The sequence below is a fragment of the Monodelphis domestica genome, chromosome 7, assembly GCF_027887165.1.
Source record: "Monodelphis domestica isolate mMonDom1 chromosome 7, mMonDom1.pri, whole genome shotgun sequence".
In the NCBI taxonomy this organism is placed as follows: domain Eukaryota; kingdom Metazoa; phylum Chordata; class Mammalia; order Didelphimorphia; family Didelphidae; genus Monodelphis; species Monodelphis domestica.
The window spans coordinates 61734825-61795772 of NC_077233.1; the positions used below are offsets into that span (position 1 = coordinate 61734825).

At 46.9% G+C, this 60948-nt stretch overlaps 1 protein-coding gene across 9 annotated transcripts; it reads right to left on the reverse strand.

Moving 5' to 3' along the window:
* Positions 1-16644: 16644 nt before the first annotated feature.
* Positions 16645-41557, reverse strand: TPRA1 (transmembrane protein adipocyte associated 1). 9 transcript variants are annotated; one of them, XM_056804736.1, is made up of 13 exons: positions 41120-41455; positions 34527-34593; positions 28845-28975; positions 26895-27027; positions 22795-22881; positions 22202-22274; positions 22026-22105; positions 20932-21042; positions 20616-20676; positions 20172-20274; positions 19996-20076; positions 18072-18283; positions 16645-16858 (listed from the first exon to the last, which is right to left on the reverse strand). In XM_056804736.1, exons 3-13 carry the CDS (start codon positions 28955-28957, stop codon positions 16740-16742), a joined length of 1173 nt encoding a protein of 390 aa, XP_056660714.1. In that variant the 5' UTR covers positions 28958-28975; positions 34527-34593; positions 41120-41455; the 3' UTR covers positions 16645-16739. The 9 variants fall into 9 exon arrangements, with proteins under 9 accessions (XP_056660714.1, XP_056660711.1, XP_056660712.1 ...); XM_056804733.1 differs by having other exon boundaries at positions 34504-34593; XM_056804734.1 differs by lacking the exon at positions 34527-34593.
* Between the last annotated feature and the right edge of the window lie 19391 nt (positions 41558-60948).

Genomic DNA, 60948 nt, shown 5'->3' on the forward strand with positions numbered 1-60948 from the left:
ATTACGTTCGATTATACCACAGTGTATTAGTCTCTGTGTACAATGTTCTCCTGGTTCTGCTCCTCTCACTCTGCATCACTTCCTGGAGGTCGTTCCAGTCTCCATGGAACTCCTCCACTTTATTATTCCTTTTAGCACAATAGTATTCCATCACCAACATATACCACAATTTGTTCAGCCATTCCCCAATTGAAGGGCATCCCCTCGTTTTCCAATTTTTTGCCACCACAAAGAGCAGAGCTATGAATATTCTTGTACAAGTCTTTTCCCTTATTATCTCTTTGGGGTACAAGCCCAGCAGTGCTATGGCTGGATCAAAGGGCAGACAGTCTTTTATCGCCCTTTGGGCATAGTTCCAAATTGCCCTCCAGAATGGTTGGATCAATTCACAGCCCTACCAGCAATGAATTAGTGTCCCTACTTTGCCACATCCCCTCCAGCATTCATTACTTTCCATAGCTGTCATGTTAGCCAATCTGCTAGGTGTGAGGTGATACCTCAGAGTTGTTTTAATTTGCATCTCTCTGATTATAAGAGATTGAGAACACTTTCTCATGTGCCTATTAATAGTTTTGATTTCTTTATCTGAAAACTGCCTGTTCGTGTCCCTTGCCCATTTATCAACTGGAGAATGGCTTGAATTTTTTGTACAATTGATTTAGCTCTTTGTAAATTTGAGTAATTAAACCTTTGTCTGAGGTTTTTATGAGGATTATTTCCCAATTTGTAGCTTTCCTTCTGATTTTGGTTACATTGGTTTTGTTTGTACAAAAACTTTTTAATTTGATGTAGTCCAAATTATTTATTTTGCATTTATGATTCTTTCTAAGTCTTGCTTGGTTTTAAAATCTTTCCCCTCCCAAAGGTCTGACATGTATACTATTCTGTGTTTACCCAATTTACTTATGGTTTCCTTCTTTATGTTTAAGTCACTCACCCATTTTGAATTTATCTTGGTGTAGGGTGTGAGGTGTTGATCTAAACCTAATATTTCCCATACTGTCCTCTAATTTTCCCAGCAGTTTTTATGAAATAGTGGGTTTTTGTCCCAAAAGCTGGGTTCTCTGTGTTTGTCATATACTGTCCTGCTGAGGTCACTGACCTCGAGTCTATTCCACTGATCCTCCTTTCTGTCTCTTAGCCAGTACCAAATTGTTTTGATAACCACTGCTTTATAATAAAGTCTGAGATCTGGGACTGCAAGGCCCCCTTATTTTTGTTGAATACATGAAAAAGGCCAACTTATTTCAAAGATTGAGCATCTCAGCAGCTGCCCTTCAAATCTTAACTGCAATTAGAATGTGGAAAGAGTACTGGTGTGGAGTCTGAGGACCTGGCTTCAAATCCTGGCTCTCTACCTTGTGAGCTGTGTAACTTCAAGTAAGCCTTGTCTTGGGTCACTTCTAGACCAAAGCCCATGCCATGTAACCTACATGTCCATCAGGAACAGAAGATCCCACTCCTGTGGGCTCTGAGGAGGGAGGATTTCAGTTGCCCTTGCCTGTTCCCAGGTCTATCAAGGACACTTCTTGGCCTATCTCACAATATCACCTTCTCCTTTTCAACTCTTGCTCTGAGAACAGTAATCAAACCAAGAACCATGAACCAGTAAAGCCATCTCAAGACTCCACTCGCTCTGATTTCCCCTATTAAAACGTCAGTTTAGGGGCTAGTCGGTGGTTCAATAACTACACTGCCTACGTCTCAGGATTGCTGAGATGATTTTGTAAGGGATGGCACTTTGCAAACTGTAAAGCACTACATAAATATTAATGTTGCTGTTACTAATTATTATCTTTATTATCTTTATGCCAAATTGACTTTGCCAGATGACTGGAAGAAGGAAAGGACTGACACCTCAAAGTAGGAGAGTTCATTTTCTAAGCATCACATCATAGAGAAATAGTGAACAGAAAGGTTAGGAAATCAGAATTTTTTCATTTCCTTCCTCTCCTTTCAGAACTATAACTTGATTGGGGTGAACAGGGCCTTGTTCCTTCTGAGCTTATGAAGCTTCAAAGGATATAATATACATGAGGGAGATGTGACTTCAGATTATTGGAGGACTTTGAGAAAAACAGTAGAGTCAGGCCAATAGGAAGGCATCCCTGAAATGTCCTTGGAGCTAGACATATAGAAAAGCTGCCCACCCCCCATCTCCCTGATTTCCAGTGCTTGCAACCCTACGGCAGGCTAGGAATAAGGTGGGCATTACAAGGACAAAATGGAGTTTGGCTTCCTCACATGTGGAACTCCAGAGAGATTTCCAGGCCACTATTCAAAAGTTCACAGTTAATAGGACAACTTTGTATACAGAGACTGATACACTGTGGTACAATTGAATGTAATGGACTTCTCTATTTGTGGCAATGCAGTGATCCTGCATCCACATTCAGAGGAAAAACTGTGGAGTCGAAACACTGAAGAAAAACAGCTGCTTGATTACATGGGTTGAGGGGGATATGATTGGGGATGTAGACTCTAAATGAACATCCTAGTGCAAATGTCAATAATATGGAAATAGGTTCTGATCAAGGACATATGCAATACCCAGTGAAACTGCATATTGGCTACAGGAAGGGATCGGGAAAAGAGAGGGAGGGAAAGAACATGATTCTTGTAACCAAGGAATAATGTTCTAAATTGACTAAATAAATTTTTTTAAAAAGTTCACAGTTGAGTCTCTAGACTGCCTTTCTTGAAGTCATACAAAAATCTGAAGAAATATCTCTCTCAGGTATCCCTACTTGATCCTTCTGTCTCAAGAGATCTCCCAACCAATCAGGAGTCACATTCTCTTCCATCTAGCAAGCTCAGCACAATATAATATGTGTATATATGGGGAGGGGGGTTTCCCTGAAATATATTTGTGTGTGTATGTATATATATATGGAGAAGGGGGAGGGGAGAGAGGGAGAGAAAAAGGGAAGAGAGAGAGAAAAGGGAGAGAGAGATATGAATTAAATTATCTCTGTACATTTTATTATATTTCCTAAAATGCAGGCTTTTTTCAGGGCAGAGAGACTGGCATTTGTCTTTGTCTCCCCCCTGCCTACAGCAGTAGCCAGCATATAGTAGGAACTTTGTGTTTCCATTGAAATGATTTTCATTGAATGATGTAGTCTGTGCTTCTGTGCTCCTTATACTTGCAGATGCAGAAACTGAGGCTTAGGGAGATTGAATAACAAAAGCACACAGGATAGTAAACATTAGAGCTTCTAAACTGGCTTGCCTGCCTGCAGATTCACTGTTTGGGCTTTGTTTTCTCCCCAGAATTCCCAAGAATGCCTGTACAAAACACTTCATAAACTCAGTCGTAGTATGCAAACATGGGAGATGATGATGATGATGATGATTCCTAGGTTTCACTCATCAGGATCAAAGATCCGTTTTTTTATAGAGTCCTTCCTGAAACAAATCTCTAACCCAAAGGAATGGGTCACTAATGGTAGAATCTCAGGCACTGTGGTTGGCTGGTGGTGAAGGATTTAGGGGTCCAGGGGTTGGTCTGTCAGCATCCCTCCTGATACCATACACTCAGCCTAAAAATGAGGCTAGCCCTGACCCTACCTGAAAGCCTTAGGCTGTAACTAGTGAAGGCCCAAGAGGGTCTCACCTCTGGGCACCCATATTGGAGGGGCAGGAGCAGGGGTGAGAATGCTTCCCCGCTGGGCTATACATCCTCTGCAATGATGGCTGTATTTGTACATTAACTCCTAGTGCTCTTCTGGCCTAAACTGCAGCCCCAGAGTCAAGATAATGGAAGTCCAGTCTCTATGGTACCCTTCTACTAAAGCTGACTTCCTTTTCCAAGGCCATAGGGATGAAGGATGGACTCTGAGAATCAGGGCATCTCTTTGTCTACCTGTGACCTAATTATCCTCTTCCTTCTGACCATCCCCCATCAGAATCGGAGTCTCCTCCACTGTTTCCACCTCAGTGATAGCTCTGATTAAATGTTCCCACAATTCATTATGGGATCATTATGATCTTAGAATCTACAGCTGCTCCAACTGAGGCTCTTCTCCCAATAAACAGAGCTCTGGTCTGCCTGCTTTTTACTCCTTCTGTTGGCTAAGTAGATTCCCCTCCCATGGAGCACAGCATCCATCTCAGCCAGCCACCACAGCCCCTATTGTTCACACAGAAATCAGGCATCCCAGGAGGGTCAGCGAGGCCCAGTCAAGGCAATCTCCAAGCAGGAGTAGAGCTGTGAGTCAGCAATGCGTGAAGACAGAGCAGCCTGGAGCCTGGAGTGAGTCAGGTGGAAAACTGAGGCCTGAAAACCCCTGCCCCAGGGGTGACTTCCATTATTATCACATGAGGGAAATAGGGGCAGAAAGGTGGGGGGGACAAATTTGGCAGCTACTCTCTAAAGACTGAAAGACCTGTCACCCAGGATGGGGAGGGAGAATTTCACTGGCTTCAGACACAATCCAGGATCTATCCCCATGTTCTCAAACAGCCCTCCCAACTTCTTCCTTTTCCAGTTAGATTTTACTCCCTCCAAAGAGTGGCAAAGGTTTTTGTGGTTGTTGTTAGGTTCTTTTTTTATTATTATTTAGCTGTATCTGGTGTTTTATTTTGTTTTTCCTTTTCCTGAAAGAAGAAAGAACCATACTTTCATCTGCTAGTCACAGATTCATAAAAGATTAGGGCCATTGTAAAGACTAATGGCCAACCAGGGGATCCATGATGAACCACATGGCCCTACCTTCTGACAAAGAGGCTGTGGACTCCGGGTGCAGAATGGGACATAAATTTTTGGACATGGTCAATGGGGAATGTTTTGCTTGACTATTCATATTTATTACAAGGGTTTTGTCTCTTCACACCCCAATTCATTCTCCATTCAGCTGTCAAATGCAGGCCTGGCCATATCATAAACACATACACACATACACACGCGCACACACACCCCCATTCAATCAACCCCAGCAGCTACTTATTACCTCCAGGATCAAACATAAAATCCTCTGTTTGGCTTTTAAAGCCCTTCATAACCCTGCCCCTTCTTCCTACCTTTCCAATCTTCTCGTGATTTACTCTTCTGTATGGACACAACCGTCCAGTGCCGCCAGCTGGTATGCTATAAAATACACATTTATTAAAGTGCCAGGTACCCACATGCCCGTGTGCTAGGGCTACATGGGTAAGACACCGTCTGCTCTCAAGGAGTGTGACCATTTCCATGGAGGACCTGTTCGTTCTCCAGGCCATGGCTGTGTCATTGCTGACCAGCTCAAAGTAGTAGAATGTTTTCCCTTACACTGAGCCAGGATTTGCTTCTCTGTAAGAACTTACTCATCTTCTGTTTGGGCCAGCTCTTTGCCCCTTCCAGCTGTGGCATTTTGTGAGGTTCTGTGAATTCTCAATAAAGGTGAAAGGAATAGGGTTGGGTTATGCTCAGTTAGATGTGAATGGCCGCATCCTCCTCCAAAGGGCCACTCCTCCATCTCACTGAGGTAGAGAAGAGACCAAAGGTTCCTGAAGGCAATGACAGTGGAGTGGTAGCTAAAGATTCCTCTTTCCAAGTTCAAATCTTGTCTCAAACACTCTCAAGCGGGGTGACCCTGGGCAAGACACTTAACCCTGTTTGCCTTGATTTCCTCATCTGTCAAATGAACTGTAGAAGAAAATGGTGAACCCCTCCAGGATCTTTGTTAAGAAAATCCCAAATTTGATCAAGAATCCACAACATGCAGGAAATTGGTCTTCATTTTGCCCCCAGGCAGTAAAAAAGAAGTATGGCACATCTCTCACATGGCAGCCCTTCAGATGTTTAGAAATAACAATTGTTGAGCTGCCCCACTCCCCCCAACCCCTTCCCACCTGTGTCCTCTCTTCTCCTGACTAATAATCCTGAGTTCCCTCAATGGTTGCTCCTATTACATGATTTCTGGGCTTTTCATCAAACCAGTCACTTTCCTCTACATCCTCTCTCATTTGCCCCCCTAACTCATTGTACCCAAAACAGAACGCACTGTTCCAGGCAGATTATGACCCTAATAGAAAACAAGGAGCCTCTTACCTCCCTTGATCTGGACAAGTTTCAGCCAAAGCAATTCATTAAGTTCTCATTGGTTTGGGGGAATTATTTTGTTTTTGTTATTTTGGGATGTTTTCTTCTTTTTGCAAAGGAAGGTTTGGGGGATTTATTTGATAGCCACCATCTCAAACTGTCTTTGTATTTTTAGACTCATGGTCTACTGAACCAACAAACTCTTATCCAGATGACTGAGGGTCTAGCCAAATTAGCATTTATACACAGGACTTCAAGGTTTGTAAAGCACTTTACAAATCCCAAATATTATCTTATTCCATCCTCACCAACAGTCCTGGGTGGGAAGTGCTCTTATGATCCTCATTTTGCAATCTGAGGAAACTGAGGCAGAGATTAATTGCCCAGAGTTATTCAGCCAGTATCAGAGGTCGAATTATAACTCAGATCTTCCTGTCTCTGAGGCTAGCACTCCATCCATTGTACCAATTAGTCACCTAATAAAAAGAGTACTAGATTTAGACTTGGGAAAAATCTGGGTTTGAATTCTGTCTCTGATATGTACTATATGACCTATGTAAGAATTAAATTAATATTTCTGCCCAGATATATATTTTATAAAGTTCATTAGAGTAGACAATCATAGTTGGTTGTTGTTTTTTTTTGTTTTTTTTTAAACCCTTACCTTCCCTCATTGACTCCATGCAGAAGAGTGGTAAGGGCTAGGCAATGGGGGTTAAGTGACTTGCCCAGGATCACACAGCTGGGAAGTGTCTGAGGCCAAATTTGAACCCAGGACCTCCCATCTCTAGGCCTGGATCTCAATCCACTGAGCCACCCAGCTGCCCCCTCATAATTTTAAATCCCACTATTCTTCTAAGTAACCTGACGAGTTGTCTAGCCTGCCAGTCCCTTCCTCTTTCCCCCTAACCTGCCTGCTCTGTTCCCGAATTCATTCAAAAGCCAACAGCCCTGAAATGACCTGCCCCCTCACTTTTATTGACATACAGCACATAGTAACTGTGGTATGTGAGGAATGATGATGGACAGGTCAGGCTACTCAGGATGGGGAGGGAATGAACTTCCTTGACACACCTATACAGTATGATCCAAAAGTCTTAATGTAGTTTTAAGTCTTAAATAGTGAAAAAAGCTTTTATAAACTTTTTTCTTTATTTTTACCTTCCATCTTAGAATTAATACCATATCTTGGTTCAAGGTCTAGATCTCTGTCCACTTAACCACATAGCTGTTCCTTTATCTAAGCTTTTAACATCTGTTCTAAGTCTTTGGGGATACCCTCAATGTACTGTGATTTTAGGCAAGTCACTTATTTACTAAGCCTCAGTTTTCTCATCTGTAAAATGGAGATAATAATATTTATAATACCTATTTCATGGAGTTTTTCTAAGGAAACTTCCTTGCAGTCCTCAAAGCATTCTACAGGTATGAGTTAGCAATAATGTATTTAGTTTTAGAGATTTTTAGCCAAAGCAGAGTAAATTCACCCAATACTGTGCACAGAATAATGTATTGATTGGGGTGGAGGTCCTATAAAGTTCAAATAAACCTAGTACCTACTCTCTCAGACTTTACAGTCTAGTTGTGAATTTTTATCTTCTTGGATTGAATACCAAATTCCAGCCTATGGAGATTTTCTTGGCATCTTCTGATGTCCACCAGAAGTGCATTTCTGTAGGCATTCTTGAGGATTGGTTTCCAACTCTAAGATTTTACGACCTACAAGTGCTGAGGGCAGCTAATGGCTCAGAGGATTGAGAATCGGGTCTAGAAATGGGAGTCCAGGATTCAAATCTGACCTCAGACATTCCCTATGTGACCCTGAGCAAGTCACTTAACCCTCATTGCCTAGCCCTTACCACTCTTCTGCCTTGGAACCAATACACTGTATTCACTCTAAGACAGAAGGTCAGGGTTTAAATTTAAAAACAAAAAAACAAAAACAAAAACAAAAAAAGCATCTTCAGATTTTTTAAACGTTTACTATACAGTCCAACCTCAGCCATTCAGATTAAAGATTAAGATGAGGGATGGGAAAGGGGCTGGCAGGTTTATGGATGCTTCAACCCTGATGGATTGGAATCCATGGATTCCCTGGGTGACCAAACTCTATACTCAAAGTGAACATGCTAGGACATGGGAACTCTAAGCAGGTAGAGAGGGTATACTGGAAAGAGCCCTAGATTTAAAGATTTAAAGCCCTGGATTTCTAGGCTTGTAATCTATGTGATCTCACTTAATCCACTTTACTGCCCCATCAATATCCTTGTCTGAAAAAAAGGAAGAATGAATGAATGAATAAACGAATGAATGAAACTCACACTTTTTGCCTACACCCTGACTTGTACCAAGGAAGCCTTAAAGCCACATATGGAGGCATAGAAGGACCATAGAGAGAACACGATATCTGGAGTCAAAAGTTGTTCAGTCATTCCAATTGGGCCCATTCTCTCTGTGACCCCATTTGGAGTTTTCTTGACAAAGATAAAGATACTGGAGTGCTTTGTCTTTCCTTTGCCAGGGGAACAAATATTAATCATCCATAAGCACAAAAAACATGTGAAGATCTGTAAGATCTAATTTGTTCTCACCACCACCACCACCACCTTCCATTTTAGAATCAATATGGTATATTGATATGACCTGGAAAAGTGATAATGGGTAGGCAATAGGGGTTGTGTCTGAGGCCAAATTCGAACCTAAGACTTTCTGCCTCTAGGTCTGGCTCTCAATCCACTGGGTCTCCTAGCTGCCCTCGTGCTTGTTTTGTTTTTTAAAAGTCTTATTTCCTTTCATGTAACTCATGTTAAATTAGTATTGCATAGAAGAGGAACCTAAGGGTCCTGCTTTAATGATGACATCAGAATGCTCCATATGTATGACTAAATTCAGCATACTTCTGTCCAAATGGCTATTTATGTCCAATAAACCCTTACCTTCTATCTTATAATCAATACTGTATTTTGGTTCCAAGGCAGAAGAGTGGTCAGGGGGTTGGGTGGTAATGGGGATTAAATGACTTGCCCAGGGTCACACAGCTAGGCATTGTCTGAGGCCAAATTTGAACCCAGGACCTCCCATCCTAAGTCTTGCTCTCGGTCCACTGAGACAACCAGCTGTCTTCATTTTTAAAACAAGAAGGCTGAATTACATTATTTCTAGGGTCCCTTCTAGCCCTAAATCTTATGATCTTCCTTTAATCTTCCAGGCCTTAGTTTCCCCATTTGTAAAATTAAGGGATTATACTAGATGACTCCTTAACCAGCTTGGGGTAGACATCCTCCTAAATCATCAAACAGGTCTGAAGCCCATCAAGATGGTTTTTTATCGGGGTGTAACTGCTTCTGAGAGCCACGGGTGAGAGTTGGGTGAAAGGTGGACACTGTGGGTGAATGAGCAGCCCTACAAGCCCTTGCCCCACGGATACTGGTCCTCCCTGAACACCTTCAGGTCTTAGGTAGAGAGCTAGAGTTGGGAGAGACTTCAGAATTCAACTAGTACAGCTCCATTATCATACACATAAGAAAAACAAGGGCTAGAAGGGTTCGTTGACTTGCCCAAAGTCAGATGGGCAAGGGGCAGAGCCAAGATTTGAATCTAGGACCCAATTTGATTCCAGCATCAGGACACATTTTTCTTTAAATCCTCGCCTTCTGTCTTAGTATCCATTCTAAAAGAGAAGAGCAGCAAGGGCTAGGTAACTGGGCTTCAATGACTTGCTCAGGATCCACAGCTAAGCAGTGTCCGAGGCCAGCCTGGAACCTCGTCCTCCAGACTCCAGACTGGGTGCTCTAGTCACTGGGTTACCTAGCTGGCCCCAGGGTCAGTCCATTTTCCTCTGTAACCACAATCAGAGCCAGGTTTTCAATGGTTGATCTGGGAAAATAACTCTAGCAAACAAAGATGTATTTAAGGCTTGGTTAATGAAACTTTAATTAAGCCACTGAGACTGTGAAGGCACCCAGGACTTGGCAAGGACCAGCAGCCTCATCAGCATGTGGGTGGCCTCCCAAGGTGACTTCTGTGGAGGAGCCAATGCTTATTCAGATGTAGCAGGTCTGGGATGTTTGTTAAAAATGCACTCGCACAGCCTTAACTATGATTCACTCCCTCCAGCCATTCGAATTTGGCTAAGGAGGAGGTGCCTAGAGAAAGTCTTTAAGGGGTCTGCTTTAAGAAATTGTGTGTTTTTTAATTCATTATATACATAATGAATCTAAAAATCCAAGGGGGAATACACTTTCTGAGACCTGGAATGGTTGGTTCCCAGGGGGCGACTTGAAGAGTCCTGGGAAGAACTAAGGACCTTCCCTTCTCTAGGACATGAGCAGGGGCCTCCTTTAATGAATGAAGAAGTGGGGTGGAAAGGGGTTGCCCTTGCTGGGTCCTGGCTGAGACAATTCTCTGGGAAGAAGGGGAGCTCTGCACAGGGTGGGGGCAGGGTTCTTCCCTCCCAAGAAGAGACTCAATGTTTTCTATTTCAAATCAGATTTCGTCTTCCACAGAAAGCAATACTGCTTCCAGTCATGTGGAACTTATTTTTTATCCAAGGGACTATATCAGCTTATAACTAGATCCTGATAGGAACCTAGGTTTAAAACATTATTCACAGCGGGCTATTTGATCTTTATTTGTTGAACGCGCTCAACTGAATCGCCATCTCCAAACAATACCAGAAATAAAATGCCAGGCACGCTCCATCAGCCTGCAAGCTCATCTTGATTTGCAGAGACAATTACATCCCTCTCCAACTCACAAACGTTCTTGCACAATCTCTCAATATTTCTCTCCCTCCAGAGTGCTCTTGGGGGAAGGATGCTAGCCAAGAGGCAGAGGACTTCGGCTCATCTTGATTCTTCCCTGCTTCCAGGACTTTGGGGTCCTCAGTTGCCTCATCTGCAAAATGGGAATGATCCCCAGCCTCCCACCTACCTCAGTGGGATGTGGTTAGGATCAAACAGGGCAGGATGCATGTCAGTCCGCTTTGGAAAGCCAAGTGTGCTGTTAACAAGATATTTTTACAGCATCCTACGGTCCTGAAGATCCCAAACCAGCTCCTTCACACAATTTTCACAGCAGGAGCAGTGGAGCCAACTGTCTCTTAAAATTTAAACACGATGCCAGGAAACACTGGTCAATAATTAGAGCAACCACTGATTGTGCTTGAATCACTCACTGTGCTAGGTGGGGATTTACATGCAAAGGGGCCGAGTCCCTGCCCTCCAGAGGCATTTGTTCCAGGTCAAAGAATGCTACATCCAGAGAAGAATGGTGGCCATGAAAGGGATCTTTGGTCTTAATGGCAGGTCCCTTGACTTTGGCTTTGGGGATCTCTGGCCTTGAATAGGAAAAACATCCCATCTTTGCTTTCACTGACCTCTACCTGAAATTGATCATTTCCATCAATTTTTTTAAAATATTCTAATTTTTTTAACCGTTACCTTCCGTCTTAGAATCAATACTGTGTATTGGTTTCAAGGAGGAAGAGTGGTAAGGGCTAGGCAATGGGGGTCAAGTGACTTGCCCAGGGTCACACAGCTAGGAACTATAAGGCCAAAAAAACTATAAGGCCATAAACTCAGCACCTTCTGTCTCTAAGTCTGGCTCTCTAACCATTGAGCCACCTAGCTTGCCCCTTAAATATTATTCTAAAGAGGATCTTCCCCATGGCCTTCACCAGCCTCCCAGCAGGATCCATAACACACAAAAAAGGTTAAGAACCTCTGATCCAGGTAAATTACAAGGATTGCAAGTGGTCTAAAGGGCAATTTCCTTTTCAGAAGCACTGGGAATATTGATCTGATTATTATTCCCTGAGCAAGACGTAGAAAGTGGCAGGGGAGGGGTCCTGTTAGATGACTGGCCTAAGGTAAGAACTTGTTCATCTTCTGTTCGGGCCAGCCCTTTGCCCCTTCCATCTCTGGCATTTTGTGAGGTTCTGTGAGTTCTCAATTAAGGTGAAAGGAATGGAGTTGGGTTCTGTTCAGGTAGGTGTGAATGGCCTCATCCTCCTCCAAAGGGCCACTCCTCCATCTCACTGAGGTACCGAAGAGACCAAAGGTTCCAAAGGCTATGCCAGGGGAATGAAAGCTAAAGGAGGCCAGGGATCCAAGGCTGGCAAGGCCAAGCAAGGGCCAATCAGTTAGCCACCTCAGAGAATCTGGGTCTTCCAGCCATACCTATTAATTTCTGATAACCTCTTCAGAAGACTTGAAATCCCACCTCTCTGTGTGACCTTAGTTAAGTCCATTTCCTCATCTATAAAGCCAGCCCTGGACTTATGACCCTGTGATTTGGCTTCAACCAGTTTCTCTTAGGAACGAAGGATTCTCTATGAGTGGGGATTGGGGTTTTAAAAGATCACTGTTACAAAAATGAATACTATGGAAATGCGTTTTGAGCAATAATACATGTATAAGCCAATGGAATTGCTTGTCAGCTCTGGCAGGAGGGAAGGGAAGAGGGGAGAGGACATGAATCATGTAACCATGGGAAAATATTCTAAATATAAATTTTTAAAAATGAAAAAAGGAATGAAGGATTCTCAATCTGACTAAATTCACTTCCCTTTCCTATTCCGACTTCTGGGCGAGCTAGTTCAATTCGACATTGTCCTCTTTTCTCAGATTCTTTGACCCTTTATGTGACCTTCCAAACCCCAGCCTTGGATTACTCCCATCATCTACTACCTTCGTTCCTACTCAGGAAAAATTTCACCAAATTGGGTTGATTGGATCCACAAGTTTGTTATATAATCTGCCTCCCTATTAACTCATTATCTCACTCTCCCCAGTAGCTCTTCCAAAGCTTTTCTTCCCTCCTTAAGCCTCCCATAGCTCCCCTGTCCTCAGTCTCTGTCAATAATCTTGTCTCGTACTGCACAAAGCCATCTTGCAGAGTTCTCTCTTCTCCCCTTTTCCCCATTCAAATGCCTTATGCCACCATCTCTTCCTTCACTTCCTTCCAGGAAGAGGTGGCGGCTCTTTTCCATGGGCATTTGTGATGCCATCCCATCCCACCTTTGGCAGAAATGTCCCCTCTATCACCCTTACCTTCTCGCTCAATCACTCCTTTCCACTGGCTGCTTCCTTGTTGCCTACAAACATGCCCGTGTCTCCCCCATCTCCAAAAAATCTTCATTGGGATGGAATGCTAGGCCTGGCGTTGGGGGAACCTTGGGTTCAACTCTGGCCTCAGACACTTCTAGCTATATGACCCTGGGCAAGTCACTTTAGCCCAACTGCCTAGTACTGGCTTCTCTCCAGCCTTAGAAATGATACTGACAAATTGTTTTAAAAAAGAAAAAAACAACTTTCACGTGGTCTGTCTAGCCCTGCTAGTTTTCATCCCTTCTCCTCCCTATTGTAGCTAAACACCTTCTATGCCATCTACAATGAGTGCCGTCATTTCCATTTCCTTTCCTCTCTCTTAACTCTGCAGTCTGGCTCTTTATTCAACTGAAACTGCTCTCTCCAAAGGCACCAAAGATCTCTTGTCCATTATATCGGCCCTTTCTTCACCTTCATCCTTCTTCATCTGTCCGTAGCCTGTGATAATCAACCCCCCCTTTCTCTACATTTTCATGGCACTTCTCTCTCCTGTCTCCTTGGGCAGATATTCATCCAAGTCTCCCCTTGGGGCTCTGACCAGGGCCTCCTCCTTTCTCCCTCTCAGCGGTATCAAATTCAAATAGAAACCTGCAGGCCACATAGTGACTTGAAAACCTATCCAATAACATTATCTATGTTGTGCTTTTAATTTGTTAAATCCTTCCCAATTACATTTTAATCTGGTGTGGCTGCCCTTGGGAAGTTTTGCCTGTGGCCTTGGTGGCAGTTTGACATTTCCGCTCTACTTCCCTGGGTGAGCTCATCAGCTCCCAAGGTGCTAATGCTCGGGATGGAGAGGACTCAGATCTGGCCACCCTAAACTCTCACCTGAACACGCCTCCCATCTCTAAGCACCTCCTAGACATCCTGGGCCTCTAAGGACACGCCACACACACCACCGTTCCTGTTACTCTCAAGGGTCCCACCATTCTCCCAGTTCCCCAGGCTTGAAACCCACCTTACCTTCCTCTCTCTCACCCTACATTCAATTGGTGGCCGAGTCCTATGTTTCTACCTTCGAAAGGCCTCTCATTGCCCCTCCTTGGAGCAGACCCTCATCACCTAACCCCTGGATTACTGTCATAGCCTGCTGGTCTCCCTCCATCATCTCTGCACGCCACTCCATCCTCCACTCGGCTGTCAAATTCATCTTCCTAAAAAGTAGATCTGACCACATCACCCACCTCTCCTCATGCACTGAACTCTAGTGGCTCCCTATTACCTCCAAGATCAAATCTGAAACCCTCTGCTGAGCACGCAGAGCCCTTCGTCACTTGGCAGCTCCCTCCCTTTCCGGACTCCTGACACATCACTCCTCCCTCTTACTCTTCCTTTGATCCGACGTGGCCACTGGCTGGCCTGCCTTCCCTTCGGTACGAATCCTTTCCCAGGCCTCCTTGACCTTCGTGCCATCCCCAGGGGGCAATGTGATCCTATCTAGTTTCTCTTTTGCACGTGTGTCTCCCTTCCTTTCGTTAGACTGAACTCTGAACATCTTCCTTCTTTTTACAAGTTTGCTTAACAGAGCGACTAGCCCATGGTCGAGGTGCAAAGAACAGGGAATCAAGCTGGAAATCACTTCGACCACGTCCAATTTTACAGGTGAAGAAACAGAGGCCCAGCGTGGGCACGTGCTTCCAGGGGCTCCGACTCCAAACCTGGGCTTGTGCTCCAGCCTGCTGCATCTCCGGGTCTGGAGTCTACACCGAGGACTTCCCTAGCGGGCTCAAGGAGAGGCGCCCTCGGCCTCCTCTCTTCCCTCCCCACTCCCCGCCAGGGAGGTCCGCTCTCCCTCCAGCCCTTCCAGTCCAGCTCTGGGGATGAAAGGCAGAGCGGAGGGTCATCCCTCACACTCCGAGCTGAAGCTAAACCACGTGGAGACCCTGGCACACGCGTTCCGTCAAGGTCTGTCCGGGACTTTGTAAAACCATAAAGCTTCCGTTGCTCAGTGTGTCCATGAGCTCATGGAGAAGCGGCACCGTCTTGGGCCAACCCGCCCTCCTCCCACCACGGGCTCTATCACCAGAGGAGCTGTCCATTCCAGGCACTAGATACCCAGCCAAATGGGGCTGGACAAGGACTCCCGAGAGGCCCCATTGCCAGGCTCCGTTCTAGGGTGGAAGTCAACCAAGACCAGCCCATAAATCTTGGACGTGGTACAGGAGGAGGGACTAGGCTGGGGATCCTCCTCGATCGGCCACTAATGCACCGTGACCTTGTCGAAGGCACTTCCCTTTCCTTAGCTTGTTTCCCTACCTGTAAAATGACAGGGTTGGACTAGATGATGTCCAAGGTCTCTTCTAGATCAGAGGGTCCAAAGCAATGAGTCTTTGTGGAGGTCTCCTCACTCTTCTTTTCTGCATCCCTTCCGATTGGCCTTTTGGACTTTCTAGCCACTCCATCCCCCACGTGCCCACTGACCCTAAACCACTCTGACCACTGATAACCCCATAACCCGAGAGGTTACCCTCTCCTGGAGGAAGGGGAACACAAGAAAGGACTTGCGTCCCTAAAGACCCTAGAGGAGAGCAATGTTAAGCCCAAAGAAATGAAGCTTAAATAGTAAAATGCTACCTCAACAGCATACCTTCCTAAAAACATACACCACATTTTTGTTGTTCTGTCATTTTCAGTCATGTCCACTCAGGGTTTTCTTGGCAATGACCTTAGAGTGATTTGCCATTTCCTTCTCCAGTGCATTTTACAGATGAGGAAACTGAGGCAAAGATGCTAGTAAGCATCTGAGGCCAGATTTGAACTCAGGTCTTCCTGACTCTAGGCCCTGTCCTCTTTCCACTGATCACCTATGTATCACAGGGGTAACTTGATTTAACCAGTATATAAGGTGCCCCTGACCTCATTAGCCAATAATTATTAAGGGTGGGGGGAGGCTGTGAAGGAATCAACAAAGCCAAACCCTAAACTCTAGGTCTCGCCTTCCTTTATCCAGCTGAAAGTAAATGGAGTTCTATTCAAATGAGAAAGGACTTACAAAAGGGTATTCTGGGGGGCAGGAGTGTGACAAAGGGAGACTTCCTCCAGCCCCTCCAATCTAATGGCTTATGGAAGCCAACTGGCATCGGCCTCCCCTTTCCCTCTGTCCGCCAAGCCTCCAGGTACGTGAAGCCCAGAGCACGAGAAGCAAGCTGGCGTTCACATCCAGTAGTCGCTCATCCCAAACCAAACCAAGCCTGTCCTCAGGGGAGCCAAGCGGCACAGGGTAGAGCACTGGAACCTGAGTCAGGGAGACCGGAGCTGAAATCCTGCCTCTGACACCTAGTAGCTGGGCAAATGCCTCAGTTTTCCCTTCTGTAAAATGGGGACAATAGCGCCCCCTGTGGGGACCTATCGAGATAAAAGCTGTAAATAAAGCCTTGTCTAGTTCTCCATAATCATTAGCTATCCTTCCAGAAGAGGCCACGGAGCTGGGGTTTCCCTCCCTCCCAGCTCAGCCGGCCTAGACCAGCCACCAAGATTCCCGACCAGAGTGATTTCTGACAAAATGCCACATCATTCAATTTTCCCCCCACTTATTCTTATTCTTCTTTTAAAAACAAAGAAAGAACAATGAAATATGCACAACTTAGCAGTTCTATACAAGACGTCCTTCAGCCTGAATGTTGTGGAAGACAGTAGGGGAAGGAGGCTGGGGAAGGAGGCCCGCGGCGGCTGGGAGCTTCTGTAGGGAGTAGATGGTCCCCCAGGCTGGAAGGCTCGGCTGCCACATCTATGCATTAGGGAAGAGACACAGCAGGATTTATGGGCCTTCGGGTTCCTTAACCAGGAATGCAGGGAGGAGGGTAGGAAAAATGCCTCCCGAACTAGCCCTCCCTTCAGAGGGAAGCGAAGATTTGGAAATAACCATTCGAGCCAGAAGGGCAAGCCCTGCGCCTGTCTCCTGCCTGGTGCACGCCCCCCTCACTGACCCCGACACAATGCCCAGGCAAGGCGAGAGCCTGGGCCCAACCCAGCGGGGCTCTAAACGCTGTGGCCAGAAAAGCGTCCACGAGAACCTCTTCCAAGAGCCAACGTGGCAGGAAGTGCACAGCACAGGAGGCGGCCCAACCTGGGGTGATCTCCAGAAGGCCCTTGAAGGCCAGGGAAGAGGCCCGGAGGCTCCCCATCACACACACGCCAAGTCCCACTAGCTCTTCTCTCGCTGGGGAAGAAGAGAGGAGATCAGAAATTCCCCGGAAGTCCCCTGTCCTCGCTGCCCACAAAGCGCACACATCTGGCCCTGCAGTCTCTCCCAGGGCCGCCTGTCTAGTTTTCAGGTCTGAGAGGGTGAGGGGTTCTGGGACATCTTAGCCACCAAACTTAGCAGCACGGGGACACCTGCCCCAAATAATGGCCTCAACGGCAGCCAGCTCTGGCCTTCAGATACCTCTTCCTCTGCCCATTCTCAGTAGGTTCAAGCCTCCATCCCCAGCGGGCTTCCTTCCCACCCATCCTCTCCCTTCACCCGGCTTTTTCCTCTTCTTCATCTTGGCCAGCTCTGTCTTGACTCGCGCTGGGCCTGTGCCCTCCAGCCCAACGGCCTCGGGACTTTGGCCGTCTCCCAGCCTCCTGCCCCCTTCCTGGCACAGCTCTTTTGCCACTCAGCTTCATCTCCTCTCCTACAAGCAAAGGCTTCTCCAGCCCTCCCATGCCTCCTGGATCAGCTGGCACTCACCCTGTCGGCTCTCCCCTTCCCTCCCAGGAGAAACTGGGAAGTGGTCATTCCCACCAGCTAGTACAGCCAAGATGGGGAGCGGGCAATCAGATCTGGGGCCCAGAGCCTGCCACTGGGGTGAGGGCTGGTCTTGGTGAGGAAGAGGCTAGAGATGTTGGAGGTGAAGGCTGCCCTCCTACTGGACCTCCAAACCCCTTCTGGGGGACGCTTTGGGAGGCAGAGGTCCAGGGAGCGAGGGCTCAGGCATTGATGGCCTTCCAGCGCTCACTGTCAGTGCTATTGATGCTGCCCACGTGGCAGGGCATGGAGACCACGTCGTCCAAATAGGCTGCTGTGTCAATCTGAGTATTGGAGTAAGAGCCAACGGGGGCATCGGGTCCCTCCCGGCGGGCTACGGCGTACGGATGTGGCAGGTGCACATCCGGCTCCTCTGCCTCATCCACTTGGCATTTGTATGAGAACAGGATTTTGGGCTCCGACCTGGAAGAGGAGGACACCGCACTGGCATTGGTGGGAGGCAGGGAATGGCGCAACCTCGGGCAGAACTCTCCTGGCCCCCAGCATGGGCCGACGCCAGCCTGCCGCCTTTCACTTGGCCCCCAGAATGAATGGGAAGGCGCATGGGACGCCTTGACAGAGGACTGAAGACGGCCTGAAGAGGCAAGGAGAGGCCAGTCCAGAGGAGGCGCTGAAGTGGGAAAAGGGACCACACAGAGCTCGTGGGGCCAGAGCCCCCGGCTGACCTGTTCTCTCCCCTCCTCCAGGGTCAGCACCCATGCCCAGAGCACCCCAGACAAAGGAGGGGAGGCAGGCCTCATCCAAGCCCCCATGTTCTGTTCCCCAACACCACAGCATGAGGTCCTTGTCCACAGGCCCCCTCTCGGGGCCCTGCACTATCCCACCAGGTCAGACCCCCATGTGCGTGCAAGCATGAGCATGAGCATGAGCCCTCTCTCCCTCCCCCTCCCCCTCTCCCTTCTCTCTCTTCCTCCCCCTAACTCCCTCCTTTCTCCTCTCCCTCTCCTTCCTCCTCCCCCTATCCTTCTCTCTCTCCCTCTCCCCCCCTCTCCCCCCCTCTCCCCCTCTTCTCTTTCTGCCTCTCTCCCTCTCCCCCTCTCTCTCCCTCTCCCCCTCTCTCCCCCCTCCCTCTCCCACTCTGTCTCTCCCTCTCCCCCTCTATCTCTCTCTCTCCCCCTTTGTCTCTCTTCCCCCCTCTCTTTCCCCTCCCCCTCCCCCCCTCCTTCTCTCTCTCCCTCTCTCTCCCTCGCCCCCTTTCTCCCTCTCTCCCCCTCTCTCTCCCTCTCTCCCCCCTCCCTCTCCCACTCTCTGTCTCTCCCTCTCCCCCTCTATCTCTCTCTCCCTCTCCCCCTCTATCTCTCTCTCTCCCCCTTTGTCTCTCTTCCCCCCTCTCTTTCCCCTCCCCCTCCCCCCTCTCCTTCTCTCTCTCCCTCTCCCTCCCTCTCTCCCTCTCTCTCCCTCGCCCCCTTTCTCCCTCTCTCCCCCTCTCTCTCCATCTCCCCCTCTCTCCCCCCTCCCTCTCCTACTCTCTGTCTCTCCCTCTCCCCCTCTATCTCTCTCTCCCTCTCCCCCTTTATCTCTCTCTTTCTCTCTCCCCCTTTGTCTCTCTTCCCCCCTCTCTTTCCCCTCCCCCTCCCCCCTCTCCTTCTCTCTCTCCCTCTCCCTCCCTCTCTCCCTTTCTCTCCCTCGCCCCCTTTCTCTCTCCCTCTCTCCCCTCTCTCTCTCCCTCTCCCCCCTTTTTCTCCCCCCCTCTTCCTCTCTATCTCTCTCTCCCCCTTTGTCTCTCTTCCCCCTCCCCCTCCCCCTCTCCTTCTCTCTCTCCCTCTCCCTCTCTCTCCCCCTTCCCTCTCTCTCCCTCTCCCCCTCTATCTCTGTCTCCCCCTTTGTCTCTCCCCCCCTTCCTCTACCCCTCCCCCCTCTCCTTCTCTCTCTCTCCCTCCCCCTCTATCTCTGTCTCCCCCTTTGTCTCTCCCCCCTCCCCCCTCTCCTTCTCTCTCTCCCTCTTGCTCCGCCTCCCCTCCACTCCAGGAGATGAAGAGCTGCTTTTCCCCCAAGCGGCCACAGGGTGGCAGCTGCATCCCCAAGATCCAGGCCTGGGGCGGCTGCTGGGCTCAGGGCACTCCTCCCTCCAGGGCCATCCCTGCTCCCCCCCACAGAGGGGCTGAGCCACTCACCCAAAGAAGCCCTTGAGGAAGGCCACATAGATGAGGGGGGCGAAGAAGCTGAAGTAGAGGAAGGTGGTGGCGTCCACACAGCTGGGAGAGGACGGACAGGGGTCAGCGTGGGGTCCCCCAGGCCCTGGGGCTGCCCCCACCCCAGCCTCCCCTGCCCCGACCTCGCCGCCTCCTACCAGAGGCCCTCGATGATGTCCGCGCAGAGCAGGGCACTGCCCAGGCCCTGGACCAGGTTCAGCAGGGCCAGGATCCCCGCATAAATATAGAAGCTCTTCCGGGCTGCGGGGAAGGAACAGAGGAGAGTTCAAGGCTGCCCCCCGCACCCTCTCCATCCCAGCGGGGAGGGAGGCTTCCCAGCGCTCTGGGGCCTTCACGGGAGGCCGCTGACCTCCTGCGGTGGCCCTGGACCAGCCCCCCCGGCCTGAGCGCAGCTTCTTCCTCTCTGTGCAGGGCCTGGCTCCAGGACAGCCTCAGAATCCTCCCCAGACAGGACCCCGCAGCCCTGGGGGGCGCTTCACAGCCCTCTGGGGCTCCACGTGTACAGGGAATTCCGGCCGCTTCGCTCATGGTCCCGCCATTTCCCTCCCTAACCCGGCAGGGCGCCCTCCCGGCCTGCTCACAGGGCAGCGAGATCCGGTCTCTCAGAGGCGTCTTGGGGAGGACGACGACGAGCGAGTAGACCTGGAGACACAAAGCAAAGGCAGGACGGGGGTCTAAGGAGTGGGCCGACAGCAGGCGGCCCCGGGAGGAGGAGTCCTGGGCTTGGCACCCGGAGAGACCCCGACAAGCCCTGGGCACAGGCCACTCTAGGCCTCTGTTTCCCTCCCCCGGAGACGAGGACCACGATGCCTGCATCGCTGTACCCCAAGGCTTCTGGGAGCAAAGGGGAAGAGCCCGGGAGGGGAAAGGGGCCTCCCTCGCCGCGGCCACCCTTACCAGGAAGAAGAAACAGGAGCTGGCGAGCCAGAAGTGGCGGCCCCCGTGCCCGTAGATGTTGAAGTCGTTGGCGGAGAGGTGGGAGTCGGGGTACAGGATCTCCAAGGTGCCCTGTGCAGCGAGAGCAGAGGCGGCTCACGCGCGGCCTCCTTCTCCCTCCTGCCCACCCTGCATGGGGCCGGAAGCACTGACCCTCCCTCTGCCTACCACCCACTAGGACACGGAGGCTTGAAAGGTGACCGAGCTGGTCGGAGGAACCAGGAAGGGAGGTTTGGGAGCGGCCCCCAGGCCTCCCCTCCTCTGGGACTCTTGCATGCCCTGGGGCACTGCTCTGCTCCAGGGCTCCCACCGGGAACCTCTCCTTTGGATAGAAGGGCAGCCGGAAGCACAGGAGCAAGAGGAAGCTAAGCTGCGGAAACCCTGTCAGAGTCCAAGCCCGATCCAGAGGCAGACACAGGCCTTTGCTCTTTGTGGCTGAAAATACTTGGGTCGAGAAATTGGAGGTGGTTGTTTTTCACTTAGAAAAAAGCCGTTCCGTGACTTTCGGTACCACCGTACAAATAATGGGGAGAGCGTCTGTCTCTTACCCAGCTCAGGTTTCCATTTAAGAGGTGAAATATTTAAATCTCCAAATAAAAGGAATTGGCATGGTCTACGTTTTCAAACCTGCACTCAGGCAACCTGCCATACAGGCGGTAATGTTTCTAGTTCCCGTCAAGCTAGCCTGTTAGAGGCTGCATCTAGACAACACGCCATCTCCCACCACCAGGTTTTTATCCACCTCTACAGCAGAACATCCTTAGCTTTTTCAAAGCCCAGTTCAGGTCTTCCTTCCTACAGGATGCCATTCCTGACACCCCAGTTAGCAGTCTTTGCCTCTGAAAATTACTTTGTATAGACTGTATTTACTTCACTGGGTTTGCTCTGTGTTTACTTGTATTCCTCTCTAAAGCCAAGAGAACACCCTGTCAGGAAGGCAGGGCCTAGCTCATGTCTGTCCTTGTACCCCACTTCCTTGCACACAGCAGGTGTGTCATAAATGCTGGCTGCAGTTGTTCTTGTCTCCGCCCTCCCCAGAGTTCCGCTGCCATTACCTGCGTGGCTGAGTAGGCCAGGGACAGCACTGTGGTGATGGCCAAGACGCGTTTGACGCTGGATTTGCTCTCCAGGTGACCTGGAAGAGGACCCAAATGGCGGTGAGGGCCATGTCCACGGCCAAGCCAGAGGGGAGTGGGAACACCCTCCGCCCCCCCAGAACCTCCATCCCTACCGAAGGCGAGACCCAGAATGATCACGCTCAATTCAATAGCCAGAAGGAAGAAGCGTGTGATTTCCCACAGAATCTGAAAAACACGAAAAGCCGAGGAAGAAGGAAACCAAAGAGAGTCAGCAGGGCCCAGCGAGGGAGCCACGGGGCCAGGGTCCTCTCTGCGCCCCAGCCTCCTCCCCTGCTTGCCCTCTCCCCACGTGCCAGGCCCACGGCCTCCTCCCTCGCCACATGTATGTATGCACATGCACACACACACACACACACACGGACACACAGGCACAGACACAGATGTACACACAGACACACGCATAGGTGCATGCACACACACAGACACAAAGGTGCATGCACACACAGGCAGACAGACACAAAGACATGTGCACACACAGGCATACAGGTGCACACACAGAGACAGACACAGACATGCACACAGGCACACGGGCACACACACACAGGCACACATGCAGAGACACAAGACACACACCCACAGGGGCACAGGCAAGCACATGCACCCTCCCTAGACTACTTCCTGCTTCCACTCCCCCAAACCCAGGGTGCACCCCCATAGCTGGCTTGTCCTTTGTGGCCAGACTTACCTTATCTGCCACAGTGGCTGCATCAGAAGTGCTGACAGTCATGGAGACCACGGCCCGAGCAATGCCCACCAAGGCCACCACAAACACCTGTGGGGAAGGCCATGATGATTAGGGCTAAGGATGTCCTGTCCCGAGACTTCCTCTGATCGAAGTCAGGAGCCAGCCTGGCTGCCTGTAGAGTGAGTCTGAGCCAGATGTCTTCTAGCAGCCCTTCCGGAAGGCCGGGGGCCTGGAGAAGCAAGGGCACCCAGAACTGTACCAGCCCTCTGACTTTACCTCTTTGGCCACTACTACAAAGCCCAGGCACCAGAGGGAGCTAAAACCAGGTCTGCCTCAAGGAGTCAAGTGAACACAAAAATGCAGGAAATATAGAGACATGCCAGAAACACGAATGCCCGAGGAGACAGTTGTCTGAACGTTGCTACTTAATGGAACCCAGTGGGACAAATACAGAAAGGCTTCATTGTGGAGGAACTTCTAGGGAGTTATTCAAAGTTGGGTCATGATTTGATAAAATGCCCTAATAAAGGTGCAGGCATAAGTCACATCAGGGAACAAATTTCCACCAAATTTGCCACAAAAAGGGAAAAGTTACACTAACATGTTATATATGGAGTCAGAGAGCCTGGGTTCAAATCCTGACTGCCACTTGTGTGACTTAAGAAAAGCTTTAACCACTATGGGCCTCAGTTTCCACAAATGCAAAATGGGAGAGTTGAACCAGATGGCCTCTAATGTCCCCTTCCAGCTCTCAGCTTAGGTTACAAGGGCCCAGAGTTTGAAGAGTCCAGCAGATGGCCTAGCAATGAGGGCCTCATTTGTTCACAGCATCATGGTCATGAATGGCACACATTTATTGAGGCAGGGAAGTGTTTAAAGTATTCTTACAGGCACTTATCTGGCACAAGTTAAGTCAGGGACTGGGCCAGGCCATTGTAGAAAATGAGCTGGGCTTTATAAGCCAAGGAGACCCAGGGTGTGTAGGTGCAGGAATCACTCAGGGCCCTGAGTCCACAGGAACTTACTTTGGCTTGGGGAGGAAGGGAGGAGTGATGAACACAAGGAGGAAAACTGTCTCCTGTCCTCTAACAGGGGCACTAACACACACACACATATAACCACACACAGCAAGGCAGCAAAGAAGAAGGAGCCTTGGCCTGGGCATCAGGGAGCTTGGGCTCTGATCCTGTCTAGTCACATCTCTGCCACTCACTTGACCTTGTATAAGTCACTTCCCCTCTCCAGATCTCAGTTTCCTTATCTGCAAAATGAGGAAATCATCCGTGTTCTTTTTACTTAATGGGCTTGCTATGAAACCCCTAAGGTAAAATGCTAGAAACATTGATGAAGTGTCTACTATGTATCACACTGGAGATGGGAAGATGAAAAACATCATCTCAACCCTAAAGAAGCTTATGGGGATGTATGATGTTCATTATGAATGCAAGGAGCAAGTCATGGCCCCTCTCTAAGCCTCAGTTTCCTTAGCTGGAAAACGGGAATGCTATTTCTTCCCCCACCATCCTCAGGTTGTTTCAAGGAAGGTGCTTTGGAAACCTTGACATAGCAGAGAATGGGAATAGCTACTGGAGATGGCAGCAATTCTTCAAAGCCTCTGCTCCCAACACCAAGCAAGGCTGCAAACAGCTTGGCATTTGTCTGCAAGGTTAATAGATTGACCTTTAAGAATTCCTAAAGCCTTCTGTACCCTGCAAAGTAATGTTTCACCCAGTGAGCAACAGTGAGCAAAATTAATCAAGAAGACATATTTAAATCCTTCATCAGACACTTGCCAGCTATGTGACCCTGGGAGTTGTTTACCCTCACTGAACCTCAGTTTCTTCATCTGTAACTTTTTTTTTCTAGAACACTTACCTTCTGTCTTAGAACCAAAAACCCTAAATGTGTATTAGTTCTAAGGCAGAAGAGCAATAAGGGTAGGAAATGGGGGTTAAGTGACTTGCCCTGGGTCACAAAGCTAGGAAGTGTCTGAGGCCAGATCTGAATTCATGACCTCCTGTCTCTGGGCCTGGCTTTCAATCCACTGAGCCACCCAGCTGCTCCCATCTGTAACGTCTAAGGTACCTTCTAGCTCTTGATCTATGAACCTTATTCTAAGGACACTCACCCACACGTGTCAGTTTAGTGAGAAGGGGCTAATCTCAGGATAATTCAATCCCTATCCAACTGAATTTGGAGGTAGGAATCCTACGGTAAGAGAATGCCTGGGGTCTGGAGGTTCTGGAAGAAAGGGAGGTCAGTGCTAAGGACCAAGACAAGAGCAGCCTAGAAATGGCTTTAAGAGTGGGCTAAGAATTTGGTGGCTAGTTCTTAAAGGTTCTTGAAGCTCATCCCCCAAGGCACCAACAGCTCACATAATGATACAACAAAACTGTCATGCGTGAATGCAATGGAACAGTACTGGACACAGACATACAGACAAAAAAGTATTAAGTGCTTGCTATGTCAGGCACCGTGCCAAGAAGATGATCTGAAGATATCTGAAGATAACAGAGAAGCATAAGAAAATATGAGTTGATGCAAAGTGAAGTAAGCAGAACCAGGAGAACAATATATATGATAAGAGTATAAAGAACCTCTCCCCAAATTAAAACCAAATACTGATTATCCACACCAAGCTTGGATGCAAAGGAGGGGTGAGAAAATGCAAGCCCCCCCCCCCACACCCGGTTTGGTGAGAGGGGAACTATTTGTGTGGAACACTGCATGTGCTTCAGTCTCAACTGACACACTGGCTAGTTTTGCTTTCCATTTAGAGGAATGGGGAATAACATAGTAGGAAATGAAAGTAAATACTAAAAACAAAAGGTATGGAAAAAATTTTGGATAATTAGTTTAAACAGGATCTGCAATTTCATAGGTCATAGTTCATACAATACTCAGCCAGGGAATGCAAGTATTATCACAGTTCGATCTTACTGAGAATGAAATTGAAGGTCAGAGCTTAGCACTGTGCCCAGCACACAGCAAGCACTTAATAAATGTTACTGAATTGAAATCCATCCAACAAGGCCCCGTAGCAAGGAAGGGAGGAAGCTGGGACTCAACAAATTCAGTGTGCTCTCTGGGGTTGGTATGTGGGTATGAAGGCCAACTGAGGGGCTACCTCCAATCCTTGCTCCCAGCCTCAGAGAGCTGTTTCCTGCTGCTCCCAAGCTCAGGGATATAGAAAACAACCATTTCATAAGCCCTTACTGTGTGACAGGCACTGTGCTACAGAGCTTAATAAATATTATCTAATTTGATACTTACAACTACCCTGGGAGGTAGGACAACCATTTTGCAGTTGAGGAAACTGAGGAAGACAGAGGTTTAAGTGGCTTGTCCAGGATCCCATAGCTAGTGTTTGAGGGTGGATGTGAATTCAGGCCTTCCTACCTCTAGCTGCCACCAAGAGACTGGAAGGAAATCAAGCCTTAACTCCCCCTCTAGCTCCTACTGGCACCATCCCTCCAAGAGAATCCCATCAAAGCAATAAAGAGGTCTCAGATGACAAAGCCTTGACCCCTACCAAAAACCTAAGGCAGGATGCATGATCCTAACTCGGGATCATCCCTCCACCCTTCCTCTCTCCAAGTCTTTAAAAAAACAATAGCAGGACAAGAAGAATTATGGATCCCCAAACTATTATTTGATGGGAGCAACCCACAGGGTTGTATGTGTATTATCATGGGGTCCCAATGGAAGGAATGCAGAGTTTAGAGGTCTCTTACTTCCAGGAATTAGTGAGCCCCCAAAGACTACCTGCTCTTCCAGTCTGCTGAAGCCCATGGTTATGAAACTGCCCAGACAAGACTTACAGCCCTGGCAGAGAGGGAGTGGGACAAGAATAAGCATTTATTATGAGCCGCAGTATGCTAGGTGCTTTACAGACATTAGCTCCTTTGATCCTAGAGGGAGGAGGCTCAGAGAGGGATCTGAGACAAGGAAATCTCCTGAGATTGGCAAGTGAAGTTTAACATCGCTAAGTCTCAGATTCCTCAACTATAAAATGAAGTGGCTGGCCTGGCTTGGCCAGAAGGCCCTTCTGTGATCTTCTGGCAGCGTTGGGGGGAGGGAGGGAGAATCCCAGGACTCACCAGGATATAGAAAGTGGTAAAGATGGGGCTGGAGGTGATGCGTATCTTGGCCCGAGCCGATGGCAGCTTCCAGAGCAGGAAAGTGAAGAACAGCACATTGGGGATTAGCAGCAGGAGATCCCAGTACCGAACCCTGAGCCACATGCCAAGACTCAGTTAGGGAGACCTGGGCTACTCCTTTGATTCCCCACCTCCCATCACCATAATGCAGACAGAACCAGGCCTGCGTCCCACCTGACCCATCCTTGCCCACTGCAGATCCAGGGCTTGAGTCCCTTGGGAAGCAGACTCCACCAATCCTAAGTCTGGTCCTCCAACATACATTCAGAGTGCCCCTCCTTCAATCTGGCAGACTCAGACCTGGATGTACACACATCCATACAAACTAAGTCTGCCCTCCTCTGGAAGAAGACTGAGCTTGATCCAGGATCATTTTCTAGTGATCCGATTCACAAGTAATTGATTTTGTCCTGTCACTTTGTCTGGGAACTCAGTTCAGAATTCAGCTGGTTGGCAATGAGTTACGTTTAGGAATCCAGCTGTCCCACCAAGAGTTATGCTGGCCTTGGAGAGTGGATGAGAAGAAAGGTGAGCCTGATATCTTTAGCCATCAAATTGTCCTTCTAGGATATCTGGTTTGCAATCCAAAAATCTGGGCTGCTATCTCACTCCTGGATTCTAACAACTGTGAATTTTAAGATTTTACTCCACCCTGCTTAGTCTTTAGAATTTTAGCAACCAGGAATGCATATACCCCCACTTAAGGATCAAGTGTAGGGGAGGAAGGACTATGACCTGCGTGTGCTAGCAAGTGACAAATCAAAAACAACTGACTGACCCCCTGGGCTGTCCAAAGCAAAGTTTAAGCCACCATTGGTACATGTAAGACACAGGAAGTGATGTAAAGAACTGCCTTTATATTTCACGTCACTTCCTGTGAGAGGGACTTGGCCCTGGAACTCGACTGGGGAGGAGCTCAAGCTTGAGCTCCAGCGTGAGACCTCAGACTGCTTCCCTTAAACAGTCATGTGAGTGAGAAGGCTGACTCCCCTTTCCTTGGCTTTTCTGCAGGTACCAGTCTCTGAAGAGGCCAATCTCTTTGCTGAGACCTCGGAACTCCTGCCTGGTTCAGACCAGGCCAGGAAAGCTATCCTTCCCTTTTTCCTCTCTCTCTCTCCCTCTCTCTCCCTCTCTCCCTCTCTCTCTCTCTCTCTCTCTCTCATTTCTTAATTTCTTCCTTATATTGTAAATAAAACACCATAAAATTCCTTTCTGACTTGAATATTTCATTGGGATTTAGAATTTAAATCCCTGGTGACCAACTAAAAATATATTCAATCCAACCCTAGATTTTACCCCTTAAACAACAGAGCCCATCTTTGTCTCACTGGAAAAGAAGATGGATCACTGCTAGCCCCAATGTCCAAACTTTCCAACCAATCCCATTGTTCCCTGTGCCTCAGTTAGGCTACCAACCATCATTTCCTCAATTCATAATGCTACCAATCTCATAATCAATGAGCTGATTTTTGCTCTGTTCTCTATTCTATGTCTATAAAAGTATCTTGTGCCCCCACTGTGGGGCCTTATTGGTGGGTAGCACCTCCATTAATAAAACATGACTTTCCAAAGAGAAGCCTGCCTCAAGATATCTATTTGGTCATAAACTTTACCGTTCCACCTGCCTACACACAGACATCAAGGCCCATTCTCTCCCAGATGTTCAAGAAAAAGCTGCACCTCAGCCTCATCCACCCCAGAGTCCCAAAGGGTGCAACTCCCTTCAGGCAAAGGCCATCTTGGTCTGAACAAATGCAATGGCTCAAGGAAGGGTGTGGATGGCAGACCAACCTGGCCCTTGAGCCCCAGGGGAGTTTCTACAGAGGAGATTACCCACCCCAAACAGTGGCCCAGAGACCCCCTTCCCCACCTTACCTCCACTCTACTTACCGGGAGGTGCCAATGTCTTCATAGAGCAGAAGCAAGCACCTGTGTGGGCTGGTGATGTTGGGCAGAGAGGTTGGGGCTGATGTGGTGGTATTGCTACTGTCCCAGGCCACCATCTTGTCTTTCCTCTAGTCCTAGGATCAGACCAAGAGAGGATGGGATTAACCACAGAAATGGGTACAAAAGTCTCATTGGCATGTGTGTATCTGAAAGGCGGACTGTCTGTAGTTTGCGTTCTCTCACTCCTTGTCCCATTAGGAGAGTCCAAAGGGGAATAGATGGTCCTTTCCGCATTTAGTGGGAGGTGGATATAGAAAATGCCAAATACTGAGGGAGAAGAAGGCCAGTGGTATAGAGGCAGCAGTGGTAGAAAAAGCCTTGAATTTGATGTCACAAGGTCTGAGTTCAAATCCTAACTAACTACCACCTATGAGGCCTTGGGCAAATCACTTCCCCTGGATGGACCCAAGTTTTCTTTGTAAAATGAGGTTGTTGGACTAGCCCCAAAAGTTCCTTACAGCTCTAAATCACAAGACCTTGACGGAAAAGGGGGGAAATGCTGGGCAGGCAGAGTTGCAAAAGTAGTGAGATGGAAGAGAATGAGAGCCACTTCAGGTAATGATGGGGCCCATAAGAATGGAAGGCACATGGGTCAGCTAGGGAGCAGTGGACAGAAGGCCACGGCCTGGAGTGAGGGGAATTTGGGTTCAAATCCGAACTCAGACCTTCCTCGCTGTGTGACCCTGGGCAAGCCATTTAACCCTGATTGCCTGGCCCTTGTCCTTCTGTCTTGGAGTTGCTTCAAAGACAGGAAGTCAGGGTTTATTTTAAACAAAAGGAAAAAACGAAGAGTGGAGGGAACAAAGGTAAGGAGATGGGAGAGAATAGCACAGGCTCAAAGAGCTTACATTCTCCAGGCAGTAAGAGGAGGAAGGAAGGGACTGAAAAAGTTACACAAGAAAGTAGATACAAAATTATTTCAAGAAAATGGTCACAATGGAGGAGCTCAGGAAAGGCCTCCTGGGCATGCTCAGACAGAGACTTAAGATTCTAAGAGGCTGACGTCACAAACTACTTGGGATAAAACCATGGCGACAGGAGATGCTTTGTCCCAGAAAGGATGGAGAGCGGATGACTGGGACCAAAACTAGAACTGTGTACATAGGATGTTTTCTCCTGGGACTCGGCTTTTTAGTTTACATAATTCCTGATTACTGGGCTTACCCGCTCCAACAGTTCAGCAAGTTAAATGGAAACCGAAGCTAGGTAGGAAGTCGCATCTAATTTGTATATTCTGTTCATTATTTGTGCAACAGCCCCCAAATTCAGGAAACTTCTTTTCTAAGTAAAAAAAAAAGGCAGCCCAAAGTTTGTTCCACCACAGGCATGCATGCCATCCCATAAGGCCGAGTTTTGATGTCTGACAGATCTTCTGTGTCCTTCATCCATTTTCCCCGTATCGCCCTTTTCTGTCCCCTCACTTCAAAAAGAAAGAGCACATTAGGGGGGGCAGCTGGGTAGCTCAGTGGATTGAGAGTCAGCCCTAGAGATGGGAGGTCCTGGGTTCAAATCTGGCCTCAGACACTTCCCAGCTGTGTGACCCTGGGCAAGTCACTTGACCCCCATGGCCTAGCCCTTACCACTCTTCTGCCTTGGAGCCAATACACAGTATTGACTCCAAGATGGAAGGTAAGGGTTTAAAGAAAAAAAAAAGAAAGAGCACATCAGAGAGCTAGATTTGAAAGGAAGAGAAGGATTTTTTTTTAAGCATGTAATTATAGGATTTTTGAGCTGGAGCAAAACTTCAAGACAAGCCCAGCCTTCTTTTATAGAGGAAGGAAACTGAGGCCTAAAGAAGGGAAAAGACTCACCCAAGGTCACACAGCGAGTTAGGGGCTGAGCCACGGGCCAGGGTCCCAAATCTAGGGCTCCTGATGGTGAGTCCAGCTCTGGGGAAGGGCCTGGTGCTCTCCCCCCACTCTGGTAACTCCGTTTCCAATAAGTACAGTCAGAGAGGTGCCCCGGGGGTTGGCGGAGTGGACAACGGGTCAGTCCGGTTCGGGTGGCTTCTTCCACTGGGAGAGCTGAAGACAGGTCAGAGGGCGGGGCAGGCAGAGAGAAGGCAAAGCATGGTGTGGAATGTGGAAAGAGGCAGCGAGGTGGCTCAGGGCACCGAGTCCTGCGCCTGGAGATCCAGCCTCAGACCCTTACTAGCCGAGTGACCCTGGGCAAGTCCCGTCACTGCTATTTGCCTCCCTCTCCTCACCTGTAAAACGGAGATAATAGTAGCACCTACCTCCCAGGGTTGTTGTGAGGATCAGATTGAGATCATAGTTGTGAAGCACTTTGCAAACCTTAAAGTATGTCAATGTTCATTATTGCTGTTATTAAGAAGAGATGGAAGGGCAAACTGGATAGCTCAGTGGATGGAGACAGGCAGTCCTGGGTTCAAATCTGGCCTCAGACACTTCCCAGCTGTGTGACCCTGGGCAAGTCACTTCACTGCAGCTATAAAAATGAGTATAATAGGGGGCAGCTGGGTAGCTCAGTGTTTTGAGAGCCAGGCCTAGAGACGGGAGGTCCTGGGTTCAAATCTGGCCTCAGACACTTCCCAGCTGTGTGACCCTGGGCAAGTCACTTGACCCCCATTGCCTAGCCCTTACCACCCTTCTGCCTTGGAGCCAATACACAGTATTGACTCCAAGACGGAAGGTAAGGGTTTTAAAAAAAAATGAGTATAATAGCACCTCCCTCCCAAAGATTTTATGAAGATCAAATGATATATTTGTAAAGTACTTTGCAGACCTGAAAGCGTTCTAAACACGCGAGCCATCACAATCACTATCGCTATTAGAGGGTGAAGGACCAGGGAATCCATTCCTGAGCCACCCCAACCCGCGAACGCTGCCTGCTGGGGGTGGCCGTGGTGGAATCTCCCTGGTAAGTGGAGCACTGGAGGGTTAGACACGCAGCATTCAAGTCTCGCGGGAGCTTTCGGGGAGCGATGCTACTGAACAGGAAAGGGCTCGAGGGCTGCCTGGGGAGCGGCCGGGCCCCCAAGGGAGGGAAGCCCAGCAGGAAAGAGAGCCTAAGTGGGCCCAAGGACGAGGGTTGTGTTCAGGCCTGGGGAGCCCCAGGGGCCAAGCATTGGGCCCCATCTGGGAGAGCCCGGAAGAGAAGGGGGTGGAGCCAGGAGGGAGGCCAGGGGCTCCCAGTGGCCTCTGAGAGCTGTGAGGGGCCGCAGGCGCCTTTTCTCTCAGCCCCTCCATCTCACAGACGGCCGGCGGAGGCCCGCAGCGTTGTGACGTGCCCAAGGTCCCCCCGACAGTGAGCCACAGGGGCAGCAAGTGCTCCACAGCCATCATGAATTACCCACAAAGAGCCTTCAGCCTCAGGGGCGGGGGTGACCGCACCAGTGTCAGCAAGTACAAAATGAAGACGGAGGAGTGCTGAGGAGGCCGTGGGGAGGGCAGCACTGAATCCACCGGGGCCTCCTGCAGGAGGGGTGCTTGAGCGGAGCCTTGAAGGAAGGACTCTGCAGGCCACGGAAAGGAGGGAGGGCACTGCACGGGGAGGGGGCTGTGCGGCCCAGGCAGTCCACGAGTCAAGAGGGAGGTCACTAAGGGGCAGCCCTAGAGCCTGCCCCAGCTTCCCACAAGGCGGCCTTGGGCAAGATCTCTGACCTCCCTGGCCTCAGTTTCCCCTCCCCGTCTAGCATGGGAATCCTATGTAGGAGAGAGTCGACTACAGGGATCACCTGTCCAAGCTCCAGGTGTTTACAACAAAGCCCATAAAGGCTCAGAAATGACCTGGTTCAGGGCATACCAGAGTCACTCTGCACACCTAATTATGGCCTCCAGTGCCAGCTTCCCAGCACACTCTGTGGGAAAGGCCCAGGACTGACCCCCAGAGAATAAGAAACAGGAGCCAAGTGGCCACCATCATGGACCCACCTACCACCATCATGGACCCTCCCAGGCCCCTGCCACCATCATGGATCCTTCCGGGCCCCCTGCCACCATCATGGACCCTCCCGGGCCCCCTGCCACCATCATGGACCCTCCCGGGCCCCCTGCCACCATCATGGACCCTCCCGGGCCCCCTGCCACCATCATGGACCCACCTACCACCATCATGGACCCTCCCAGGCCCCTGCCACCATCATGGACCCTCCCGGGCCCCCTGCCACCATCATGGACCCTCCCAGGCCCCCTGCCACCATCATGGACCCTCCCGGGCCCCTGCCACCATCATGGACCCTCCCGGGCCCCCTGCCACCATCATGGACCCACCTACCACCATCATGGACCCTCCCAGGCCCCTGCCACCATCATGGATCCTCCCAGGCCCCCTGCCACCATCATGGACCCTCCCGGGCCCCTGCCACCATCATGGACCCACCTACCACCATCATGGATCCTTCCGGGCCCCCTGCCACCATCATGGACCCTCCCAGGCCCCCTGCCACCATCATGGACCCTCCCGGGCCCCCTGCCACCATCATGGACCCACCTACCACCATCATGGACCCTCCCAGGCCCCCTGCCACCATCATGGACCCTCCCAGGCCCCCTGCCACCATCATGGACCCACCTACCACCATCATGGACCCTCCCAGACCCCCTGCCACCATCATGGACCCACCTACCACCATCATGGACCCTCCCAGGCCCCCTGCCACCATCATGGACCCTCCCGGGCCCCCTGCCACCATCATGGACCCTCCCGGGCCCCCTGCCACCATCATGGACCCTCCCGGGCCCCCTGCCACCATCATGGACCCTCCCAGGCCCCCTGCCACCATCATGGACCCACCTACCACCATCATCAACCTCCCAGGCCACCTGCCTCAGATGCCATTTTTCCTCTGTCCCTACAACCCTATCACCCAATAGCCCCAGCCCACAGGATGCCCACGGCAAGGGCAGACTTGCTCAGAGTTCAAATTCTGCCTCAGATACTTATCAGCTGGGTTAATCTCACAGGGCTCCATCATCTCCTGTATAATTGGGATAATGACAGAGTCCCCTTGGAGGGTCAAATGAGGGAATGTGTGTTGTCAAGCCCTTTCTAAGATTCGATCCATTCTATGGATGTTAGAAATATGACTACAATGTAAAGGAGAGTGGCCTAGTGCCTGGAAGCTTTAAGCAAGTCACTCCCCCTGCCCTATGCCTCAGTTTCTTCATCTGTAAAATGGGCATCCCATGAGAACACAAGAATATGATGGGCCTGGCAGCATCTGGGGGCTCCCCAGCTAGACGGTAGAGGCCTTTCCTTACAAAGCTCCCTGCCTGCAGGCTCCAAGGAGAAAGGATGAGCTGCAAGAAGCCTTCAAGCCAAATTGAGGCGCAGGAAAAGGAACAAAGGAGTGCGAAAGGTGGCCTCATCCCACAAGCCAGCCCTGGGAGGCCCAAGTGGCCGAGGCTTAGCCGTGGATGGACTGAAGTCAGCTCCCTGGCATCTGTGGGCACCTGCCTGGCCTGGACCAGAGGAACAGGAAATGCCCCAGGAATCCGAGAACAAATAAATTCCGGGTGGCTGGGGCCTGGTGACCTGCCGTACCGGCCTAGTGACTAGGACCAGGCACCGGGCAGAGGAGGGTCAGCCCACCCCAAGGATCCTGGGCAGCTCCCAGCCCCCCAGCCCTGATCCCCAGCACCTGCAATGTCGGGGTCCACGTACACGAGGGGATCTCTCCTGCTGGGTCCTCATCTGAATCCCAATCCCCCAAGAGACTGAAGGTCAGCTTCTGGAAAGGAGAGAGAAGAGAAGATACCAGGCCCTTCGGGGCACGGACAGATACGCAGGCCGATTCGCGGGGCTTCTAGGCGAGGTCAGAACTGTGGACTGATCCCTGCTAGGCAAGGGCTGGGACAGAGGTGGGGTTCTCCATTGCAAACACCTTCAGAAGTGGCACGTGAAGGTGACAGCTGGGTGCTTCAGTGGACTGAGAGCCAGGCCTGGAGATGGGAGGTCCTGGGTTCAAATCTAGCTTCATTCATGTCCTAGCTGTGTGACTCTGGGGGAGCCACTTCAGCCCCATTGCCTAGCCCTTACTGCTCTTCTGTCTTAGCACCAAGACACAGTATTCATTCTGAGACAGACGGGAAGGGTTTAGAATTAAAAAGGAGTGGCAACTGGAAGGCTAGTCTTGGTACCGGCCTGAAGGAAGTCTGCTGGAGCAGTCGGGCCAGAAAGAGAACGGGATGCCATCCCCCCACAGCTGCAGCAAGGGGCTCCCCCTACCACGGCGGCAAACAGGGACCCCCCCATGACAGAACGTCATGTATTCCACTGAGAAGCTGCCTCTCCGAGCCAGGCCCCTAGAGGAGTGCCAGGGACAGGCAGTCACCTCTGATCGCTTGCCTGGAGGTTGACAAAAAACAACCAACCTGCCTGGAAAGGTGAGGCTGACCCTCCTGGGACCTCCACGCCTCCGCCTCCTCGCACAGTATGGGAACAAAGAATCCGTGGCCAGGCTGCAGTCGGGGAGAATCAGATTTCCAGAGCACCAGCTGGCCAAATTGGCCTGGGCCCAGCTCCACAGGTGCCTGCCATTTTGCTCTTTGCAGAGGCTAGGGATGCTTCTGCATCAACACCGTTTAATACCAAGGAAGCCCCAGGCCTAAAAGAGATCGTCTAGCCTGTGAACTTGGCTCTGATCGGAATACCTTTTTTTTAACCCTTCTGGTTTACAATACTAAGTATCAGTTCCAAGGTAGAGGAGCAGTAAGGACTAGGCAATGAAGGTTAAGGGACTCACCCAGGGTCACCTAGCTAGGAAATATCTGAAACTAGATTTGAACCCAGGACCGCCTCTCTCTAGGCCTGGTGCTCTATCCAATGAGCCACCTAGCTGCCCTTCTATATATCTTTTTAAAAAATATTTTGCCAACTGTACTTCAACACAGTTTCTTTGGAGTGCGCCGTATTATATATAAAAACAGGATTCTGAGAAGAGATCCACAGGCGTCACCACTGTGACCAACAGGTCATTAACCCAAAAAGCTGAGGAATTTCACCGACGAGGAAACTAAGACTCCAAGACCAGAAATAACCAGGAAGAGCAAGATTCAAAATTCAGGTCCTCTGACTTCCATCCAGCTGCTTCCCCCACTGGAGAGGCCACGGGCCGCCTCTCCCTGTGGCCTGATCCTTTTAAAATTCTTGGGCTTTACCCCGGCTCCAGGTTTATTTCCTACGCTACAAATGAATGTACCCTCTGGTTTGCCCCTAGAACAAGCCTCCGGGGGGCTTTCAGAGCTGAGCCAAAAGGGTGGATTGGCTTTCCTTTACTACACTGGGGGAGCCGGGGGCAGAGGGGACAACGAATCAGGAGACGAAGCCACTTCATGACGACCTTGTAGGCCTGAAGAAAACGCCACGTAGGCTGGGGGCTTCACACCCATCGATCGATCGTCTCATTTGCTCTCCTTCGCAGCCTGGGAGGCTTGTGGACGGCTGCTAAATTCCTAAGGAAGAAAAGCCAGGGGAGCCGAGGACAGGAGGGAGTGGCAGCGAAGAGGAGGGACAGCTCCGGGATCTCTTGGAAAGGTAACCCGGCCAGAGCTCACTGGACTGGACATGTCACACAGCAGCTGGGCATCTCATACGGCTCCCACAAAATAGCTGTGAAAAGGGGGCCAGAAGAACGCTAGTGTACCGACTAACATCTCCTGCAGGGGCTGAAAAAGCAAAGAAATCCTACAAATGAAATCGACCAAGTCTTGGACATTCAGCGACTTCAACACACAGAAGGAAAGAAATGGTGAAAGTGAAAACCACAATAGAAAACCTGAAGAACAAAGAGAGCCAATTCATGCCTGGACATCATGAATACTTTGTAGGGGAAAAGAATCTGGGCCGACTAGAAACAGCAAGTGCCAAACAAATACTGAACCGGATCTGGGGTGTCATCAGGTCAGGAGTCCTCTCCATACCATTCTGAGCCCAGCCAGGCCTGGCCATCCTGGGCCACAAGCTTGCTATGAGGCGGTCATCCTGGGAGCTGGGGGCCTCCCTGGGTTTCTCCTGGCTTTTTACACTTATTGGTGGAGGGCTCTGGCTGTGTACTTTTCGCCCTTCCTTCATGCCACATGATCAGAGCTTTGCTCTCTTTAGGGTTCCTTACTGGCTCCACGTCCCGTCCTGCTCACACTTGTCATGAGCCTCTGGGCCAGCCTCATTTCAATTCTCCCCAGGTCATGGAGCAACACTAGTAGCATACTAACATTAAAAAGATGGGCCTTCACTTCCATGGGAGCCTGGGGTCAGTACAAGAGCTCTGCAGCATCCTGAGAACTTCCTCTAGCCTCTGGCTTCTTGTTCAGTTTTGGCTCAATTTGCCATCCATCTGGATTTGGTGTCCTCCATCTCTAGAATGATGGACAAGCTCTCTGGAGGGTCCATCCAAACACACATCCAAACACACATCCAAACACACACATCCAAACACAGATTGAAACCCTTCATCCACATGGTCTTTCCCGTGTGGATGGTTAGGACCAAACGCTTTTGAACCAACTGACATCTTCCAGGGGTTTGCCATGCTCTAGGCTTAATGCAATCAGGAAAATATCGCCAACAGCCAGAAGGATCCAGAGGACTGTACCCACCTCTGTAATTCCCTCTTTGACCTGGCTTCTCACTGGATCTCCACCATCTGCCTTTGGCAAGCTTACAGCTCCTTGTTTTATACTTCATTAATGTTTATGATGAGAGGCTCGCGCAGGAAGGAAAGGGAGGAAGAAGCCATTTATAAAGCCTCTACTCAATGCCAAGCCCTGCGCTAAGTATTTTTAAAATATTATCTCTTAATTCTCACAACAACCCTGGAAGTTAGTGCTAGTATTATCTCCACTTTTGACGATGAAAAAACTGAGGCCAAGATTAAGGGACTTGCTCAAGGTCACTTGGCTAGAGTCTGAGACCAAATTTGAATTCGGGTCTTCCTGACTCCAGGCCAAGTTCTCTATCCACTGTACCACCTACATGTCTCACTATCTTCCAAGGAATCTTTGGCTTTTAATAGGAGGCTGGCTGGGAGACAGACACATTGTTGAAAAAGGATCCGCAAGACTGTTTTGTTCCACCAATTCGAATACCTTTCGCAATCGATAAATACTAAGTACAACAGGATCTCATATTCTGTACATCTTTCAATTAACTGTGAAATGGTAACAATGTGGTCCGTGGTTAAATATTGCTTGCCAAAGTCAGCAATGGCACTTAAGAGAACTAAAGAGATGAAGAAAGCGGCTAGATTGGAGGAAGTGGATATAGAGAAGACCCAAGCTAGAGGGGACTTGACTGAAAGAACCTTGAGGGGTCACTATACAGTGTCTGAAGGAAGGAGAGACAAATACATGGAAAAATCTTTGATTTCCTTGAAGCTACATCTACCGTAATTTGTCAAAAGCATTCCCTGATCAATAGGTACCCACATTTATCTAGTTTTTTGCTACCACAAAAACCTACTTTGAATATTTTCGGCAAATACAGGACCTTTTTGCCTTTGATTTTCTCAGGGGAAATGCCCATCAGTGTGATTGTTGGGTCAAAGGGGATCACTAGTTTAGCAACTTTTCTCACATAATTCCAAATTGTTTTACAGAAAAATTGGACCAATTCCCAGCACCTTTAATGGAGGATGTCTTCTCATAGCCCTCCAGCACAGATTATTTCCATCTTTATCATCTTTACTAATCTGAGAGGAGTTAAGTGAAGCCTCAGATTTGTTTTAATTTATGCTAATTTTAAGCAATTTTCCATGAGGTTACTGATGGGTTGCATTTCTTCTTTTCAAAACGGTTTCTTGGTGCTCTTTGTTCACTTACCCATTAAAGTTACATGTTATCATAAATTAGTGTTAATTCTCCATATTTAAATATCAGACTATTCTAAAATGTTTTATATAAAAAAATCTTTTCAGATTCTAAGTTACTCATTTCATTCATGAAAAATATTTTTTAAAGTTTATATAGTATCTATTTTATGTTCAATTATTTCCTTTATCTCCCATTTAAGAATTTTTATCTAGGGCAGCTAGACTCTCTAGTGGATAGAGTTGAGCCTAGAGACAAGAGATTCTGAGTTCAAATTTGCCTTCAGATACTTCCTAGCTGTGTGACTCTGGGCAAGTCACTTAACTCCAATTGCCTAATCCTTACTGTTCGTCTGCCTTGGAACCAATTCTAAGTCAGAAGGTATGGATTTTGGGTTTTTTTGTTTTTTTTTTTTAAATAATTTTATCCCTAGTCTTAGCTTTGTAAGATTCCTTCTAATTTTATATTTTTCTAATGGAAACTTTTTCTATTTAGGTCATATATCCATTTGGAGGTTGTGATATGGACAGATATAATATGTGCATATGGTATATACCTGTTTGATCATATCTACATTTGTACATATTTTATATGTACAAGTATATAGTACATGCCATGTATATATACATACACACACACATGGTATAAGATGTGATCTAGTCCTATTTTCTGCCAAGCTGCTCTCTTGTTTTCCTAGCAGCTCCTGTAAAACAGAGGCAGGGTCTTCCCCCAGAAGCCTGAGGTTGGATATTTATAAAACACTGGGCTAATGTGTTCAAGTACGTTTAGGTCTTACTTGTTCCACTGATCTACTTTTCTATTTTTTTTAAACCAGTACCAAATTGCCTTGATGACTATGGTTTGGTGATATGATTTGAGACCCTGTAAAAATGCTAGGTCCCCTTCACGCCATCTTTTTTCATCATTTCCCTTGAGGTTCTTAGCCTTTCAATCTACCAGATTACTTATAGTTATTTTGTCTAAATCTATGAAGAAGCACTTCAGGGCTACTGGTTGGCATAGTATTCAGAGCCCAAATGCTCAATTTTTACATTTAGGGAGCACACTCATTTTTATTATATTGGCATGGCCTAGCCATGTGCAATGAATCTCTTTCCAATTCCATAAGTCTCCCTTTATTTTGGCAAAGAGCACATGGGAGACATTTATTAAAATGGTACGTGTGTCTCAAAAGGTTAACTCCCAGGTGTCTTAGGCAGGTTGTGGTGAGTCTGAATGGAATTTTTCTAACTCTTCTTCCTGAGTTCTGTGGGTGATATACAAAAAGGTTGATGAGGTCCAAGAGTGCTACCAGAGATGTGGAATTTAATGATGGGGCCAGGGCTACTTAGCTTCAAACATAGAGAAGTGGATGGGGAGGAGGCAGGGGCTGTTGTCTAGTCAGCTACAATAGACTCAGACAATTCTCTTACCAGCTGTGAAAGGGAAGGAGGAAGTTTCCAGAAAGAGACCCTGGTGGACAGCTAGTCCAGCTCCTTCCTTTTGCTGAGGTTAGGCATCTTGCCCAGGCACACAAGGAGTGTCAGAAATGGGATTTGAATCTGGATCCTTCAGAGCCAGTGATCTTCCTATTATATATATATATGCCACACTGCCCTGCATGGTTCTCCAACTAGCTGGCTTTCTCCAGGTGGAGGTGGGGGGTAGAGGTGTGACAAAGGGAGGGCTTGGGTGTCTCCAGATATAACCGGGAGAAGTGGGAGGGTTGGCAATCTCCAAATGTGATAAAGGAGGGAGGAGGCTCTCTCTGCAGAGGGAGGTATGTGTGTGGGGGAAGGGGGAAGGCACACTTTCTTCAGATTAGTCTGGGGTGGGCACTCTCTCTAAATGGGTCAGGGGGCTGGCATTCTTCAGATGGATGGCTCTGGGGAAATCTCTCCAGATGTGACAGGGAGAGGGGTGGCTCGCTATAGGTGTCATGGGGGGAGGCACTCTCCAGAGGTGACAATGGGGTAGTTCTCTCCAGATTGAAAGGGATGTCTCTCCACATGTGGGGAGGATGGCTGTCTAGATGGGACAAGGGGTAGGGTTGTCTCTACAGATGTGACATGGGGGGTAGCCCCTTCCAGATGTGACATGGGGGTTCTTTCCAGATGGGGGAGAGGTTTGATTCTTTCCTCATGTGACATGGAGAAGGGGGGGTAGTATGACTCACTCCAGATGGGGGAGGGGGGTTGCTCCCTTTCTGTGACAAGGAGGAAGCAAGTCCCCCCCCCCCAATCCATCAGTAATAAAGAGGGGCTGGTACTCTCCAGATTGGGGGGGGGGGGAGGCTTCCCTCTCTATCAGTGACAGGGAGGGAGCAGACGTCCCTGCACCCAGCTGTGACAAAGATTCCCTATCCAGCTGTGGCCCGGGGTTGGGGGCAGCCTGCCCACCTCCCTGATCCAGCTATGGCCCAGGGGGATTGGGGCTGGGGCTACTCCTTACCTGAACTCCCTGGATCCGTAGCCGCTCAGTGCCCTGCTTCCGGGTGACCCATCAGCCGCGGGGCTCCCCTACGAGGCCCTCACAGGCCCGGCTCCCCTAGAACCTCCAGCTCTTCCGACCCCGAGGACTCCGGAGGAGAGAAGGGGGAAGGAGGGGGAGGACGAGGACGAACGAACGGCTGGGTCCGCGCAGGGCAGGGACCGTCGCCAAAGAGGCTCACCTCGCGGGCACCGAAACGCAGAAATTGTGGAAGGAGAAAAGAGGTGGGTCTGCCTCTCCTGAACTCCCGGCGTCTGGTCCGGGGACAAGCCTAAGTGCAGTCCGCGCAGCGGAAGTGAACTGGGGGGGGGGGGGGGGGGGGCGGTCTCTCAGATGACCTGGGACTACGAATTTGTCTGTCATCCCAAAGTGCAAGGTCCGTCCCCGCCTCTCTATCACAGACTAGCCAATAGGGATGAAGCACTCTGAGGTCTAGGCTTAAAAGAGAAAGTAAATATCAGAAAGAACCAATAGAAGCCACCGGGGGCGGGACGGGTTAGTTCTGTTCTTAAAGAGACAGTTCTCTACAATAAGACCATCCTGCCCACCTCCTTGGTAGCACCTAGATATGCCATTCCACTTCACCCCTTCCTGGAGCTGGGTCATGTGATAGGTCCATTAGCACAGAAAGGGACCTCAATGGTGGTCAGATCCAACCCCTTTATAGTACTGACAAGGAACCTCAGACACTAAGAGAGGTGGGGAACCTGGATTTTGAATCCAGGTCTTCTGAGTCCAGATGTGGCATGCTTTCCCGGGATCGCCATATGCCACTTCTTTTGGTTGTTTATTTTTTATAATTTTTGTAAACACTTATTTAGGAAGTTCCCTTGCCTTCCGCCACTCATGGAGAAGGAAAATGTTGCCCATTATACATGGGAAGTCATGCAAAACATATGTCCATATTAGTCATGTCACACATACAGACACATGGGAGAAAGAGTGCTTCGATCAATACTCAGAGTTAGGCAGTTTTCTCTCTGGAAGTGGTTAGAATTTTTCATCAAAAATCCTTAAGAATCATGGGCAGCTGGGTGGTTTAGTGGATTGAGAGCCAGGCCTAGAGACAAGAGGCCTAGGTTCAAATCTAGCCTCAGACACTTCCCAGCGGTGTGACCCTGGGCAAGTCACTTAACCCCCATTGCCTAGCCCTTACCACTTTTCTGCCTTGGAACCAATACACACAAGGGAGGTAAGGGTTTTAAAAAAAAATTCTTAAGAGTAATTTTTGGATGGGGAGAGCTGTGTGGCTCAATAGATCAAAGAGCCAGGCCTAAAGATAGGAGGTCCTGGGTTCAAATTTGACCTCAGGCATTTCCTAACTGTGTGACCTGGCAAGTCACTTAACCCCAATTCCTAGCCCTTACAATTCTTCTGCCTTGGAAGGGATACACAGCATTGATACTAAGACAGAAGATAAAGATTAAAAAAATTTTTGTTTTGGATCATTGTCTTGATCAGTAGTTAAATCTTTCCGTTGATCATCCCACAACATTGCTGTTGTTGAGTTCAATATTCTCCTGGTTCTGCTCACTTCACTTGGCATCATTTCATATATGTTATCCTGGGTTTTTCTGACACCATCATGCTCACCATTTTTATAGTACAATAGTATTCCATTACAGTCATATACCACAACTTGTTCAGCCACTCCCCAATGGATAGGCATCCCCTCAATTTCCAATTCTTCACTACTACAAAAAAAGCAACTAGAAGTATTTTCAGTTTGCTGTTTCCAGCCGATCTGGTCCAGTGAGAATTAACTTCGAGTGCCTATCTCCAAGAACCAGGAACTTACCTTTGGGCATTCACTGCACTTTTATTTTTCCTTATAAGAGTATAGAATAATTGGGTTTCAGAATTGAAAGGAACCTCAGAGGACACATAGAAGGCAGCATGCTATCAAAGAAAGGAGTTTATAGGATTTAATTCAGAGGCCCTTAGAGCTCAGAATGTTGGGACTAAAAGTTACCTAGAGGTCATCTAGCCTAACTCCTTTATTTTACAGATGAGTAAACTATGACCTAAAGAGGAAAAACAATTGTCCAACATGTCAAGGGTAATTAATAGAAGAACCAGGATTTCAAACCTCCAAGTTCAGTGCACAACAACAGTACAATGAATTCAGAATCAGAGGGCCTAGGTTCAAAAGCCTACTCAGTTTCTTATCCCTTGTGTAATCTGGTCAAGTTACTTTACCCCTAAATGGAATATTTGTAAAGCATCTAGCACACATGTTGCTGTTCAGTTGTTTTCAGCCACGTCTGACTCTTTGAAACCTCATTTGAGCTTTTCTTGGCAAAAATACTGGCAATTTACCATTCCCTTCTCTAGCTAATTTTACAGATGAAGAAACTGAGGCAAGCAGGATTAAGTGGCTTGCCCAGAGATAAACAACTATTAAGTGTCTGCGGTCAAACTTGACTTCCTGACTCCAGAACTGACAAATAATAGTTGCTTAATAAATCTTTGTTTCCTTTCCTTCCCCTTCTCCCTCAGCCTGTTTCCCCATCTTTTAAAATGAAGGGGTTTGGATTAGATAGTCTCTAGGTTCTTTCCAATTCCATGTTCCCTAGACATCTAGCTTATCCCCTGGGCTGCCAAAAGGAAGAGAGATAAGGTAATTAAAAAAAAAAAAGGACTGCTAAAAATTAAAGCAGACTCAGTCTGCTTTTGATAATTGATAATCAATAGCAAAGACCAAGGCTGGGACCCTAGTGAGAAATATACTTATCCAACAGTGAGAGGAGCCCCTGAGAAACTGGACTGAGAAGGGGTCATCTAAGGGAACAAGTGTGTAATAAAATGGAAATAAACATGGGAATTTCCAACAAAGGACTAAGGGAAATCCCCCTGAGGTTAGCCAGGAAAGCCCTTCAAAAAAGATCAGCCCTTGGAAACCAGGCAGAATCAAAAGCTAAGCTGTAGGAAGCGGGGTTTAACATCCTTTCCCTAAACATGGGTTTTCAGCAGGGTTATGAATTTTGCTCTCACTCCCCCAGTTCCAGCCTATAGTCAAAAGCACTATATCGGGGGCAGCTAGGCGGGTCAGTAAATTGAGAGTCAGGCCTGGAGATAGAGTTCAAATCTGGTCTCAGATACTTCCTAACTGTATGGCCCTGGACAAGTCACTTCACTCCCATTGTTTAGCCCTTAACATTCTTCTACCTTAGAACCAATATACAGCATTGATTCTAAGACAGAAGTTAAGGGTTATGAAATTTTTTTTTATTTTAAAAGTACTATATTACTTACTACAACTAACCACCTTTTCCTCTTCCTATCCCAGTGATTCAGGATCCCTGACTAACTGCAAAAAGCACCTACCACTCTCATCTCTGTCCTCCTCAGCCCCACTCTACCCAACCCAACTCCAACTGTGCATAGCCCTTCTATTGTGCCTCCTGGAATTCCCCTTCTATCCTTAACAAACTTCTCTTTATATTAGACTGCTGGGAGCCATCAGGCCACGACACCTTGACAGAGTCACACGTGGTAGCTAAGGAGGCCACAGAGTGGCCCTTGGCAAGATGTGATTGCCCACTCAGTCCCCCATACATGACCTCTCTCATCAACATCCCTTATCTATGGAATTGACATGATTATTATTCCCCCTAGTCTCAAAATGAATAATGCAAGAGCAAAATACCTGTACCCTAATTCTCTAAAACATCACCAAAAGATCAGACCCTCAAACCCTTTCCCAAAAGACTATCATGGGTTAACTTTTACTTAAGTACATAATCCCCAGTGAAACCGCAGCTACAGGCCAAGCCCAAAACTTTCCCACTTACAGAAACCTATTCTCATGAAGTCAGCACACAAATCAATCATAGAGGCCTATACAATAAGTACAAGTACATCAAGCTTCAATATGCCTCAGTAACTAGATTACACAAACCAGTAACTCAGGAACTCCCTAGTGAACCCTGAGAAATGACCAGTCTAATATTAAATTTGAATTGTGTTCCCAGTACCCCTCAACCTCAATGTTGAAATATCTTTTAAGAACTGTTGATTAATGATTCCATTTTATTAAAAACAATAAGTAATTTTCCTTGATTATTTGTAAACTCAAAACTTCTCACAGAGTAATGAGAAAATTAAGCCACCTGTGACAAAATCATTTATCTTGTGTGCAACCTTTAATTCTGTCTGTAATCACAATACAAGAATATAGAATGTTAATCAAGTAATTTGTTAAAAATTAATGTATCACTTTTCCAATTATCTCTCTTTGAATATGTGTGTTAGGTAATGTATCTGTGTGCCAAGAAAATGAGTATAAAAATAAACCCCAGGCCTGGGAATGGTGGAGCAGCTATCAGATGCAAAGCAGTCCCATGACAGTAATGATTAAGCTATCCTTCATTTGTTATTTTCTTGACTGATTGTTCACCACCTGTCAGGAAACCCTGGAGTCACAGGACGAGTGAGGCTGGACCCTACCTGTGGCATTAGACCTAGACTGCAGATAGGGGAATATATTGGAATGGGAGTCAGGAAGATCTGGCTTTAAATCCCACCTCAGATATATACTAGTTGCATAAGCCTAGACAAGTCACTTAACCTCTGTTTGCCTCAGTTTCCTCATCTGTAAAATAGGGGAAAATAACAGAATCTCCTCAAAGGATAGTTGTAAGGATCAAATGACACAATGTCTTTAAAGGGCTTGGCACAGAGCCTGGCACACAGAAGGTACTTAATAAGCTCTTCTTTCTTTCCTTTGTGCCCTCATCTGTAAAATGAGAGGCTTGAACTCCAGGGCTATCAAGCATCTTTCCAGCAATAAATCTCTGATCTGAGGAGCCTGTGCTCCTTCCCTCTTTTTACTGTCTCTAGCACCTGGTTCCCAGCTAACACAACATCCCTGGACATTCTTTCTAGTACTAAATGTATTTTCTTTCATCTTATCTGTTTCATTCACATAGAGTAGAGGAGTCAGATTACTCTTGGCTTCCCATTGCTACTTCTAGACTCTCCCTTTGCTACCAACACACATCATCATCTTCTTGCTGGGAGGTTTGCTCTATCTAGGTATTTGGATCAATCCAGAGCCTGAGGGCAGGTATCTATCTGCCTCTATCTAGGAAGTGTCTGAGGTCAGATTTGATTCCAGGACCTCCTGTCTCCAGGTCTGACTCTCCATCCACAGAGCCACCTAGCTGCCCCTTCAATAAACAAATATTCATATTCCTTCAACTTTTTCTGTTGCTTTGATCTCACCTCCTTGAGGTCAGAGACTAGATACCCTCTTTGTGTAGCTTGGAATAGTGGTTAGTGGGATATGAAGTAAGTACTTCATAAATGCTTCCTGGGGCAGTTAGGTGGCTCAGGGGATAGAGAGCCTGGTCTGGAGAGTGGAGGTCCTGGGTAAAAATCTGGTCTTAGATACTTCCTAGCTATTTGAATGATCCTGGACAAGTCACTTAACCCCAGTTGTCTAGCCCTTCACATTCTTCTGCCTTGGAATTGATAGCATTGATTCTATGACAGAAAGGAATTGTTATAAAAATAAATGTTTGCTGATTGATTAATTGACCCATTTCATTCTACTTCAGCCATAGACAGGGAAGGTCACAACCTTGATGTTACCATCCTGAACATGTCTCACTTTTATGAGCAAAAGGTTCTTTTCATCAGCCACAACCTCTTATATGGTTTTAGCTTTCCCTTTATAGCATTTGGGAATCCAAAAAGATTCATTAAAATGATACAGTGTAGAATCAGAAGGCTCAGCATCAAACATTCAGAGGAAAGAGTAACACGTTGACAGTTGAGTTAGTGCTTTGCATTGTTCTGCCTAGGGGCAGAAAGGTTGCTCTTGGGAAAGGCAATTTCCCAAAGTCCTTTGGGAATGGCACTATTTCATCTACCTGTAGCTCTTTACAGGAATGTCAAGCTCTAAAAGTATGCCAGGTTAGAGAGCCGAGAATCTTGACTGCACAGCTCTCTCTCCTCTCACTCACCTCTCAGTCCCTAGTAATCAGGCTTCCAAATTCACGTCAACTGGAACTGCTCTTCCAACAATCTCCTTTTGCATTTTATTTTTTCAGTTAACAAGTTTATTTTTTGTTTGTTTATTTCTCTTACAGCCCAACTTTAAAAAAAGAATAAAACAGGGGGCAGCTGGGTAGCTCAGTGGATTGAGAGCTAGGCCTAGAGATGGGAGGTCCTAGGTTCAAATCTAGCCTCAGACACTTCCCAGCTGTGTGACCCTGGGCAAGTCACTTGACCCCCATTGCCTAGCCCTTACCAGTCTTCTGCCTTGGAGCCAATACACAGTATTGACTCCAAGACAGAAGGTAAGGGTTTAAAAAAAAAAAAGAATAAAACTTAAAATTTTAAATACTCAACATTAGCAAAACAGATTCCCACCAATCATGGTGGGATCTCTTCATTTCCAGATGAAGTCTTAATTGCCAGATCCAATGACCTTGGGGTCATTTTCTCAGCTGATAACACTGTTGATCACCCCCTCCTCCTGGTTACTCTTTTCATCTCTCTCCTGGTGCTTCCCTCACTGCTTCACTCTTTGTTCTCCTTCTCCTTTGCTAGATCATCAGTCACTCCGAACTGTGATTCTAGCCCAAGGCTCTGCCCTGTACACGCTACATCTTCTCACTTGTTGACCTCATCAGCTACCGTGGATTAAAGGATCATCTCGATGCAGGTGGCTCTCCTAAGGTACCCAGTCCTATTCTCTCTCTCCTCCGCTCCAGAATACTGGAAGTTGGGTCAGGAAGAACTGGAAATCATGCCTTGGACCCTTATTGGGTATATGATTCTAGGCAAGCTGCTCAAACTCTCTCAGCCTCGGTTTCCTTATCTGTAAAGTGCAGATCATAATACCCCCTTCACCAGGTTAATATGAGGACCAATAAATATGATCATGGATGTGAAGAAACCTGAAATCCTTAAAGCACTCTGTCAATAGCTATGATTATCATCAACACCATTATTGTTGCTATTACCTTCACAAACTACATAGTGCACATTTTGGTCTGGGCACCTCAAACACATGTCCACAATGGAACTCACAATCTTCCTCACTGCCCTCATACACACCTCCCTCCCTTCAGAACTTCCATGCTTCTAGCAAGGGCAACACCATTTTCACAGCCTCCCATCTGGGGAAGCCCAGAGCCATCTTGGACCCTTCACACTCTCCATCAGTTGTCAGATCTACCACCTCTCTCCCACCCCTCATTGTCTCTGCCCCTTGGGCTACCCCAAGCCTTGTCACACCTGGACCCCTGTACTGGGCTCCTAATTGGTCTCTCTACCTCGATACTCTCCCTTCTCCAGTCCCTCTGGCTCACGAACATCTGCTTTATCCTGAGCATGTCATTCACTCAGTCAGGAAATCCCAATGGCTCCCTCCTACTTCTTCTAATTTTTTTTTTAAACCCTTACCTTCTTAGAGTCAATACTGTATATTGGCTCCAAGGCAGAAGAGTGATAAGGCTAGGCAATGGGGGTCAAATGACTTGCCCAGGGTCACACAACTGGGAAGTGTCTGAGGCCAGATTTGAACCTAGGACCTCTTGTCTCTAGGCCTGACTCTCAATCCACTGAGCTACCCAGCTGCTCCCGCTCCCTCCTACTTCTAAGATCAAATACAAATTCTTCTGCTCAGCATTAGGAGTCTGACACAACCTAGTTCCAATTCGACTTGCCTTTCCTGAATTATTACAGAACTCCTCCGTGCCTCGAGGGTGCTCAAGAAATATTTGCTGCCCGTGACTCATGGCCACTTCTGGACCATTCCTGTGATGCCATCTCTCAGTGATCTCTGTCCTCACTAGGTCCTAGCTGCTGCCACCTCCTGGCCTCCAAAGTGCTCTGCTCTCCCACGAATTGCAGGACACGGTTTATAATCTTTCTCCCCACCCCATCCTCTGCCTTCCATCCACATAGTCAGCCAGTTAGTGAAGATTGATTAAGTGTCTGTTCTGTGCAGGGCAGCATGCTAACTGCTGGAGATACAATAAGAGGCAAAAAACAGGCCCTTCCCTCTGTGAATTTTAGATTTACTCCACCCTGCTTAGTCTTTAGAATTCTAGCAACCAGGAATGTCTACACCCCCACTTAAGGATTAAGGGTTGGGGCGGAAGGTCTGTGACACGTGGGTGCTAACAAGTGACAAATCAGAAACAACTGACTGACCCCCCTGGTCACAATCTAATGAAATAGCAAGCAAAATAATAAAAGTACTTGTGTGTGTATATAATAAATACATATAATATATGATGCAATCGATATGTATGTTACAAATATACAAATAAATATATAAATAAGCAAAATAAACAAGCATGCATGTCTATATAATAAACATATAGTATATAATGCAATAAATAGATATGCATGTCATAAATATATAAACAAGCAAAATTAATATGTATGTATATAAATAGACTAGAATATAATAAATAGACATGTCTATAACAAAATATAAATGCATATACATAATAAATATATAAATAATCAAAAAATTAAATGTGTATGTGTATATATAATTATATATGTAGCATATATATTATACGCATGTATATATAATATAATATATATAAATATACACATGTATATATAATATGCATATGTATATAATTATAGGTGCAACGTGTATATATATAATAAATGTGCATATATAATTAGATGAATAAATACAACAAATATACAAATACATGTATATGTATATCCTAAATATAGAAACAAGCAAAATAAATATGTGTATATATGAATATATACATATATATTTATATACACATACATACACATACACCTATATATTTGTTGTTGTTTAGTCATTTTTCAGACATGACTGACCCTCCATGACCCCATTTTCTCTGAACCAAAGATACTCATTTTCCATTGCCTCCTCCAGCTCATTTTCCAGATTAGGAAACAGAGGCAAACAGGGTTAAGTGACTTGTTCAGGGTCACACAGCTAGTAAGTGTCTGAGGCCAGATTTGAATTCAGGTCTTCCTGACTCTATCCACTGTACCACTTAGCTGAAATATGTGTGTGTGTGTGTGTGTGTGTGTGTATTTTTTTTAATGTTTTATTTCTATTCACACACATGCTATATATGAGATAAAAAGGAAATACCACAGGGAAGGCACTAGAATAAAGAGGGGCTGAGATGTCCCTGCCAGTACTGTGGCCTCTTCGACAACAAGAGTTCTGCCTTCACTCCATCTCAGCTCTCCAAAGACATGATTCCACTTAATATTTCACTCTCACTCACCAGCACACTCATTTCATTATTCTAGATGCTGATCTTCTGCTCTCTCAGCCTTGCTGCCTGTCCCTCCACTTCTCCTTCTGCCCTATTCTTCTAAGCATATTTGTTGTCTTCAGAGCAATATAATAATTTATATGGCAGCTTCATGGTACAGTAGATAGAATGCTGAGCCTGGAATCAGGATGTCCTGAGTTCAAATTCTGTCTTGGATATTTACTAGCCGTGGGACTCTGGGCAAGTGACTAAATCCTGCTTGTCTTGGTTCCTCTTTCTGTAAAAATGAGCTGGAGAAGGAAGTGGCAAACCATTAGAGTATCTTTGCCAAGAAAACCCCAAATGGAGTCACGAATCACCAGATGCAACTGACCAGATATAGCTCAATAACAAAAAACAAAAAAAACATTTATATACTACTTTTTTTTTTAAATATATTTTATTTGATCATTTCCAAGCATTATTCGTTAAAGACATAGATAATTTTCTTTTCCTCCCCCCCCACCCCCCATAGCCAACGCGTAAGTCCACTGGGCATTAGATGTTTTCTTGATTTGAACCCATTGCTTTGTTGATAGTATTTGCATTAGAGTGTTCATTTAGAGTCCATCCTCTGTCATGTCCCCTCAACCTCTGTATTCAGGCAGTTGCTTTTTCTCGGCGTTTCCACTCCCATAGTTTATCCTTTCCTTATGAATGGTGTTTTCTTCTCCTGGATCCCTGCAAGTTGTTCAGGGACATTACACCGCCACTAATGGAGAAGTCCATTACGTTCGATTATGCCACAGTGTGTCAGTCTCTGTGTACAATGTTCTCCTGGTTCTGCTCCTCTCGCTCTGCATCACTTCCTGGAGGTTGTTCCAGTCTCCATGGAACTTCTCCACTTTATTATTCCTTTTAGCACAATAGTATTCCATCACCAACATATACCACAATTTGCTCAGCAATAACCCAATTGATGGGCATCCCCTCGTTTTCCAGTTTTGGGCCACCACAAAGAGCGCAGCTATGAATATTTTTGTACAAGTCTTTGTGTCCATTATCTCTTTGGGGTACAGACCCAGCAGTGCTATGGCTGGGTCAAAGGGTAGATATTCTTTTGTTGCTCTTTGGGCATAGTTCCAAATTGCCCTCCAGAATGGTTGGATCAACTCACAACTCCACCAGCAATGAATTAATGTCCCTACTTTGCCACATCCCCTCCAGCATTCATTACTTTCCTTTGCTGTTATGTTAGCCAATCTGCTAGGTGTGAGGTGATACCTCAGAGTTGTTTTGATTTGCATCTCTCTGATTATAAGAGATGTAGAACACTTCTTCATGTGCTTGTTAATAGTTTTGATTTCTTTATCTGAGAACTGCCTATCCATTTCCCTTGCCCATTTATCAATTGGAGAATGGCTTGATTTTTTGTACAATTGATTTAGCTCATTATAAATATGAGTAATTAAACCTTTGTCAGAGGTTTCTATGAAGATTTTTTCCCAATTTGTTGTTTCCCTTCTGATTTTAGTTATATTGGTTTTGTTTGTACAAAAGCTTTTTAGTTTGATGTAGTCAAAATTATTTATTTTACATTTTGTGATTCTTTCTATATCTTGCTTGGTTTTAAAGCCTTTCCCCTCCCAAAGGTCTGACATGTATACTATTCTATGTTTACCCAATTTACTTATGGTTTCCTTCTTTATGTTTAAGTCACTCACCCATTTTGAATTTATCTTGGTGTAGGGTGTGAGGTGTTGATCTATTCCTAGTCTTTCCCACACTGTCTTCCAATTTTCCCAGCAGTTTTTATCGAATAGTGGATTTTTGTCCCAAAAGCTGGGATCTTTGGGTTTATCGTATACTGTCTTGCTGAGGTCGCTTTCCCCCAGTCTATTCCACTGATCTTCCTTTCTGTTTCTTAGCCAGTACCAAATTGTTTTGATGACTGCTGCTTTGTAATATAGTTTTAGGTCAGGGACTGCAAGGCCCCCATCATATGTGTTTTTTTTCATTATTTCCCTGGATATCCTTGATCTTTTGTTCTTCCAAATGAACTTTGTTATAGTTTTTTCTAAATCAGTGAAGAAGTATTTTGGTAGTTCAATGGGTATGGCCATTTATATACTACTTTAAGGCCTACAGAATGTCTCAAATAAAATATTTACAAATGATAATTTTTGAACAAATTATAATTCTTTTGATCTTTACAACAATCCAATGAAGAAGATGCTGATGTTATGATCCCCATCTTGCATATGAGGAAACTGAGACAAACAAAGAAGTGAAGTGACTATCTCAAGGTCATACAGCTAGGGTCTGAGGCTGGATTTAAACTCCAAGTCTAGCATTCTACCCACTAGACCACCTAGCTGCCTCCTAACCATGACTTTTAGGTTGTGTAATAAATGAGTAATGGACCTGGGGTTAGGAAGACCTGAGTTCAAATCCAGTGTCAGTCACTAGCTATGAAATTTATTAGTCAAGTGACCCTGGACAAGTCTTTTATCTGTCTCAGTTTCTTCAACTGTAGAAAAAGCTACTTCACACAATTGTTGTGGGGATCAAATGAGGAAATATTTGTAAGGATGGAGCCTACTATATAGTAGATACTATATAAATGTTTCCTTCCCTCCTTCCCTTCTTCTTTCCCTCCTTCTTTCCCTTCCTCATTCCTTCCTTTGTTCCTTCCTTTGTTTCTTCATTCCTTCATTCCTTCCTCCCTTCTCTCCCTCCTTCCTTCTCTCCCTTCCTCTTTTCTCTCTTACCGCCTCCCTTCTTTCCTTCCCTCCTCCCTTTCTTTCTTCTGTCCTTCCTTCCCTCCTTCCATCCAGGCTTCCTTCCTTCTGTCCTTCCTTCTCTTGTTCCTTCCTTCCTCCCTTCTTTCCTATCCTCCTTTCTTTCTTCCTTCCTTTTCTCCATTTCTCTCTGTTCTCCCAGTTCCTCACTTCTTCTCTGTTCTCACTTTTCATCCTTCATAGTTATCCACTATATAGTTTCTCAAGTTCATCTATACAATATCTTCTTCCCTTGGATCTTTTGAATTGTGGTGACTGGGTCTACTACAAATACAATAAGTTACCTAATTTCAACTGGTCCCTCACTATTGCATGACAATCTTTTAATTATTAATTAATCTACCCTAATTAACTCTAGCAAGCAAACATTTATTATACTAAACCCCATACACCAGATTTTAATATTCAAAAGGAACAGGGATGTGCTGGATCCAACTCAAACCAGCTCCTGAGATCCGATTGTTAAATTTTCAGTGTGATTTTTCAAACCTGTTAAATCAGAAACCTGTTATAGATCAGAACCTGATTTATTATTCTGTTGATTGTCTAGATTTAAGAAAGTGAAGAGAAAGATAATAAATGTGCTTGCTCTGAGTATATTTTTCCCCACCAGAAAGTCAGTTGCACACACCTGAAAAGGGATTCAGTTGAGACTATTCAATATCTCTAACCAAAAATTCAGGGTGCCTGGAGATGGGAGAGAAGTGCTAAAATCTTCTAAATCTGCATGATTCTGTGATGGCTCCTAAAATGGTTTCCCAAGTTTTCTGTTGACCCAGGCAAAGTCCTATTTCTGACCTGCACTTGAGATGTTCCCTCCTCTTGGGGGGTTTCAGGAGAGATATTGATGGAGAACAAAGTATTATAATTACCATTTCTAAAACAATGATTTGGAACTTTGGAGCACAGTAATTAGAAGGAAATGAGGACATAGAATTGGAAAGTCTTGCAGTTTATTCAAGGTTGGACACAAAAAGAGGTGGGGAGTGTTTGTCAGTCAATAATCAATATTGATATATCATATATGTAACATAATAATCAATTAATCAATAAGCATTTATTAGGCACTTACTATAGCCATACAAGACTAAGTGAACATCCATGAAGTCATAATTGGGGGAAATGCACAAGAGCTTCTTAGGTTTGGCATATTAAAAAAAAATCAAAAGAAAGTAGGAAGCCATTAAAACCACCGATGCCGATGTGTACAGCCTAGTAGCCAATTAATATGGGCATGAGTCTTCTAGGGAAAGCTATGCCTCTAAATTGCCTCACTTTGGTTATTCCCTCAAGTGAGGATCAAAGGCTCTTTGATGGAGACACTCAGTTTTTTCCCTTGGGATTCTACAAAGCAGATCCTCTAGGGAAGGAGGAACAAACTTCCAGGACACAAAGATCTCACCATGGAGGAAAAGGCCTCAGTGGTTAATGTGGCTATGTATAAATGGGGGGGGGGGGGGAATATTTTTGCTAGTAAACAAATGGGAATTTATTTGCATTCCAAAGGGAAGGGATGATGCTCACAGTCACAAAATTTTCAGAAGCAAATATACTCCTTTTGGCCTTTTACCCTCATCAATGCGGCAAAACTCTGGACAAGAAAATTAAAAGGTGTTTATTAAAAATAAGTCAACGTAGCAGCACTGACAACTGGAAATGAGCCCAGATTTCACGTGGGCCAGCCTTTCAGAAAAAAACTTTCATAATGGCATAAGCAAGTCTGATAGGTTTGCCATCAGCAAAAGAGGTCGGGCCTCTGGCAGCTCAGTTCCTCCCCAAGAATGTGCAGGGGGCACCAATGGGGAACTTGACTGGCCTAGGTGCCAAGTCTCAGGGAATAAGAAGAGGCAGACAGAGTGAAGCCTCCCCACAGCACTGATGGGCCAGCAGGGCTGGGAACAATGGGTCAGAGTCAAGACATCTTTCAGAAATACTGTCATATGCCTCATAAGAAAAGACCCAAGAGGGGGCAGCTGGGTAGCTCAGTGGTTTGAGAACCAGTCCTAGAGATGGGAGGTCCTAGGTTCAAATCTGGCCTCAGCCACTTCCTAGCTGTGTGACCCTGGGCAAGTCACTTGACCCCCATTGCCTAGCCCTTACCACTCTTCTGCCTTGGAGCCAATACTCAGTATTGATTCTAAGACGGAAGGTAAGGGTTTAAAAAAAAAAAGAAAGAAAAGACCCAAGAAATGAGAAAGCAGATTCAAAGTGGTTATAGCTTAAGGGGCACCATAATAATGCCCATCCATGGGTTCCTTGTACAAAGGATTCTTGTTCAGGCTAGATTAGATGGCTTCTGAGGTCCCATCCAAGAATGAGATGCTCTGATTTCTGTGATTATTTTATAGCCTTTCCTCACTTCCCTTTTACTTTTCATCTCCTTGTAATCAGGCTTTTGGTTCCACCATTCTTTCCAAGATTATTCCTGATTTCTGAAAAAGTGGAAGCCATGGCCTCTCCTCCGTCATTCTAATTCACTTCTCTGCAGTCTCAAACACCAGTCTCTCTTCTTGACTACTCTTTCCTTCATTGGTATCTATGACAGTGCTCTCTCCTGGCTCCCATCCTCCCTGCCTGGTGTCTCCTTCTCCTATGATCCTTTTCTGAATCTGAATCTTTTCTTCTCTAAGCATGGATATTTATTTATCAGGGCTCCATCCTTAGGACTGGTCTCTGTATAGGCATAGGATATGTAGGAAAGTGCATAGAGTGTTGGAACTGGAGTTAGGAAGACCTGAATTCAACTCTGGACTCATCTACTTGTTTGTTGAGTGATCCTGGTCAAATCACTTAAGCTCTGCTGCCTCAGTCTCCTTGAATGTAAAATGGGGAAAATAAACAGGGCAGTTAGTTGGCTCAGTAGATAGAGAGCCAGACCTAGATACTAAAGGTCTCAAGTTCAAATCTGACCTCAGGCATTTCTTAGCTGTGTGACCTTGGACAAGTCACTCAACCCCCTTTGCCTATCCCTTATCACTCTTCTACCTTGGAACCAATATGCAGCATGGATTCTAAGACTGAAGATAAGGGTTGTTGGGTTTGTTTTTTGTTTTTTTTTTTTTAATGGAGATAATAATGCCTCCCAGAGTTGTTTTGAAGACCAACTAAGATAATATTTGTAAAAGGCTTAGTAAAGGGCACAAAGCAGACACTAAATAGATGTTTGTTTTTTATTTTGTTTATCTGCACTCTTTCTCAGCAATCTCACTGGCTCCTGAGGACACAGCTTTTATTTTACATTGAAAAATCATGACTGTTATTCTACTTTCTCTTCTCGGAATTCCAGTCCCACATAGTCAAAAGGCCTGCTTGGCATTTCCAACTAGATGTTCCATTGAATGAATGAGTATGTGAGTGAAAAGGCCTTTAAGGACTTTAGGATGTCAAATAACTCTCCTTGTCCCAGAAGCCTCTCCCAGTGTATCACGCCCTCCTTCCCAAACTCTTGGGACCTTCAGCTCCAGACACCTACAGCTCCAAATGTTAAGAAATCTTAAAGTCTATTGTTAGTCTGAGATCAGTGAAGTAGGACTTCCCTCAGGGAGGAACTCTCATGTGACAAGGTCCACCCAGGAGCCTTCACCCTTGAGCTAAGTAAACTGGGGTTCATTTAATCTTTCTAGGCTACAAGTTTGGGGGCTTCTAGATTCCATGTTGACAGCTCTTACTCATTATCTCTCACCTGAATTATTGAAAAAGCTCTTCATTGCTATCTCTAGTCCCAGTGTCTCCCCTCTCTAATGTGTTCTTCACTGCTAATGCCATCTTACAAAAGCAGATAAGTGATAGAAGCAATATCCTAACTCCTCCCTGACTCCACACCCCGACCGACCATGCAATGGCCTCTCATTTTTCCTTAAGAGCAATTGAGGGCTATCCTTGAGACTTAATTGATTCCAGGTACTGATGGCTCAGGCTATTGGCAATTACATATTGGTTGTCTGCATACCTACAGCCACAAGGAACTCCAGGTGAGCTTTCTGATGGGTGATAGATAATGATGGGTAACAGATCTTCACTCAATTGAGTGAGCTGGAGGAATCTTCAATGCCTGTCCCCGCTATTAAACCTGAACCAACTGGGGAATGGATGAGTCAGGTCTAGGTCAGAAAATTAATGTTTTCTCTTTCTTTCTTTCTTTCTTTCTTTCTTTCTTTCTTTCTTTCTTTCTTTCTTTCTTTCTTTCTTTCTTTCTTTCTTTCTCTCTTTCTCTCTTTCTCTCTTTCTCTCTTTCTCTCTTTCTCTCTTTCTCTCTTTCTCTCTTTCTCTCTTTCTCTCTCTCTCTCTCTCTCTCTCTCTCTCTCTCTCTCTCTCTCTCTCTCTCTCTCTCTCTCTCTTTCTCTCTCTTTCTCTCTCTTTCTCTCTCTTTCTCTCTCTTTCTCTCTCTTTCTCTCTCTTTCTCTCTCTCTTTCTTCTCTCTCTCTCTCTTTCTTCTCTCTCTCTCTCTTTCTCTCTCTGACTCTCTGTCTCTCTGACTCTGTCTCTCTCTGTCTCTCTCTCCTGTCAACATGGAATCTAGAAAGCCCAAACTTGTAGTGATGTCACTCATCCCAAATGGTATATAACAGGGGTCCCCAAACTATGGCCTTAGGGCCACATGTGGCACCTTGAGGCCATGTATCCGGCCCCCACCATACTTCCAGAAGGAGCACCTCTTTCGTTGGTGGTCAGTGAGAGGAGTGCTGTATGTGGCAGCACCACAAAGCACAGCATAGCTCACATACAGTGATGACATGGGCATTGTACCCCCCCAAAACCCAGGCCAACTATTACCAGGGAAACTCCCAGCCTTTGTATCCTTGTGACTCTTAACCTAGAAATACCCAATGACCCCCCCCCAGGGTACTGAGATGTTTACCCTCTTTTGTCCTCTAGACTTAAGATGGACAAAGATGAATCTTTATGCCTCCAGGCAGGCCCCAGTCAGATGAGGACCTCACCCCACCAAATGCCTGAGGGACTAATACTCTAGGTCTTGTCCACACCCGGAGGGACATAGCATCTAAAGAGTATATAAACCTCAGAACTGATGTCATCTGAGGGACAGCCTTTCCACCCATGCTGTCCTTATGGAGGAACAGCCTTTCCATTCATGCTGTTCTCCCAAGGAACTGCTCCCCATTTTGCTGTTCCACCTTGCTATCCTCCTGGCCATTCTCAACATCACTTTCTAAATTAATAAATTTCTCCTTTTGTTTTTAAGCTAAGTTTTGGAGTCTTGCATGCTTGCAAAAGGCATCCTTCCCAAACCCCAGGGGTATCCTTCCCGCCCATAACAGTACTACTTCCGGTGACATACTCCTTTGCATGGTACCTTAGAATGAGGCGCCATGCAAAGGATTATATGAATGCACGATGGAAGACTTCAGCATGGTGAGCAATCTAGGGGAGAGGATCCTGCACTGTGTATACAGCTACCCAGTTAGGGTTAGAGTTAGGGTTAGGGTTAGGTTTTTATAGTCCAGCCCTCCAATGGTCTGAGGGACAGTGAACTGACCCTCTGCTTAAAAAGTTTGGGGACCCCTGGTATAGTTACCCAAATTCTTTTGTTCGTTGGAGTCGCCCTCTAGTGCCATGTCACTCCCAGGAATATGTCCCCAGAATCCAGGGTGTAGACCCTGTAAAAGTTGTGGCGCCAGACTGAGTAAAGGACCAGCTATTGGACTTCTCCCTTTCCTGATTAAAGACTTGGATTTTCTGACTACTTTAGTAGTTCTGGGTTATTCTTTCTTTCCTTCTGTTGACTGAGAGAAAACACAGAACTATTAAATAGTCAAAATTACTCTTTAATCAAGGGAAAGGTGTTCAATGCAATAGTAAGCCTCGACACAGAGCTGTGCGCCACACGACTGCACAGAGTCTGAGGATTGAACTCTGGCTGCTCTGGACACTGATCCCCAGGAAAGCCAACCGTGCTAGATTGGACTATTCCGAGAACAACAAAAGAATCTGGGGACCTCTATACCATTTGGGAGAAATCCAGGGAAAGATGATTGACATTGCTATAGCTACAAAGAAAGTGGGAGTGTTCAAGCTACATTGACAGGATTCAATCAAGCTTGGGAAAGGAATCATAGCTAGTGGCTAGGGTCTAAGGAAAGGGGCTGCTTACCAAGTATCCTAAAGGATGGTCTCTGCTCAGGAGTGGATCTTCTTGGGAAAGCATCTCTGATATTATAGGGTAGACTACCTAAGATAAAAATGATCCTTAGCATATCCTTAGTCCCACCCAACTAGGATTGTCATTCACCTGAGGGTCCACTATTCAGTCTGAAACTGCTAGCCAGGGATTCCCTACAGGGTGGACTCCCACAGGAACAGGGAACAAGTACAAACTTTGGAGTCTTCCACTTAGAAGCTAGACCTAAAACTTGGGGCTCATCAGATCTTACTAGGCGATAAGATTGGGATTTCTAGACTCCATGTTGATACTTCCTTCCTTTCCTCCTCCCTTCTTCCTTCCTTCCTTCCTTCCTTCCTTCCTTCCTTCCTTCCTTCCTTCCTTCCTTCCTTCCTTCCTTCCTTCCTTCCTTCCTTCCTTCCTTCCTTCCCTCCTCCCTTCTTCCTTCCTTCCTTCCTTCCTTCCTTCTTCCTTCCTTCCTTCCTTCCTTCCTTCTTCCTTCCTTCCTTCCTCCCTTCTTCCTTCCTTCATTCTTCCTTCCTCCCTTCTTCCTCCCTCTCTTCTTCCTTCCTCCCTCCCTCCCTCCCTTCCTTCCTTCCTTCCTCCCTCCCTTCCTTCCTTCCTTCCTTCCTTCCTTCCTTCCTTCCTTCCTTCCTTCCTTCCTTCCTTCCTTCCTTCCTTCCTTCCTTCCTTCCCTCCTCCCTTCTTCCTTTCTTCCTTCCTTCCTTCCTTCCTTCTTCCTTCCTTCCTTCCTCCCTTCTTCCTTCCTTCATTCTTCCTTCCTCCCTTCTTCCTCCCTCTCTTCTTCCTTCCTCCCTCCCTCCCTCCCTTCCTTCCTTCCTTCCTTCCTTCCTTCCTTCCTTCCTTCCTTCCTTCCTTCCTTCCTTCCTTCCTTCCTTCCTTCCTTCCTTCCTTCCTTCCTTCCTTCCTTCCTTCCTCTCTCCCTCTGATTGACTAGTTCCTCCCAGAAACTCCATTTTAAAGAGGACATACAGTGTACATCTCTTGATTCCTTTCCAGACTACACTCCTGACTGTATGGACTTTTTCTACCATGCCCCAACACTGGATCCCTTCATTGTACCTCCCCATACCCCTCCTGTTTTTTGTTGTTATTCAGTCATTTCAGTCTTGCCCAACTTTTTGTGACCCCACTTGAGATTTTCTTGGTAAAGATACTGTCATAGTTTGCCATTTCCTTCTCCAGCTCATTTTATAAATGAGGAACTGAGACAAACCAGGTTAAGTGATTTAGCCAAGGGTCACGACAACTAGTGTCTGAGGCCAGATTTGAACTCAGGAAGATGAGCCTTCCTGACACCAGGCCCAGTACTCTGGGCACTTTGGTGTCACCTAGCTGCCCTTTTATATATTGCCTACCCCACTGGAATGTAAGTTCCTTTTTCTTCTTTAAAGAAATACTATTTGCTATATATATGGGATGGTTCTCTGGGATGAAGAAAGATACTTGTGTCAACCTGAAAAATAGCAGAACTACCAGTATAGTTATAATAAGGGTTTTTAATAGAGGTAGCAGATTAATCTGGGAAAAGGCACAGATTCTCAGTTCTGGCACTTTTAATATACTACAGGATGTGAGGTGCTTATAGACATTTTAGGGAAGGACATCAATATGGGAACATAAATT

What these genes read in the sequence shown, in the direction of transcription:
- TPRA1 (XM_056804734.1), bottom strand. Translation starts at nt 28,957, where the DNA reads ATGGTGGCCTGGGACAGTAGCAATACCACCACATCAGCCCCAACCTCT. An exon ending in CAGCCACTGTGGCAGATAAG is followed by an intron (nt 22,275 to 22,794) that starts GTAAGTCTGGCC and finishes CGTGTTTTTCAG; the next exon opens with ATTCTGTGGGAAATCACACG. An exon ending in GACATCATCGAGGGCCTCTG is followed by an intron (nt 20,077 to 20,171) that starts GTAGGAGGCGGC and finishes GTCCTCTCCCAG; the next exon opens with CTGTGTGGACGCCACCACCT.